Raw genomic sequence first — 52,307 nt, forward strand, 5'->3', positions numbered from 1 at the left:
CCCCACCACCTAGCCCAGGTCTCCCCACCTTGCCCACCTCTCCAGGGCTGCCCCAGTCCAGCAGCTAACGGGAACGGATATACTGCAGGAAGCAGCTGAGAGTCACCATACGTGGCCCCTTTGGGCTTCCTGGAGCCAGAGCAGTCCCATGCTAACCACGGGGCAGCTGGAACTTGCCTGACCACATCTAATCCTGTCTGAGCCCACCCATGTTTCCGCCAGTTGCAGCAGTCCCTGCTCAGGTCCCAGCTGGTGCTGACAAGCTGCTCAAGATGGGAACAGCATGGGGCTGCTGCCAGAGAAGGGGGAGGAAGGCGGCCCCCGTCCCCACACCGCAGTGTGTCGTGCTGTGAGGGGTGGGAGGGTGCAGGGCAGTGGAAGGGACAGCAATCCTGTTCAGAGAGGGGACCAGACCAGGATAAACAGCAAACTGCAGGGATGGAGAGCAGAGTTCCCAGACAGTCTTGGAGGGAGGAGACAGGGATCGTGGGAAGATGGTAGGGAGTGGGACCTCAGCTAGAGGCAACTGCCACCACTGCCATAGCCCCAGCTGCCATAGGACATGCTGGATGGCCATGGACCCCTTTCTGGCTGGGGAGTGAGCATGGAGGTTGAAACAACTCCCTGGCCACGCTCTCTGCCTGCTCCAGGGCAAAACCCAGACATTTGGGCACAGAGGAAGGGCACTTTGAAAACACCATCCCCAAGTGCTCTAGCTCACACTCTATTGATACAGCAGATTTTCCCAGAACCATGGTTCCCAAAATAATCTCCCCGCTTTCTTGACAGCAGTGCAGTCGGAGGTCGAGGCTTGGGAGCTGCCCACTCCCTGCAGCCCTGGCATGAGAGCAGGGCTCTGGCAGCCTTATCACAGCCTTATCGGGCTCTGTCTGCCTGCTGCCAGCGCTGCTGGGCTCCTGCCCGCTCTGACTCACCCAGAAGCACACAGCTTTTCAGCAAGGCAACAGAGAAACTAAATCCCAGCACTTCCGATGCCCAAGCCCAACTTAAAAGAGGAATGTCGGGTTCACCTCCTTCCAAGCAGTGCTGCCCCAGGGATTTAGTGGCGAGTACCCTCAAACACCCCGCCCCAAGAGGAGGGTGATCAGGTTATGATCCCTACTGCCACGCAGAGTGCCCAGAGTTTCAGAGAAGTCTAGTTAACAGTCCTGACAAAAATCCACCAGCCTCTACCTGGGCCTTGGGAACCTGGCTCTGGCAGGGAAGGATGACTTATTTTCAAGACATTCCTAAAAATAAAGGCACAAGCCCGTGCACCACTCCCGCAGCTGGAGGTGAGCGCATGGGAGCTTGCCCCAGGCTACTCACAAGGCAGAGAAGCAGAGGGTGTGAGAGCTTGGGACAGCAGCACAGACACACCCCACACATCTGGAGGGGAGAGGCAGCTCCCAAGACAGCATAAGGATATGACGGAGGGTGAAATTAGCATTTTGCAGGGAGAGGCTACTCCGCATAGCCAGGAGCTCACACAGCGCTGGATGGAGTGGAGCAAGTCTCCCAATGCTGGGGGAAAGCCCCACATCCAGCATTGCTCTGCAGACCTTTCTCACCTCCAGCCACACCTGCCAGAGGCTGAACTCCCCTGACCAAGCTTGGGATACTGTGGAGGCACTGCCAAATCCCTGCACCTCCAAGGAGGCTATGGAGCCCCAGAAGAGCAGTGTCACTTATTACCAGGGAGGTCTGCCTTGCTACAGGACAGAGTACCAGTCCCGTGTCTGTCTGTCCATGCTGGCATTGCTCCAGCACATCTCCACGGCGAGGGTGGCGGATGCAGCAAAGCTGAGAGGCTCTGAATCACCAAGGGACTCGAGACTGCTTGGAAAAATTCATGTAATCGCTAAAATTAGTAGCTTGTGGGCTTGGCTGGGAGAGAGCATTGTTCATCTGCCAAGCAGCTGAGCACACTCATCCGCTCCCCGCAGCCCCTGCTCCCCCCTCAGCCCCTGCTCCCTGTACACCTCCAGCTCCTGGCTAAACTGGCACCCTTGGTGGGATGGAACGTCCCCAGGCCCCACCACTCCCCACAGTGCAGTGCTGGGACCCCCCCAAATTACTTTCCACTGCTGTAAAGTGCCAGCCCCGTTACAAGAAACCCCCATGTTGGCCCCTGGTGCTCGCAGAGACCGGCTCACCCGGGGCATCAGGCCAAACACTGCTGAAGTGGAGGAGGAGGGTGGAGGGCTGGGCTAAGGGCCATGGAGGGGATCCTCCCCATGTTCCAGTGTAGTGGAACACCTCTGGGTCTGAGTGCTGCAGCAGGACCCACAGGCTCAAGCCAGAGCTGAGGGGTGAGGAAAGGGGCATTAGTTCCTCAGGGATTGGTGCTGGGGCCCCCCTACCCCTTAGAGAAGCACCAGTAGCCCCTACCTCATCCCATGCCCACCCTAATCCCCTGAGGAACCCAAACCAGAGAGCTCCTCAATAGAGGAAATGATCCAGCCCCAGTGGCATGTTCAGCTCCCTGCTCAAGGAATGCAGGGCCAGATGATGCCCTCTCTGCATCTGACCCAAGGGATGGGGTCATCCTGCTTTCCCTGGGAAAGTGCTTATGCAAAGTGGGAGCTTTGGGAGGGAGCAGCAGCCCTGGTCCCTCCAAGATGGTTGCAGGGATGGCCATCAGGCTAACCTCCATCCGAGCACCACCACAACCCTCCTGGAGCTCAAGGGAAATGGCATGTAGGATCTCAAGCACCAGTGGGGCTCACCCCACCAGCAGAACCGTCTCCTCCAGACTCGGCCCTGGCCCGAGCGATAGCAGAAGCACGCAGGGCTTGGCGCAGGCTCAGGGCAGCACTAGGCTGGAAGGAATGTGGGGCTCGCAGCCAAGTCCGCCTGGAGAGATAATCCAAAGCGGAAAGAGCTTGTCCGATGGGCTCTGAGAGGGGGGAAGGACCGGCTGGAGCAGGAGGCGATGGCGTGGGGCTTGTGCACTGTGAGGTGTTTGCTAGACCAGCTTCACCCTGTTCTCCATCTCTGTAAAGCCCCCCCAGGCACCAGGAAGGGCCCCAGTGACCTCTTCCCAACATCCGAAGGGGGAAGGGACCCCATCTCTCCCCAGGGGAAGGCAGTAGAGGAGTGTTCAGCAGGCTGCAGAACTGCTGCCAGCCATCACTGGCTCCCTGCCCCAAGCTTTTCCCATCCAGAGAGACACAAAGGCACAGCTGGAAGCCTGGCACGTCAGTCCTACAGCAGAGATTGCACAAGAGGGGCTGAGTCCAGTGGGGGAGTGGTGGGGGATGGCTCCGGGTGCTGCTGGAACAGCAGCCCCCCACCCTGAAGTGGGACTTGCCCCGTATAGCCCAAGCAAGAGGCTGTGCCAGGGTTTATCCATTCATAAACACCCAGAAGAGAAGGGAATGTGAACCCAGACTTTGGCAATGAAAACGGAGGCATGACACCTCCTTAGCTTGTCCGTTCCTAGAAGGGACAAAGCAGGAGCTTCTGGGCCCCTGACCACTGTGAGAGTCTGTAAACACTCACAGCCCCAGCCTTGTCCAGAGGGTACGTGCCTTTGGCTGTGTCTCCTCCCAGCTCCTCTGTCATCCATAGGAAATGCTCTGATATCAGGGCTGCCGAGTCAGCAGCCCCAGGCAAGACCTGCTGGTCCAGGCCTGGTGGAGACACAGTCAATGCTCCATAATGTCAGGACCCACTTGACCAGGGATTAGGTACCTCCAGCTCTTCCAGCCCACTGTCTCCCCAGACCAGCCTGGTGGCAAAGGCTGGGCAGTAGATCATGGAGGCCTGGGCTGCAGGGAGGGAGAAAAACCTTTCCTATTCAGTGGCAAGGGATCGGTGCCTTGAGGCAGCAGCCAGGCAAGGCTCCCCGGAGGGGGTCTGAGATGCATCTGCAGTTTTCCCAAGAACCTTCTGCTGCCTTCCAGCTTGCCTCAACTGCATCATGCTGACCTTTTTCCCTCTCCGGGAAAAACAGAGATGGAGTATAAATAAGGATATCCTTGGATTTTTCAGGCCAGGGAATTTTGCAGGAAGGGCTGAGCTCTGTTGGGCAAGAGACAATGAATCACAGGCACTCAAAACAGGACACCTCAGAGGAAGAGTTAGTAAAACACCCCAGGCTTTCATTGCTCCAGCCTTTTGTTGCCTGATGACTTCACTTCCCCGTCTGGCTCAAGCATGGGGAAAGCCCGATGACAGCATGTGAAGAGGAATCATCCTCCTCTTAGCACTTGCCTGTGTGCAGCCGCCTGCCAGAGCCCCCACGTGCCAGAGCCGGAGATCAGTGACTTCATGTGGGAGCCAAGGAGCAGCATGGGGGCCCAGCTGGCCCCTCTGCAGGGCTGGGGTGGCCAGAGGAGGGTTCAGAAAAACAGCAGCTGGTGCTGCCCCACTGCCCTCCCCGAGGCCAGACATCAGGGTGTCGTACACCCACATGGCGAGCAAAGGGGTGCTTTTCCTTAGAAATCAGATACTGTGCATGCCTGGAGCCAGGAGAACATTTCCTTCTCCAAGGAGAATGATCACCAGCATGGTTTGTAGAACCATTTCCTTGCTAGTCTTGATTATACTGATCTCCTGCTGCTGGAAGCAGATGCCTGCGTGGCACCATATGACAGCGCTGGAGCTGGCACAACACTAAGTGGTCATTACAGCTGTCCAACAAGAACCTAAATTTGTAACAACTGTCTCCTTTTAAACACCAGCATGCAACCACCCAGAGCCACCACCAAGAGAGCTTCCTCTTAGTTTTGTGCTTCTCTCAAATGTATTGCAATAAAAATTCTGGAGCATCTGTTTTCTGAATCCAGTCACAGTTTGCTTTGCACCAGTTGTAGTGACTGGCATTTCTGCTTCTTTAGAGATAGCTCTAACTCCCATTTAGCCAGGCTTACTAAATTTTGTTAAACCTCACAGCAAGACAATGGTCATTTCACACCACAGAGTCACATTGTCTCCTTTCACAGCCTGGAAGAGGAATTCAAGCCCAGCAGCAGAATGCCCTGAAACAAAGCAGTAATACTTTATTCTCACTGCCTAGAGTAACACACAGAAGGGAACCAGCCACAGATCTGCAGCAAATGCAAGTTTTCTTCACCTCAGGTCTGTACTGTGCCATTTTAAGGCCATCCAGAAATGCCTTCAATAGTTAGAAAGTCAGTACAACTAAAAAAGGACTCCTGCAGTACAGGCTCTCTGGTCCAAGGAGCTGGGGAACCACATCCAAAGGTTTTCAAGCACAACATCAGAGCTTTTAAGAACAAGCTAAGTCACATAATTAAAAGGTAATAGTTAAATCCAAGAGCTACCAAAGCACAGGCAGTCTGACAGCTACCAGTCTACTTACAAACTAAAATATTTACATAATTCAAATAATAATAAGCATTTTGGTATGAAGACCAAAACCCACATTATTGCCTTGTAGTTGTCTTTGCATATCAACACTTGAAAGGCCTGGAAGTCAGGGAGTAGCACTATGTAATAAGGTAAAAATTAGCCAGACTGAAAATGCTACTGCACACTCCAAGCTGATGGAGTTGTGTACGTTCCCCAGTCAGCTTCAAAACAGTGGTGACATTTCAGGGCCCTCAGTTCAGGCAGGCTCCCTGTTGCTTGGCTGCATGCCTGTTTGGCTAGCCAGCCCAGGAGAGACCATGCCTTTCTCTCCCACCTCAGTCAAGACCAGCTCCAATCTAATACATTCCTGTGAAGCCCAGCCTCAGTTCTGGGCACCTGCCTGTTATTCTGGTTTCAAGATTTCCTGCATCACACAGCCAGTAACACCTTGCTTTTTCAGACCACTGGCCAAAGTTTAAGGATGAAAGTGTTTACTTCAAATTCAGAGCTGTAGTAACTTTACAAAGTTTCCAACTCTCCCCCTCCCCAGACAAACAATAAAGTACATCAAGATTATACTTCCTATCTCACCATCTTCCTCTGCTGTTAGCTTTAAATGGTACCCCTTCCTCATGCCACATCCTGGAAAGGGGCTGAGGACAGAGAACAAAAGCTAAGACACTTGCATCGTACCATTCCACCCACACTCCCATTGTTAAAAGGTCCTTCCCAGCATCTCCTCTCAAAAATACCATTTGTTTTCTCAATAAGGAGACAAAACAGGCAGTATAAGGCATAATAGCATTTAGAGTACTTTGGGCGCTCTCTAAAGCACAGTTAAAGCCATGTTCCTGTGTAGAGCTCCTATCAACATTCCTATGTTAATGCCACCCCACTGGAGCAGTGTGAGCAGGCACAGGGCTGAGGGCCAAAGCAGGAAACCCACAGAGGACATGTTGAGGTGACCACAGGCACTTTCAGCTCTCCCTCTGGGTTCCTGCACCAGATGCTGTAGCAATGTACAGTGATTACAGCCACTTCTGGTAAAAACTGTGATGTACATAAAAGCATATTTTCATTATGCTGTAAAGCCAAGGTCTTTATAATTCTTGCTATGAAGATTTGTAATCCAGATCTGAATCGAGTATCAACTGCTTAAACTGCATCCAAGGCAATGCTTCTAATCCTCTCTTGGGTTAGTATGCTCTATCTTCTTAACAATCTTATCAGAACTACAGGCTGAGCAGGAGTATTTTTGGAGTGCAAGAGTTGCCTAGTTTTACCCATCACATACAGACTGAGCACAATGGTTACAGTCTGGAGTGCTAAAATCAAACTGTGCAGGCACAAGAATAGCTGGCAATAAGCAATTCTGGTATTAAAATAGGGTTTAGCACTCCTGTGGGCTGGCAACTCATCCCACCAGACAAGAGTAGTTAAATCTGTTCCTCTGACACTGTCAGTTCGTGCTATGACGCTGGGAGAAGTTTGTATTGGAACATCTGAGAAATGAAACCCAGGCTGTCCAACATCTTCAACATGGGAGTAGGTAAAACCTGGAGTCTCAGGAGGAATTGATGTGGGTGTGCTGCTTTCCATGTCAAACACTGCTGTTACAGAAATCTCCCAAGACGATCTTAAGTGCTCCGTCACAGGAGACGTCAAGGTCTGGGAATAAGTTGAGCTGAGTGTCTGATACGTAATGGCTGTGGTTGGCAGGCACTTCAGGCCATCAATGGTTAGAGCCACAAGAGAAATATTCTGCAGTGCCAGTGGGCTGTGGCACATTAGAGATGGCACATCTTTAACTATATCCGTGCTCTTTTGTAGCCACTCTCGGAAGCCAAGAATTTGGCAATCACATTTCCAAGGGTTGTTGTCAAGAACAACTTCTTGCAGCTCAGGTAAAGCGGCAAAGAAGTCTGCAGGAAGAAACTGCAGCTTAGTACTATTCAGGTAAACCTTCTGGAGGTGCTTGAGATTATGAAAGAGGTCTCTAGGAAGAACCTCAAGCCTTGTATCAAAGAGGGAAACGTTCTGCAGTTTCTGAAGGCTCAGAAATATGCCCTCTGGCAAACTGGAAATATTGTTTGTATGCAGAGAAAGGCCTCGCAGTTCATTCAGGCCACTGAACACATTCCTAGGAAGAACCGTAAGCTCTGGATTAAAACTCAGCACAAGAAGCTCTAAATTTGTCAAGTTACTGAACACAAAATCTGGTATCGTTGAGAGCTTTGTGTGATACAGCCACAGGCTACCAAGATGCCTCATTTCTCCAAACAGTATTTCTGGAAGAGACTTCAGTGGGTTCCTGTATAAGGTCAGTTTACACAGGTCATGCAAGTGCAAGAAAAGCCCAGAAGGCAAAACCTCAAGGCTGTTTCTGGAGAGCGTCAGGCGCCTCAGTTTGTGAAGACAATGAAATGCATCAGGGGCGATGGACTGGATGTTATTGCAATGCAGGAAGAGTTCCTGCAGCTCCGTCAGGTTATCAAACATACCAGACTCTATTGAAGACAGCCTGTTAAAATACAGCATCAGCTTCTCAAGCCTGGCTAATGCACTGAATATATTTCTAGGCAGTGCTGCTAAGTAATTTCTTGACAAGTTCAGTACTTTGAGTTTGGTAAGATTCTTCAGCACGTCACTGGGAAGTGCTGTTAGTTGGTTTTTGTTCAAGTAAAGTTCCTCCAAACTAGCTAGTTTGTCAAACAGATTTTCCTCGATGGATTTCAACCTGTTACTTTCGATGATCAATTGCTGAAGCTGCACCATGTCATCAAACACTTCTGGAGGAAGTTCAACAAGCTTATTATCTAGCAGTTTGAGGACTTTTAGATTTCTCAACCCTTTAAAAGCCGTTGGTGAAACCAGAGAGATGTTGTTTGAAGACAAGATGAGATGCTGCAGTTCCACCATCCTAGAAAAAACATCCTGCAAGTACGGCACATTAGTGTTCGTTATGTGGATTTGTGTCATGTTGCAAGGCAGATTTAAAGATGCCAGGTCTTTTATGTGGGGACCCGAGCAATGAACTGCATTTTTTGAAGAGCAGTCACACTTCTCAGGACAAACCAATGCATCCAACTGGAAGAAAAGCTTGATCATCAGTGACAAACGGAACACCAACATCCTTGTTGAACTGCCAGAAACATTAGCTGTTACAAGAGATAAGAGAGAGTCAGGATTTGATCACAAGTAGTTAATAACTTAGCAGCTCACAAAGATGTGTGATTATATCATAAAACCTGCAAATGTGTGCAAAATTTCTCTTGGCTTGAAAGCAAACTTCAAAATCTCTGTTACTGCAAATATTTATAAGCTGCTCAGCTTACACTGAGAGGTACAGATAAAGGTCTTTTGTAAATCAAGTATTCCTTATGTTTGTACTAGTCAAGTATAAAGAAAGCATATAAAAACCATGATGAAACTCTAAGTAGTCATAAGATATGTATTTATTTGAACAGAAAAGCATTACAAAATCACAGAATGGTTTGGGTTGGAAGGGACCTTAAGGATCATCTAGTTCCAACCATGGAGTGGGAGGGACACCTTCCACTAGACAAGGTTTAGTACATCATACTAAAGTACATGCAGAAAATCTTTTTTAAAAATTATCAAAAGGTCCTGCACCCACAGTATTTTTCTATTGTGGGTTATCTGAGGTTTAAAAATAAAGTTTAGCCTGCAAAAACAGATAATGGAGGTAAAAAGGGCATCCTATATTTTAAGTGGCAAAAAGCAAAACAGCACAGTTCAGTTAAATCATGTCTCAGCATTTTCAAGTGATCGCTTCTTGGAACAGCCCAAGAACACACAAGAAGCATCAGGCTATTTTTGACATAGCCTTAAATAACACACAAGAGCCCATGTGGCACAGGACAGCCTCTGATAACCAACAAGTCTCATTTCAACAGCTTAATGCAATACCAAGTTATTCCTGGAATTAAAAATACAGTGAAATGAGAGGAAAAAAGTGCCACGAAGTTAGGTAGAAAGTTGTAGCAATACAGGTAAATCTGCATGAAACATACCACAAAGCTGGAAAGTTGTATAGATTTTCAAACAAAAAAAGGAACAGGAAAGCAATCATTGCAGCTATAAACGGTAATATTTAAAAGAGCAAGTTAAACAGAAATCCAGTCTAGAAATACTTCCTTAGTGAAATCAAGAAGTCCAAGTGCATCGTAAACCTGGATGTCAAACACCTGGTTGAGCAGCAGGATAAGCAGCAGCTGGGACAGCTGGAATAGCTAGACAACTTCCACAGACATAACTGGAATAGCTGTCTTCTGCATCAGGAACACTGTGTGAGAGGAGGACTTCATCCCAACATACCCTTTTCCAGGGGCAAGGACGAAGGTCTCTCATACCAACCCCACAGACAGACATGGGTACAACTCCCATCATTTAAGTCAAGGGGAACAGCAGAGCTTCTCATGCACCTGAACTGCTGACAAGAACATACCATACCATACAGACCCAAAATAGTTGCAGATCCAAACCAGCTGCTGCATTAAAAAAAAAAAAAAATCAAAAGGGAGTGCTTAAAAAGAAAAAAACAAACTTAAAAAAAAATTTTGTTTAGGTTCAGAGTACTGAGGTCTGGTAAAATCTGCATCCCTTCCTCGGGAAGGGAAGGACAGGGCATCCAGTGGTATCAACTACCAGCAACACAGTGCCACAAAACAAGATCTTACTGGGCCTTCCACAGCTCACTGAATGAGACGTGCATCACAAAGAGAGCACAAGATGTCACTCTTCCAAAGGTCTTTTTCCATGTCAAACAAGAATCTTTCAGAGAATCTCACCCTCCTAGTAATCTGCACCCTCCAAACTGACTCTCTCTCAGAAACCAGTGATGCTTCTACCTCAATAAACTTGTAATCCAGCCAATCCCCCATGAGTGGCATCCTCCATGCAGAAACAGACTAAGAAATTTCTGTTTCAAGCTCTGACTGCCATCTCAACCTGCACCAACTCAATCCAAGACCACAGCAGAACTACAAAATTCAGTGAGACAAGAGAAGTAAGGATACAGAGAACCAAACGGGGGGGAAAAAACCCTGAAACTGTTAAGCTATAGACTGCAAATGCAGGTCCCTCAGAGGGCATGACTGCAGGCCAGAGTCTGTAAAATAAGAAACAGGATAACACTTGATGTCTGTTTTCCTGGTCTCATAACAAAAGGTAGGAGTATACAACAAGACAAGGTTAGAGCTCAGAAGTGCAGAAAGTGCTTGTTTTTACATGCAAACAATGAAATGGTTGAAATTCTTTGCAAGAGATGAAGGCCACACACGTGTGTGACTGGCACAACAACTGGATAATCCTATGGGTCTCAAACATCGAGAGCTGCTGATGGTGTTTTTTGAAGAAATATTTAAATTTCCATAACTGAAGATTTTAACAGTACAGAATACAATAATATCCACAATAAAGGTCATAGCTATACATTCCCGTGTATGAGAATTTTCTCAAACCCTCACGTGAGACACCTGGCATTCCAGAAAGGGCACCAGCCTGGCTGGTCATTTACCACGTTCTGATCTACAGCCTCTTTCCCTTTCTGCCATGCCCTTAATGTTTCTCAAGACTACAAAAGGATGCCAGAAGCAACACATGAATACTGTTACTATATTAAAAGTCTCAAATCAGTTTTGAACTTAGTTTCACAGAACACTGAGCACACATATCACTTACAGTGGGTGCTTACCTTTTTTACTTTCTTCCAAGTTCCTAAACTCACAGAAGCATGAGAAAGGAATTTTGAGCTGTATCTTAGAAACTTATCTGCTTTTTAGAGGAACTTACTGGGAGCATAGCAGGCAATCAGGCTTCACCATGACTCTGCACTTTAAATGGGAAGTAAACCAGCAAAACGCATCCTCTAGATAACACTTTTACCCATATTTGCCCAACTACTGGGAAAGGCCAAAGAATATTTTAAGCTTCAGAGCAGATTTTTGCCTACAATTACTTATGCAAGCAACCAACTTCCATAGGTTGTATGAAACTCCAAAAGTACGATTTGAGGCCACTCACAGAACAGGAGAAAGTTTTAAGTCACATGCACAACGGCACAAAAACCACTTGTAGCTTCTTTTGACAGTGATATTGGAGTATGGGCTTCAGTCAACCCAATGCAAATCTGGTGAAGTCAGAAATCTACATTTCCATGCAAACTGTGATCAGAAATTTCAAATTTGTTAGACAGGTTCACCACAGTCTGCTACACAGGTGCATTAGGTTTTAAAGGAGTGGACACACCCACTTTAAACAACCAAGCGATTGTACTTTCACAAAGCTGCTCTGACTTACTTTCTTGCAGGATTGGAGTCAAAGAAATTTCAATAAGGAACTAATTTTTTTTTTACTTAATGTTTTGGCTAAGCATTCCAAGGTCGACACATTTGGTTTCTGGTTTTAACTCAAAGTCTTCTGGAGTGACAGGACAACAAAACCTAGAGCCTGAAAGATTCTGAAAGAGAAAAGTGAAGTTTCAAAAAGCTAAGTTTCAAAAACAGTAGCTTGAAATTGAAAGATTAAGTTTCTGTTATTAAGTGACCAGCTATTTCAAGTATTTTGTCTTCAAGTTTAAAATAATGTGCTCTGCCAATGAATGTTTTAATGGAAGGTGAGCCCAAAAATGGAAAAGATTTCTTCATTTCCATGTGATTTTTCTGAAGATGACCATGACAACAGTGACAGCTCACACCCAGGAGCATTTGCCCAAGAGTCTTTTCAAGATCACCTCCCACGTGTCAAAGAACAGAAGGAACATCTGAACAATGGAAGGTGGAAACAAGTTGCTATCACATGGACAAGGTCTGGCTTTAAAACAGCTCTTATAAACCACCAGGTAAAACTATGGTCAGTATGATCCCACTGCAGAGCAGAACAGTGACACACAGCATGCAAACTCCTCCACCCCCACCTTCAAAAATACAGAGGTGCTGATCAAGATACCCATGACGTCAGTGGGAATAAGTCTCTGCTCTTCAATGAGCTTTAGGTCTAATTCTATACAGAATAATTAAAAACAATTTCATGAAACTAATGAAAGGAGTTAAAATATCTGTTCATTTTAATTTTATTTTCAAAGAGCTTCAGTCACAAAAATGATTTACAAGTCTATTTACAATTCTATTGTACAGTTATTTATGTATGCCTCTTGACAACAGGGTACCATTCTAGAGCAGCAATACATATTTTAAATACAAAGATGTAGTATCATTTCAGATCTAAAAATAAAAAGGAAGCTGAGCTTCTAGAGAGTGCTGTAATGATGAACATTTTAATCTGTGTTAGGCTTGAGGAATTCATGACAAACTGAGTAGTTTCTGATTCACATAATTATTAAACAAGCTGCAGTTTGTTGAAAATAGTTTTAAAAACCTGAAGCTTTACTGTATAAAATTAACATATTCAAGACTCTAAAAATTGTCAAAAACCCACAGCTTTCCCTTAGACATACAAAAACCTAAGTTTACAATTCAGAATTTCATGGGAGAAATCCTACAGGACTTGAGCTCTCTCATTTTGCGATGACCAACATAAGCGTTAAAAATTTGCAGCATAAAAAGGACTCCACATCTGCTTAGGATTATACTGTATAGACATATACAGTACAGGATTATTTACCCAATTTGGGATGACCGTTCAGCACAACCTTCATGAAGAAAGAAAAAAAATAAATAGAATTAAAAATCCAACAACTTTTTAAAAGTGCAACAGTAAGAGTTTCCAATTTGAAGCTACGATGAATATGGACAGTCAGTTCTGTGGGTGTTTTAGCTGCTTCAACTCAAGCATTATTTGCAGCACTTTCTTTTTACAGTAGATTTAGTTCTATAGTACATGAAACTAGAGTTACTGCTAATTGAATCTGAAGGGAAAAGAGAAAAAAAAACTTTAAAAATAACCCTGAGGGATATACAATTTCATGATCTTGCAATTTATTTCTAAAAAGTAACATTTATTATTTAGCAATTGCTCTTCTGGATAGACCAGTCCTTTAAGTATGTGCATAAATAATATTTAAAAATCAGTAATATTTACAAATCCTAATACATCAAAATAAAATACGTACAGATTAAAGTCTGCATACACAAATAATTTAATAATAAATCAAACTCCTCAACATAAGGCCAAAATATACAGCAGGAAGAAAATGTCTACCCAGTATCTAGTGGAGCTCACTAAATTGGTCTGTTCACCTGAATTTAGACTTCCAGGATGAACACTAGAAGAGATTTTTTCACTACAGAACGAATTTCATCTTACTTCAAAACAAAAACTGAATACACTAGTGCAGATCTAGTTTGCTGCATTTCTGAAAACCAGAAAAACTAAACTGCTCAAAATGAGAAAAATTATAGGTGGTCAAACTCAGCTCTTGGGCAGGAAGGCATAAATCCCAATAATTGCAGAAAATGCAAAAGCTTATTTTGTGGCTGAACTTGCAACAACGAGAAGGATTCTCAGAAAAGCTGATTTATTATTTTTGATCAAGCGTCAGAGCTCAAGCATGCAACCTCAGGAACATTTACCAACCCTGAACGCAGACCTTGAGGAAAACAGCTCCCATTTGCAAAATATTCAAGTTTACTGTGCTCGTGACCCATTAGTCACTCAATTGAGAGACACTTGGCAATTTCAGTTTTAGTAAGAGTTCCCTAAAATGTTCTCTGAAGATAAGCCTACCTTAACAAGCTGTTTCTTCCTCACTTTCTAGGTAAGTCTAATAAACTAGAATAAGAGTGGAAAACTACCTTCAGAAACCAAATAAGCCGAGAGAAATTATCAGATTAGAGAAAGTATTAAGCAAAAGCATATAAAAGGGAAAGACACAAATATTTTCTTTGTCTTCTCATGGAACAGCAAATCTAAAATGGTCAATGAAATGGAAAGCAGAAGCTTATGCGTTTAAGGGTAAGTCACAGCTCCCAGGTCCAAGATGCATAGCTTCACAACATTTTTGAACTAAAATATTATTTTTCTTTAAATCTGAATACTACTTATGCAGCTAAGAGTTATTCTTCATCAGTTATTCCATGCTACAAAGATTTTGTAAAATCAACATTGGCAGAAATTAGTCAAATGATTCAAGTTCGTGACTAATAAGTTTATCCAAGTCCACAATAGCAGACTCCTTAAAAGCTACCAATGTTGTTCAATGTTTACGACCTTAAGAAGCCAGGATAATAAGAACATTGTCCTGTTGAATGAATGCTAAGAAAACCACTTCCCCTTTACTCCCGCTCCACTCCTCAAAAACAAACAACAACAATAAAAAAATCAGGAAGAGTTGACAGCTGGACTGGAGATAGTACACCATATGCATACTATTTCTGAGGAGCAAGTTCTAATAACTTCAACCTCCAAGTTCTAGGAAAAGGTCTTCCAAACCATTTAGCACCACTTTTAAATTCCCTGTTGGCACAGTAGTTCAACACTGCAGAAACCATAACATGATTGACAACTGACAATAACATGGTTTACAGCTGGACTTGATGATCTTAAAGGTCTTTTCCAACCTTAATGATTCTAAGAGCAGCAGGGACACTGTCCATACTGCCTTACAGAACAGCACAAGGGAATTAGGCATTATCCGAAAAATTCCACTCATTAAAACAAGGCTGGAATGGAATTGTCTCCACAGGAATTTAAAAAAAAAAAAATCCAAAAACCAACAAGACAACCCAAGGAGAAAAAAATCCCTAACATCAAAACCTCAAATTCCATCATCAGGATACACACATTTCAAAACAATCCCAGCCAGCCAGTGAGTTTGGAGCCCTCATTCCATGACTACTCTAAAGAACCTGACTTCCTTCTCTAAAGGATCTCTACAGAATTGTGACTTCTTCAGATCGCAGATCCCCTCCCAAAGCTCGGTGGTGTCTGGACCAGTCAGTTGCATCTGGTCAAAACAGATGATCAAGACTCAATATTTATCATCTTCCCAAAGACACTAAAGAAGACTTTTCTAAATGTTTACGAAGTTGTCCATGGTTTGGAAAAGTAATTTGTGGTTAAAAAAAAACCAAACAAACCAAAAGTTTTAAGCCTTGCAAGTGAAAACGATGCCTGCCTCTACATCTTTGCAGACCTATTTTTCTAGTGGTCTTGTGTTCTGATACTGCCTCATGGCAAAATGATGCATGGCTACCCCAAGTGCTTAAGCAGCATTAGTGGTGATGCAAGCTTTTCTTTTCTTTTTTTTTTTTTTTTAAATAAATAAAATCCACTTAAGCCTTATAGTTCTGCAGCAAGACAGATTTTAGCTCAATTTTCTTTTAATTTTCTTTCATACAGCTACATATAGCACTGAAGACACTGGCAGACTCTTTGAAGTGCCCGTGTTCTTAACGTGCACAAATTCCAGGCGTGGGCATGTGAAAATCCACCTCCCCCCTACTCCCATTTCCCCTGCAGCAGTAACTCTGGCCTTACTACTTCAAGGTATATAGGAACATTATCTTGAGATTTACAAATAAAACATGGTCCACAAAGGGATAATCCAACCCTTCTGCTAGAAAAAGCAAGGTCTAAGGAAAAATGCATAGCTAATGTAATAAAATATGACATAGAGGAAAGTATTTAGATTCTCCAGCCTTCCTTCTCCAAAAACTTTAGGGTGTAGCCAGATGCCTCCTCCTCTAGAGGCCACCCAAGCCCTTCCTTGGGGTTAGCTAGAACAGTCAAGAACCCACTTGAAAGCAGTGTGCTTTCTTCTTAAGGACAGAGCATATTGCTTCTACAGCATTCTGAATTCTGCTGTGGCAGACTAAAGAACTGAACTTAAAACCCAAATATTACACCTGGAAACACTCCTTACTAGTAGGGACAAACTTAGAGGTACACACACCTAAACTTTAGAACCATTCTGAGGCACAAAGCTTTTCTTCAGTCAGGATAAAAAAAAGCAACCCAACAACAAAAAACCAACCAAACAAAAAACAAACACCGAAAAAACAAAAGCATGACAAAGCACCTCTAGTACAACCATGAAACCATTATATCATAGGGTTTACATGAACACATGCCCAGGTAAGCAGGTTAGAACAATGATTAAGATACTCCAGGTAAATAATGTGAATCTGTTTTAACTGCCCTGCAGTTTAAACCTTCAAATGCATCTCATTTAGGAACAATGAAATTTGAAAGAAGGTGGAAGGAAACACAATCATTTTTGTTCTGCCTAAGGTAACCTACATTTTTAAAATGTATAGCCATAAGATGTCTGGCTCTGAATTTTGTATTCAGAGAGACAAAACAGTTGGAAATATCTGCATTAGAATTTGACATTTAGCACACTGCAATTTCAAATAAAGCCTTAAAATTACATTCTTCTGCATACTACTAAAAATACATGCCACCGAGATCCACTGCTATGTTACAGTGATGATTTGATATGAACCATTTTCTTGGGATGGTACTTTCGCTTCTGTTGTTGTCCTGGGTTTTGGTGGCCATTCTGGATCAAACAGCAGTTCCTGAGCTAGGTGCATATACTTTGCTTTTGGTGTCTTCTCTCTACAGCCAAACAGGGAAGAGAGGAAACAGACTCCACAACGGTCCACAGCCTCCTGCAGAAGTGAACAGATTTGAAAATTGGATTACAGTAGGAAAAAAACCCAAACAACTAACAATACAGTAAATCACTAAAAGAAAAACATTTATTTCAGTTTCTAATTTACTATTTCATTGTCACACTGGACCTGTAGTACAGAAACTCTTCTTTTGTGTCATCTCTTCTACAGTATGGTAGCCATGACATTTAAAAAACGTTAAGAAAAAACAAGTATTCTGCATTATCATAACATCTAAGACCACCAACAGCTTTTATGCATACTTTATAACAGTTTCAATAATCACAGATAGAACAGGGAACATTAAATGATTTTACTACTGAAGAATAGAAGTCTGGCCTAGACAAAGTAAATTCCCAGAGTCTCAAGACACTTCTTCAGCAATGAATTTTTAAACAGAAAGCAGCCAGCCAGCCAAAAGTAGCAGAATTTAACTTGCTGATACTCTGAAACTCAAGCACTGCAGGTATTAAATTACACAAATTACTGAACTTAAGTCTTCCTTCCTATTTTTCCTCTCCCAGTCTTAAATGCGTGTAACTCAGTCAGCTGGGGAAGAGAAACACCATTCCTCATTCCTGAGAGTGAACCCCTCTCATGTCTCAGAGAGCACCTACAGACTGCAGGGCTGACATTTTAATGGAGGTATATTCTATAGTTTTCATCATGCTAAATTTCTATCAATTTGTGAACATGAGCCTTAAGCGCAGTTTCCATTCTTCAGTGAACATAAAGCAATTTGTTCTTCAACAGCCTCAAAAGGACAAATGTAAATCTGAATACATTAAATAAAATTTAGTGCTGAGAAATAAACCATTTTAATTCTAGCAAGAACAAATGTACAATCAGATAAAAGTAATAAGTCAACAGGCTTAAAGTAAAGCTAGTTTTTATGGGATTCACATAGATTTCCTTCATGACCTAACAGCAGAGAGGCAGACCAGAGCAAAATTCATGGTCACCTTTCATTTCCCATCTTGTTTTGTTTCATTTGTATATGCTAGCAGTTACTGCTCTCAGACAATGATCTAAAGCTCTAAATCAAATTAATTTTAATTCAATTTAATTGCTTCAAACAAATCAAGATGTTCCCAGTCCTAGCACACTAATTTGTGACAACGCAAATAAAATCTGCTAATAGGCAAACTGAAGATAAAGTGAGAAAAGTCTTAAAAGCAACCCTCTAGGTTTGCTTCACAGTTCTTGTACACAGACTAAACTGTAAGTGTCATTAAGGAGAAAAATATAAACCCAGAAGCCTTTACTTTTAATACTCTAGTAACAGAAATCTGATTTAAGCAGACTTAATCTTAAGATAAGGCAACAGACACTTATAGATCATTAAGAGACAAAACCAAATTAATCCACATGCACTCAAATGATGACAGCAAAATACTCGTCTCCAACCTGGGGCGGCTGGGGTATGGTGAGGCGATATTCTCCTTGTTTGTCTCGATTGAACACAACCTTCCAAAGGATCATATCAAGGAGGACATTCTGTGAGACATTACAGCGAGCGGGAAGAATTAAAGAAACTAATGATCATTTGTTGTTAGTGTGCACATTACAAATAAAACCTGAAATAGTGTGTTAGGCATAACTAATTCAGTGCCAAGCAAAATGGAGAGTCTGCACTACTTGTTGGTACTTACGTGATAAACATTTTCATTCTTAAAGTGCTCGCGTGAGATTTAAGAATATGAACGTGTACTTTAAATCAATAGCAACAATGATCAAAACTTTTGGTAAAAAACATATGGTAAAAACCACAAATACACACTCTTAATGTGTTTCAATACTCTAAAAACCCTGTGAAACATCACAGACACGAGTGTTTAAAGCAGTTTCCCCATAAACCCTCTTTAACATTACTGTGTACTTCATGCTGGAGCTATGCTTTGTTCGTAGTCTGTTTTAAAAGCAGTGACATTCCCAGAAAAGCTGCAGTGGGGTGGCAAAGCTGAGACACCAGTGGGAAAGAAGGAATTCAGTAGGCATCATTCCAGATTTTAAGAGGGCAGAACTTGAACAGTATGTTCAGTACATTTGGTTATTCTCATCCAGCTGCATGGGCGGACTCAAGAGCTTCGAGCAAATCTGACAACACAGGTGTGAACCTGTACTTTCCATAGCCTTGAGCCTACAACTCTGATCCTGGGAGAGATTCCATTTCTAACATCTGACTAACCTCTGCCAATGAAAATGGGGAGCTGATTACCCAGACTTTTATAACAGATTCTATGGTGCTTATGATTTTGTAATATACCAGAATTTGACAGTGCTTTTATAAAGCATTTGCCAACAAATCTTCAGCTTGTTAGATGTTCATTTTTGAAGCCAGTCTGGTTAAAGTATGTCTACACCAGGCATCAGGGGTAAGGAGGAACAGCTGCTAGGATCTGCCTTTGTTGTGCAATATTTTCTGTCATCTGGTAGAAAAAATCTGCATACTTTGTGAACCTGGTCTGGTACCCACATGGAAGGAGCAAAGCTTTACAGAGCATTTCAGAAAACATGTTTGGGACAACCACAGTTAGAATTTATTCCTGTTGTAGAAGCAATGAAGAAACTAGATATGACTGTAGTGTGACACAAAGGTGTGAAACTGGCAAGTGTGACCAAAGAGGACAGATACAATCCCTCATGTATCTCATAATTATGAGACACTTAAAGAGGCAATTACTAAGAGACTAGTCTCAGCAAAACAAACTCTAGGTGATATATATACACAGAGTACCTTGTTAAGAGATGGAAGGAGATGTCACCAGTGGCCTCTCCCAGATACTCAGAATATGACCTGTGGTACCCAGGTAAGTCTGTAGTGAAAAGTGTAGGGAGCAGAAAATCCAGCCAGGCACACAGGGAAAGACAATGAGCTATACTGGAAGTGAAGGAATGAAACTGCCTGCACTTTCTACACAGCACACAGGACCCAGTGAGCTGGCACATGAAAAAGCTTCAGGGAGCCTGAGTAATACTGCTGGAGCTGAGCAAATGCAGTTCAAAGAGGTGGACTGAAGTTATGGAAGGTGAAGTGTGTATCGTAAAACAAGGCTTGGGATTTGAGAATCACGAGACAACACTGTTGGACACGAGCTGTACAATAAGACAACTCATCTGCCTTAACAAAGCATTCAACTCACAGTGAAAGCAGAAGAAACTGATTTTAAGACAAAGCGTAACAGCTCAAACGCTTCATGTCAAGAAAACTCTAGGTACTTCTATTTTATTACTGAAGAACCAGCAACAAGATAAATAGGCAAGTCTGTTTAAAAAAGGAATGTGACACATCACCCCAGGAGTTTGGTTATGAGTTAAGTGATTAAAATTGAAAGATGCTAACCCAGACCTGCATAGGAAAAAGAGTGGGATGTGGTTTCAAATACTGGGTGAAAGCAAACACTCTGCAGTAGTTACATTGGTTAGGTGATGCTTAGTAGAAATTCACAAGTTTACAGATTGATGTGGCAACCAACAAGGCTGAAGAGTGGAACCTTAAGAACATTTATTTAAACCAGAGGAGGAGAGTGATTTGTCCTCAAGAGGCACATGCTGATACATGGATTGACAAACTGTACAGACTTTCTACTGGAGCCCTTACACTTCCAGAACAGAAACAACACCAAGTTCTATAAAAGTTAGAAAGATCATCTACAGAACAAACGAATTTTTCAACAGAAGGTAAGTTTACTTCTCTCAGTAATATTCATCACTGCACTGAAAACTGAAATTGAATAGGAAAAGATATTTCTATCTAGGAGGCTTGTTCTAAATTTACTAGAAGATAAAAAAGCCATGCTTCTGCAGCTTCAGAATAACTTTTGTTTTAGTGGCAAAGACAGCAATATACATAAAATTTAACTTTTCACAAATAAGAAGGAGGACCAAAAAAAAGAAAACTACTGAGAGTTTACTAATAAAGAAAAATGAAAGAATGAAAAGGCATAAAGGAAAACATCACAAGCAGGGTTAGAGTAGCTATAGGACAATGTAAGAAAGGGACAGGGGCTGCAGGAGTGGATAAACTTGTTAACAAGAAAAAGGTCAAGAAAATTAATAACTACTGCCATGTTTTGGAAAAGACAAGGTGTCACCTGTCACATGAAAACACTGAGAAATATGTTCCAATAGGCAGCAACATAATAGCATATATTGCAAATTATATTTGGAACAACATTTTAAACACAAAGCTATGATAATTTTGATTCAATTATCCAAAAAAACCTTTGTTTGATTTAACTTAACAAATAAAAGGGGGAAAAAGTGTCAATTGGAAAGAATATTAATGCTGTAGTACTCTTCAAAGGCCAAAATTATATGATTCAAGCAAACATTATGCTGGTTACCTTGACAGCAATCCCTCACACAGTAATGGAAGCACTGACTAGAAGCTGCAGAAAATATTATACAATAAAAACAGGTAATTGTAGTGTGCAAGCACTAGATATTGTTGGAAGCCTTTGTCATCTTGCAGGGAAGAAAGTGACTAATGATTGCAACCAAAACCCAAACGTATTCAGGTTGGAAATGACACATCAGTGTAACAGGGAGAAGAACTAAACACAGGAATAAATGACTGACTGGGAATCTAGACTTCTCTTGGAACATTTATCTGTCAAACTTTGATTCTTGGAAACAACAATGGGGTCCTGGATGAAGGGTAGGGCATGTTTCTGCACACTACTGAATTACAGCAGAAGAGGTTAACATCCAGAGTGACTGGCTTTGGACAAGCTTGGGGATGGAAAAAGGAGATCTGCATGAATATCTCTACTTCTGAATTTTGATCATATCAGATGAACAAGTTACACAGATATGCATTATTCTGAATAATAAGCTATGTGTATGATCTAAATGAATGAAGGTGGGTTGCCCTAAGGATTTTATGTAATCCTTTAGTATGTTATTATTCTGAAGTAACACAGCAAATAAATGAAATAAATAAATAATTTTCTATGAAATTAATATTTTTCTATGAAATAGTTGAACTCTTAAGTATTTCAACTCCTCTCCCCCTTTTTTCTAATTAACAAAAAAAGGTTTTAAAATTATGCTTTTAACACAGAAAACCTTGACACCTTAAATCTAGCCTACAAGGCCATTTTTAGATATATACACACAGCAGCCACTTACACTGGCATACTGTGAAGAGAGATCTTCTAAACAAAAGATATACATGTACACTTAGCAGAGAAGCATTTCCTCCACTTGAATTTCTTACCTCCACCAGCACAGATACAATTGCATTGATGATAACGATGCTGAGAATTTTTAGGCGCCACTCATTTGGCACACACACGAGCTGAGAAAAGAAGTTGCCAGAGGTTAGTAAATCACATGCCAAGTAAACACTCATTCACAACAGGCTCAGAGTTATAAATTCTCCCTTCCCCACCCAGTGACGTGAAGTTACAGCTCTAAAGGAGTCACGCTTGTCCCAAAAGCAGCCAGTTATCCTAGGAAGCAGACTCTTACCTCAAGAAATGCGTCAATAGAGTCTACAGGATGCAACATGATGAAAAATATGAAGACATAAAGAACTATCACAGATATAACAAACAGAACTGTAAAAGAAGAGAAAAAATATTTTAATTGGACCATCCCATAATCAAGAGTTTTAGGCAGTTTTTCCATGTATCATGGGTTCATTACTTCCTGGAAATAACCTCTTTTCTCCCTCTAAACCCCTTCCAGGCAAATTTTGGCAATATACTAGTCATTTCGATAGCCATAAAGAGACAGAAGGTCTCACTCTCTCACTGGCTCACTTGTGGAGTTGAAACGTATATACACATATATTACTACAAAGAAAGCAAGTATTAACACAAATTCCTCCCTACAGTTTAATATTTCCCTATTTCTAGCTCTGATTATCAGAGGATAACTGCATTATATTCTCTTAGCAACACTACTGCTAATGAAGTGTCAAAACAGAATTGTAAACAAGAGCACAGTCACTTGAAAGTTTTATTTGGAACTGTATATACTAAGAAAGGACTTACAATTTTTGTAGCATGGTTGTCTGAAGGGTTTTCCTTTAGAAAAGACAATTGCCACTATGAGGTACTGAAAGCTGGATATAAAAAACAAAGTTGTGTTTTCGTAATTTTTAATGTAATGTTCATCATGAAGAGTCTCATTCCCATGGCGTGCAGAGCTGTTGTTCATGATGTCCAGTACATTACATGCACTACAATATAAAAAAAGTTAAATACTGAGTTATGGAAAAGATGCAAAAAGGCCTACTTACTTACAAAGGTAAAATGACAGAACAAATTGCAACAGTGGCAAAAAAAAGCTTATCCCTGAGAACATATTACAGGTAGTGAGACTCAAAACTGTGGCAGGGAGGCAGCAATTTTTGTAAATTCAGAGCTTCGAATTCTTTCATGCTGCCAGCTTGTACATTTACTACATTAACTGTTTAGAACTATTACCGTAGATAATCTTTAAAGACAGGTAAGAAAATATTGCTATCTTAAAAAAAACATTAAAATACCTCTTCATTTTCAAAAACATAAACTTGATTTATGGTAACTCTAACAAGAAAACAAAGCTTTATAATATAAAAGAGTTAAAATAGATCTGAACCATTAATTTCAAATTTCTGTCTCAACAGTCTCAAAGTTGAGGAGTCTTTAGACCCTGCTGTATGGCTCTGACATAATTTTGCTTTTCAGCCACTGGGCAACTCCCATGTTATCAGTATGCTTTTCACAAAAAAATCAGCAGACTAACAAGCTGCCACAGAGAAGCTTTATTTACAAAGTCCCCAAAGTGGGGCGAGGGAGAGCAACTATTGCTTATAGCTTTCCAATCACTACTGTATCCTTCAGAGCCACTGAAACACTTACTCAGAGTCCTCTGTCCAAGGTTCATACCAGGACTGCTGTTTGACCCAAAAGAACCCAATGGTTTGGAAAGCAAGGCAGATGATGATCTGAGACAAAACGGAACACAGAAGTGGACCTGAGATAAGACCTGATGGAGGCCTTCGGGCAACAAGCTCTGTCCAAGCAGGGTTCAGACTCACTGTAAAGAGAATGAAAAACAAATGACATCATTATGGTTTTCAAGAGTTACCCTGTTCATATTCTGTGGAATTAGAATGGTTTGCTCATGACATCACTTCAAAAATTAGTCCAGAACTGGAAACGCAAAACCACCTTGAAAAGATTATGCAGCCCTAGAATAATACCACAGTGCCTTCTACAGGCTGGTTCTCCAGTAGCAGAACATAGCAGGGGACAATAGCAGCCATGAGACTTAAGGAATTAGTAGTGTCTGGCCAAATTCCCTTTGTCTAGCACAAGGACTTACAACTCATCTTCTCACTTTTGGACTGCCACTGCTTCAAAGAATAGATTTCTATTAAACTTGAAAATGGAATTCTACTGTTAGCCAGTGAACTGAGTGCAAGGTTGATACATGGAATCAAATGTTTCACTAGGTAATACTTTAACATTTTGTGGACAGAAGTTCAACTAAAAATGCAAGAAATCTAAACTTTTGAGAAAGATGATATTGGAACATCTCCTGGCTTGATTCCAAAAACAGCTTCATCATATCAGGAAAGATTAATGACTTCTTGTACTGTGAAGAATTACTTCTCTAAGGTCATGCCCACAACCTACTTCTTGTATGAGGACATTTCACAAATTTCAGATTAATCTAGCTCAGTATACAGTGGTGTTTTGGGCTTTTTAATGCATATACTGTAGTAGTCATAACATCTTCACTGTATGTCACAGTGCTCACTCAAACATGTAATTAGATATTGAAAAAAATCTGACCAAGCAAAAACTGGTTCACAGAAGCCAGCAATGGTAATTCAGCACAATACTTACTAGTGAAGACAACCACCAAAATGATTGCTAAATCAATGAAGAGAAACTGGAAGTCTCCCAAATTGCTCAGGATCTAGAGAGAAATCACAAGTGAAATACTGGTAACTGCTTCACACCCAGAAAAATTTACAGTGACACTCTTACAGACTTAATTCTTTAAATTTCACTCTATAAACAAGACAGTCTCCTGTCTAACTGGCTTCCTTTACCTGCAGAAAATTCACAGAACAATTCCTGAACTATCAAGGTATGAACCAATTTCCTTTTCAAGATGCACAAGTTATTTGTAATTGCAATTTGTTTGTAATCATATTAGTGAATCTTACAAAGAAATGATAACTTAGGCTTGCAGTTCTCTAAACATCACAACACTACTATGTAGTCATGTAGCTGTCAAAATTTCCACCTCAAAGGTCCCTTAGTACCCTGTACCTTTAATTTACCCAGAATACAATTAAAATTCAGGACTTCTACTACATGCTATATTCTGAATCCAATCACATTAACAGGAAATACTCCATTTCACTTTTCTCCCTTCCTAATTCAATACTTGCAATTTCTTTCCTAAATATATACTACAATATACTTTGTACAGTTAATAAAAAAAACCTCAAAATACTAACAATACTTTTAGTCCAAATATAGTCTCAGAATGCATGTGTTGCACTCAAGGAGACCTGCAACAATTTATATGAAGTATCTATCAATTTCAAATCTCTGAATTATGCTGACACTGCTTAAGCACTTAGAGAATACTTACAGAATATAGCAGAGTAACACTGATGTACTGGATAATGCTGTATAATGCCATGAATTTAAACACACAGAAGGAAGTTATTAAAGCAGCACGGCCTTCCCTGTCAAAACAGATGCAATCATGTAACTACAAAGCTTTCTGTGCAAGCAGTTAAGTCCAGCAAAATGTTAGCTGCAATTAAACACACCAGCAAACCCTTTGAGGGACATTAGGTTGCAGAAATACAGAGAAATTGGAGTCAGAACAGTAAGTACACTCCCATCAACATCAAAGTTGTGAGCACATCTTCTGAACTGAGTCACCACCTTACCTCAGTCTTCTTTGGACTTCATGTGGTTTTCCAACAGAGGTTTTAAAATTAAGGTTTTAAAAAGGTTTGTTTGCAAAAGCATTTATGAAGCATTAGTTTACTACATGGACTGAATGAACATGCAGTCAGCCACAGAGCTGCTGATTTCAGAAATGTTTCTGATAATGCATTACTTCATTAGTTCCACACAGACTTCTAGGTTTTTCTTTGGCTGACCTTTATCTGAAATCATTACCTAACTTCCAATTCTAAAGTCAAAAATTGGTCAAACTCTATTTAGAAAATTAGTATTCTACTTTGTATAGTGCTGAGCAATTATCTGAAGAATTTTACTGCTGCAATTACACACAGCCTTTATGGAAACTAGTGTAGTCACTAAGACATAAAATTAAAGACTAATGTGTAGAAGCTCACTCATGCTCTGAAATATTAACTTTACATGGACAAAGGAGCTTATAACAAAATATTAAATCACACTATGGCAAGCCTTTGCTCAGAGTACTTTCAGTAAAGAAACAGAACCACTAAAAATGTGTGGCTTGTTCTTTAATTCAAACTGGCCTCCTACAGCATCAAACATATACTGATCTAGGGCACGCAAAATGAGTTACACAGACACATTTAAGTTCACAGTAAGAGGCATTACCTGATCAGCTTTGGCACGCAGGAAATACTGGGTGTCCTGGAAGTGAATGGTGATGCCACAGAAGCCTCAAGTTCAGACAGAGATATACCACCATGTGCCCTCTTCAGCGCCTGCCAGTTAACATTGAAATAGAGACCATTATAAAACTTGCTTTCAGCTGTACAGTTTAACTGAATTGTATGGAAAATGAAAATATACTTACGCCACAGTCATTTGCTCCATCTCCACACATGCCCACATAGTAACTGTAAAAACCAAACAGACATCAGCATTTCCTAACCATGGTACCTTTAGCTTATTTCATTAAATACTTCTATATTATTGTGAGTTATTCAAGGTTTGCATAACAATGGGCGATCATTAATGCTGAAAACAACTACTGTTGCCATTATAAATAAAAGGAAGTAGACAGAAAAGTAACATGACTATGGCAGGCCAGTCAAACCAATAATGGTTTAATTAGCCCTCTATCATCCCGAGGTGGTCTAAAGCATCTTTGCTCTAGGCAAGGGCACTTCAGAACTGCAAGGCCCAACACCAACACAGTCACATACTGACCAATGTGAATGGAAGTCATCCCGATAATACTTCTGTAATACACAGGAGACATTTGATGGGTTTATTAAACCAAGCAACTGCATTTACAAAATATTAGTCAGTTTATGAACATATTCCTCATTTAAAACTTAATGAACAGCGTGAAACTTTCCCAACTAGCCAGCAGATGGTACTACTCTCATTCCTGCTCAGCTAACAGGCTGATTTACCAACACAAGGAAGTTCTGTTAGTCCTATTAGCCCAACCTTTTTCTTCTGGCAGAACAGCTAGCAGCATGCACAACTTTTGTCTCCTATCACACCAAACACTGTCAACCCTCCCACTTTCTATGCTTAAGCAAATACTTACTCTACATTTTGTAAAGCTTCCACCAGCTGAGTTTTCTGATCAGGCGCCATGCGGGCAAACACAGTGCCGTGTAACACAAGCTGGAAGACAGAAGATTTCTTAATCTCACAGGGCAAAGTCTGCTCACCATCAAAAGCGCCCACACTCAAGTAAAATGCTCACCTTGGGTACCAGGTCCTGAAAATGCTCCAAAATCACTGCAAATGACTTCCCATTCATTGCAAAATGGTATTTTGTCATCTGGAGATCCTCAAGGCTTTCATGGACCAATTTAACTGGAATATCCTATCAAAAGTAGTTTAATACTCCAGCTGTAATGTATTTACACAGATACCTTGTCATTTCAAACTACAACTCAGGAGTATTCCTAGAGATCCCACACAAGAGGAGGTTTCTATGAATGCTACTTGAAAGAAAATGTCATACAATGAAAACATTTACTTAGCAATAAGAAAATGTGGTTTAATGTTTCAACTACAAGCAGCTAGAGCAGTCTTAACAGATTGAAATGTTGGGAAAAAAACCTGTCTTCTGCACAACTAAAATGTCCAAAATGTCACAGTTGAAAAACTACTCCCTCTGTTGCTTTACTGCTCTTTGATATTTGAAGATCTGAAAGTTAACTAGTACATCTATTCTGATTTGACCTTAACAGCAGATTTACCATTTAACGGAATAACATAAAAAGCAACTCAACAGTAAAACTAACTGCTTACACTCTAAGGGCATAATAAGGGTCATGTTACCTCTGAGTTTATGGCTGGTGATGAACTAGTGCATTTTGCGAGGGTATCTGCATAATGCCAGTTGATCCTGGCAGCCTGCCCATCCTTTGGAGGTAGTGCTTCAGCAATAATGACCTTATCCTGAGGTAGAATCATTCCACAGTCTCTGGCCACAGAGATAGCAGTTAACATGTTATCCCCTGTTAAACAATTGCATTTAGAGGGTTTCAGTTAGAAAATAATCAATATCATACAGTGATATTCCACGTAAGAGAAAAGCTAACAAAGACGGTTTAGAACTAGGAGCAGGACTGCCTAATGTACCAGAGGGCAACCTGAGGACAAACCAAGCCTACAGACAACATTCAAAGCCTAGCTCAGTAAACCACTCCTCTATAAACTCTGTGTGCTGCTTTGAGCCATAAAGATCTCTTACTAATCAAATCTCAGTATATGGGGAAAATCGGGCAGAAAACATGTGGTCATTTAAAATACTGCTTTTTAAAGTCACAGAACATGCAAACACAGAGTTGTATTGCTAGCCTAGCACAACATTCCAAAGCTGCAATACTTGTGATTTAAAAAGCAAACACCTGTATTGTGTGGAACACTGAGCACAGACACTTTGCACACCTACAGGGACATAACTCTTTCTCCCCCAAAAAATCCAATACAAAGTGACTTTTCATAATATAAATCAAAATGGTAAGGACTGCCAGGACATCTAGTTCAACCTCCTGCTCAAAGGAGGATCAGTCATAAAATTAGACCAGGACTTTCCCTTAGTCTCATTTGAAAGACCTTTAAAGGTTTTCACCCTTCAATTCAGTATAAAGCAGCTTGTGTATGGAGCTAGGGAGAGGAAGTTACGAAGCAGAACTAAAGCCTCTTCTGGTTTCTGATCTCTGACTTACCAAAGCAATTTGAACAAGTTTCTAAACTTTCCCCTTGCTACAAACACAGTGTAATCCCAGCCTACTGACACTATTTGACCTCATACACTATAATTAAAAGAAGATCAAAAAGGGATGGTTTTTTATCTTCTGAGTATGAATGTTTACATGCTAACCTGTAACCATGACAGTGCGAATGTTGGCTTTATGCAAATCTTCAAGTACAGCAGGGGTTTCTTGCTTTAACTTGTTTTGCATTATAATTAACCCCATAAAATCCATGTTGCTTTCAATAGCATCTCTGATGAAAAGGAGACAAGGAAGAAAACATTAGAAGAGTTACAATTATTAGATGTAGCTTTAAAAGCCTGATTTTCTGAAAAAGGGAAAGAAGAGGGAAATGTGTATTTTTAACCATGAAGTGAATAATTTGCTTTATAAAAAGTGACCTGAGATGTATCATCACAATCATTTATACTTATTCCCCTTGTTTTAGTTGAAAACCAGTATGAGAAAATGTTGTTTCATCTCAAGCACAATCTTTAGTTTCTTCCACATGAACTCTTTTTAAAGGAAATTACAGTCTCGAAAAGGCCATTGCTAGAAAACATCCTCTGAAGCTAACTGCGCTGGCAGCCAAATTTTAAGATATGTTTAGAGTTCACATCTCTATTTTCTGAATTAGCTGAGCCTTAACATAAAAGCTACCAAATTATGTTATCAAAGCTAGTAAGACTAATAGACACTAGCTAATTAAGTAAAGAAACTAATTAACCTTGGTTTACATGAAAAAGTCAGTGTATTTACAGGTCTTGGGTATTCTACTGCTACTGTAGATTTTCACACTTGAAATTGGAAAACACCTTTCTCTGCTTTGTGTGTGTGTGCTTTGCAAACTCTTCATCTTTGTACACAAAGCTGATACAAAAGAACACAGTCAAAGCTGGCATTTTCATAGCTATGCTACACTTTCAAACACTGTGGGAAAGATGGCACTGTCCATAAAACTAAGACTAGCTGAAAAACAATCAACAGGAAATACTACTCTTCGAAGGAAGAAACCTTTCTACCTTCCAAACCTTTCTGACAAGTCCTGCAATGACAAAATAGACATGCTGACTTTAGGAGATGAAGAAACTGCATCAAACATGTACAGGAGGGTTTCCACTACATGTCCTTATCTTTAATAGACACAGATGATATAAGTCTGTGCAAGAAACAAAGGAATCAGACGAGATTTTCTGCCATGATACTGTAAATAAAACACCACAAAAATAACATTACAGTTTGTTTCCAGCTTTAAAGGTGTGCCTCTGAATTCACTTCCCTGCAGAAAACACTTCTTTATCCTAAATTTCTGTTTATTGTCCAGGGCACAATTAAAGGCTGCGCAGAACTATATATGTCAAGATAGAAGAAAGCTAAAGAAGAGTAGTAATTGATTTAAACAAAAATACACATAACATATTAATCCAAAGCATGCAGTTTTTAAAGCCTGTTACTTATTAAAAAAGTGAAGTCATTCTTACCTATTAATAGTCTGGACTTTGTGCCATGTAAGCTTAGACTCCAATTTTCTGTGAGCAAGAGCGATAACTCGGAAGCCTTGCTTAGTGTATTCTTCCAGGACATGCTCAAAGTCAACAGGAACTTTAAAAAGGTCAAGTTTAGAGTTATTAAAATATTCGTATTACAGCTGAGCTACACAAGAAATAAAAATGGTTTGTTCCTTTACCTGTTTCCTGCTTACACAAGCTGGCAATCACTTCTGGGGCACCTTTCATGTAAGCATCCATCCTCTTCTCCCCTAGAACTCTTGCTATTACACACATACGCTGCAAAACTGAGGAAAACGGGAATTGGCGCACGATTCCAATCTCATAACCAGTCTGTGTCACACAGGAAGGAAGGAAAAGAGTTACATCCACATACATTCTAACAAAAACAGGCAGGTTAATAGCTTAATTGAAAAAGCACACTTACCGAAAGCTCAAACAATTCCTGAAAAAAAGAAAAAACACATTCACTGTAAATATTAATTTTAAAGTATTTCTTCAGCTACAAACTATTTCAACATAAATCAGTAAATGAACCTGCACAATATCAATTCTTGATATTGTCCCACTGTATTTTCAATGGATATCATAAAAGTTGAATATAAATATACTGCATCTGTTTAGTACTCTTTAAGTGAGACATAGTAGAACTTTAGGCCTTGATTTCTTGACTAGAATTTGCAAGACCTCTCACAGTCCAACCTGCATCTGTTTAGCCTATGTAAATGACTGAAGTACTACAGTGTTTCAGAATGAGACCACAGCTATTGAGTATATCTCCAAAATTTCATGTAATAAGTTTCAAGAACATTCACATGTCAACTATTACACAGTAATTACTGCTGTGCATGTACACTGAGTTCTGAACAAAATACTACATGTTACAACTCACACAGATGAACTGACTTGTTATACCCTCCCACTACCCTGCTCTGTGGTAATCTGGATATACAATCAGTCATATGCTTGAATTTCCCTTCCTGAAGTATTAAAAAACACTAAAAATATGGGTAGAACAAACTTTTAAATCTGCCAAGTACGTCTTGTTTTTAACTCAGAACTTAACAGATCTCTAAGGTACAACAGTGGCAAGAATTCCATGCCATGCAGTGACATTAACAAACCATTGTTTTAACTGAAACTGCAAGGCGAGCAAACCTAAGGCACTTCACTAGCACAGTAAGAATTTGGTAACAATACTAATATTAAAAGGCATAAGCTCAAAAAGCATTACTATACTTTATAACCAGTTTGTAAGCCAGTAATGCTGACACTCAGTTTGCTCACCTTGAAACTGGCCTATACTGAACCCCTACCTTCAACAACAGTTTAAACATGTTTCTTCTATCTATCAGTTCTGATCCCATTTCAATTTTATCAGCCAGAACCACAACATACAGCAAAATGTATTTGCTTAACTTTAACTCAGACCAATTGTTTTGAATTTTTATACCATTTCTTGATCTGTTGCTTGTTTGGATTCCGGGGAAAGTTGTTTTGAAGGTCGAACCACTGTTGGCATGATTCGATTATGAAGGGCTGTTTCCTCTTCAGTTGCTTCTTCTAAAATCTGTATTTAAAAAAAAAATCAACTAATTTATACATTCATTAACTTTTACTTTCTCGTAATGTGATTTTCAGGAAAAAAATGGCACTTACCCATCCTATTGCTTCAAACATCTTCAAATCAAGTGGATCCCCAGAAAGTACCCCTTCAATTTTTGTAAGGGAATGACAAGTTGCCATGCAAGCAACAAACTCGGACTTCTGCAAGCTCTCACTGCAAGCCCTCTCTTCCGGCAAAAGGAAACTGAAACAATGAAGTAATAATATACTTAGCACTATAATTATTTATTATGAGCCAATTCAAAAGGTTTGTTTATATTAACAGAAGAAAATTGACTGCATAAGTCTCTTCACTCATGTTTTCACACATCACAGAAAACAAATTAAGACTCTGGGCTGGAATCTTCAGAAACCATCACAACTTCTTCCTCCTTCAAACACTCCACTTCAAATACTCATTCACTATCTAGTTTGATGCCCCATAAAAAGGCCTCTTATCACTTTGTCATTAACTCAATTAGCTAAGCTCATTCATTTCAGCAGACCAAAAAGTCATCACTTAGAAGGACAGGATTAAGGAAACATGCAACAGTTGAACTGCAACAGTTTTGCTGTACGAACCTAATGAGGTCTCAGACTTTAACAAAGAAAATTCCTCCTCAGCTTCCTAAGGGAGTTACAACTTGAATTACACCTAAGCCATAGTTTCAGTGGCATTCCTACAGCTCATTACAGAAACACAAGCACATATCAGATCACACTTAATTTTCTATTCTATTCTATTCTGCTGAAGCCATTACAGCACAACTGAGTATCACATTTGCCATCAGCTCTGAGCTCACCCTTACCGAGCATTTTCCACCCGTTGGATTCCCCAAAGATCCAAGCCATCCTCAGTGAGTGTGCCAGTCTGCAAAACAGACCAAGGGGCATGGTAAGAAAAAGCCTTCAGAAACAAATTATCCTCAGGTAAAGCAAAAATTAACAGCTATTAGCCAAATTACACCTGAACAACATATTTTCTTTCAAATCCACTTACAAATCAAGCCTTCAGGACAAAAGATAGTGTATCTCCCTTGCTTTTTGCTGGTAACTAAGTTCCAAATCCACTAAATAACTTCAAAAAAAATTCAAGGCAATCATGCCCCTTGCTAGAGACAGGACAATGAAACAGATCCCTAAAATCCAAAGATGATAGCTCAATATCTCAATATTCAGAGACCAGGAATAAAGGAAAATAGGTACTGACCCTTAGCAGTACTTTCTTACATAGCTAAACCAGTAACTGGAATATATTTACAAGGGAAATAATAAATTTAGTGTGGGTACTTATTATTTGAGATAAAATCTAAGGAGGAAAATAAATTTTATTTAGGAAATAACCAAAAGCAAAGAATTCTGGCTAGAGACATTACTGTCTTTCACTCATGTTTTTATTAAGGAATAATAACAAAGTATGCTGTCTTGGCTTTTCATTGAAATGAATGAAAACAAGAAACAAGTCTGACTTCACACTTCAATTTTTCAGAAGCTTGTGTACTAAATAAAGCTCTTAATAAACCTCAACTCCCACATTTCTGGGGTGCCAGTAGTAAGCTGGGAGTTGGGAGTCTTGAGATAAGAAAGCATCCCTATTATAACAACTTTTTAGAGAAGAATAAATTAAGAGAGTTACTAGAGGGCAAATACTGAATACCTGGAAGCTAAGAGATAAAAAATGACCTAACTTATACGAAAAGTAATTTTCCTTTTTTGTCTATACAAATTCCCATTTGTAAGACATGGCAAAGTTCCAAAGTTTACCTAACCTTATCAAAACACACAAGATTCAGCTGGCCACAAATATTTATCCTTTGTGGGCTGATGCAGAAGATGCCAATTTTCTTCAGCCTTCTTTGTGCATAAACGATGCCAGCAGTCATGGCAGCAGGGAGTGCTGGAGGCACCGTGATAGTGATAATGTCAAGAGACTCAATGATGATGGTATGGGCTGGAACCTGCAACAAAGCTCAGAGGTAATGAACAAGATCTCACTGCTTAAATGATTCACTATGCCACTGAAGTGTTACCAAGAGCAAAGCCCAGTACAGCGTGTTCTGGATTGCCCAGACATTTCACACAATCTTCACCCACCATCAGCAACCACACTAATCCGGTCCTAAATTATCCACAACCCATAACTTCACATTTCCACTTTTCCCTCTGAAAATATATTACTTTAAAATAGTAACTGAATAATGACGAACTTTGAAAGGGGAACGAAAACCCAATAAACCAAAAAATGTACAGTTATCAGTTACCAATTTCTTGATAAGGATTTTTTTGCTCACAGCATGCTTTAGATGTGCTGTATCCTATTTCTTCCAACTAGATATCAGTCAGATGGCAACCTTACTTATAACAAAGATAAAAATCTATAGCTGGGTCCACAGAAATTGAGGTAAACTCAAGTTTCTCTGTAATATATACAAATTCTGCTTCTGTGATGCATTTTGTTCTCAGTAACCCTGTTTTTCTCATTCTATTGATACAAAATAAAGCAAAGAAATTTTCACTTAATCAAATTGTTTCTCAGCATCTGAAGTGTGTTGTAAGTCGTAGTCAACCCTTTTCTAAAATAAGGCAGTTCTGGACCAGAAATTAAAACATACCTCATTTAAGATGCTATTGACAACTGTGTAAAGAAATCCAATGCCTGCCACCACCACCAGAGACAGAAGAAATAAATAGGCATCTCTGTAGAGCTTAAAATCAGTTGGCTTTGGATAAAGTATGGAACGAACAAGCTGTCCTTTAGCAGTACTAAAGCCTAGAAATAAAAAGCAGTTAGTTACTAAAAGTATAAACAACAGCAAAGCTATTCAAATATACTAAAAACCTCAATAAAACCCTTAAGCTACTAATTTCATTATGACTGTTTCTCAATATCCAGTAACAGATGTTTTGCAATACTGTAATTAAGGTGCTTCAAAAATGTACGTGCACATCATACTAAGTGCTTTTCTCCTATGGCAAGGACATGAGCTGATGCAAACAAACCCTTTTTCTGCAGCAGCAGTAAACCCTCACAGGGTTTGGCATGGCAGAGTTTGTTGTACTGCATTTTGTCCCTCACAGTTGGTATATTTATTGTCTAATTAAGCCAGTTCTTGCAAAAAGAAAATGAAGTTATTCTTGGAGTCCAACATCACATACGTAAATGGAAAGTCACTGTAATTTCCTTGACAGTCAGAACGAAAGATTCAGAAACAAACTGCAGTGCAGAGAGTCATCTTTTGGAGAAATCCACCTCTTGATCACATTCTGACACCTAAACTAGGTGACTACCCTTCTAAGAGTCTTACAGTCAAACAACCAATAGATACTCCAAGATCTTCCTTGAACCTTCGCCTCAACCTGTGAAGAAGCCAACGCCAGGGCCCAATTTTGTATGCCCGAAACATTTTCTATATGCTTAGACTACAACCTCAGCATCAATGTCAGGTCTTCCGGCAAGCCACCACAGCAGTCTGCAAGCCACCACAGCAAAGGCTGAGCCCTCCACCCCGATATGGTATACAAGATTCTACCAGAACAAAGCATCTACTGCATCAGTCTTAAAGTGGATCAGCTCATTGCAAGAGGAACAAGGCATGAAGCCTCCAGGCTTTGATTTTGCTACTGCAGAACACAAACCATGGGCCTGTTCAGAGAAGTTCAGCATGTCTGTATGTACTTAGTCATAAATGCTTTGTAATTTAATAGTACTCAACAAAAAAATAAGAACTTTTGATTTTTTTAATGGTTTTGCAGAAGGGTCTGTAGCCACATAGGCTACAACACATCAGGGTAAAACAGTAAAAGAAAAGAAAAATGTGGTGTCCTTGAGAATACATTGGACATACAGTGAACAATTCTGTTCTCTAAAACAAAATAACCAATTTTAAATTATTTACAATTTAAGCCACAATGACATACATACTAACATATTCATGAACTGAGTTTCAGAACGAAAAAAATGAATACATTTAGCTCATCAGTATTTTATGTGTATTTCAGCTGTAACATCAAACATGTCATGTTAAAGGCTTAACTTGAAGAGTACTGTGAGTACAGTCCCAGCAGATCCATCATATATCCTGGTTTATGACAAGATTAGGACTACATGCCTTTGCACACAAGCAGATGGAGTTCTGCTCTCCCAGAATTCTTTTAAGGACTACATTTTCTATTATCTTCAATTTGAGCCATCGCCCTCCCTCAGATAAAAAGATCTTTACTTGTATGTCACTATGCGAGGGTTACTTTTGTTCTTACTATCAAACATCTTAAGAACAAGAAGCTACAAGTGCTGTGACATCTATCCAGCTCTGTGGAGAGGGAAATTCCCTATTTGCCTAAAAGCTGTCCCTGCAAACCAGACAGAAGAACAAAGGATTTTATATCACTTTGCTCCTCTCTCTATATATAGTCATAGCAGGAAAAGCATACTTGTCCATATGTAAAACCTGAACAAAGTCCACAGAGCTCAATTCATCCTGTTTACAACAGGAGCCAACTCACTGTCACAGGCAAAAAGCGGACTAAAAACATGACTTCCGATGTCAGGGGAGTAGGACTCAGCATGTTGGAAGCAGCTACAATTCTCTTTGTAAGGGTTACAGACCATGTTATCAAACTTCAAAAAAAAGTGTTATCCTTCCTGCAGAGCAGAAGGAATACACCTCCAGCAGCTCAGTTCATTTCTGTTGCTGTTGGGGATCACCCAGCTGTACGTGCACCTCAGGCTCCGCTCATGAAATTTCTCATTTAAGAAACAAAACAAGTTGAGATGGACATTATTAAAGGTCAGATGTGTTCAAGGGAAGAGAAATATTTCTTTGAAAAAAAAGACTAATAAAAGCCCTTAGAAATATATCAATGAGTTCAGTGTAAAAAAAAAAAATCAGAATATTTACTGCTAAAATAGACTAACAGAAGGTCAAGAGAAGACACCAGAGAAAGAAGAGGTTAATTAGGATGAAGTAATTTGGTGGAAAACTTGCTTTAAGTAGCAGTCTAGTCAACATTTTCTTCTATCCAATTCTATTGTATCTTGGACTGTAGCTTGTGTTCATTCATTTTGTACTAATTTTCTTAAGATGATCTTTGTAAAGCAGAATCCCACAACTATGTTAGCCTGTGCAATTGTTTTTAATAAAACATCTGTATTATTTAACCCCAAATCCCTTACATATTAGTATGAATAAGCATTTCTGTAGACAGAGAGATGAAACTAATATTTCTACGCATATGCCATGTGCTTTGACAAAACTGTGGGTAAAGAAGAACATTTGGCACTGTCTAAGACTCCACTAAAATCAGCTGTTCCCCACTAGCCCCCCAATCTGATGGTATGTCAAACCTTTTCCAAGAGACCTGAAAATGCATTCAAATACATTTTAAATTGATGCTGAAGACTGATTTCCTTTCTTGCTTGCCATTGATACTCTCCAGACCATCTAGTTCCATCACTGTTTTAAGACATTTATCAAGTTAGTTGGGGCATACTCCTTTATCCAAGCTTAGCAGTATCAGCCAGTTGACATACACCTACAAAAGGGAGTAGCACATTAACAAGTGACAAACTTAGCAATCAATACCTGTTCTCACTACCAGAGCCTTGACCAACTCTCCAGTGTAGAACCGGGTTTGAATGACATTGGTTCCACAGAACAGAGTGTGCCGTTTGTGCACTTCAGGACTGTAGAGTTCATCTCCCATTGCTTTCGGATATTCTGAAGGATTCGGCAAATTAATCTTTGTGACAGGAACACTTTCACCTTAAATGGAAGAAGAGTCTCTAAGCAAGATCAAAGAAGGACATTTTATCCTTCACAACTACAAGTAACACAATATAATCTCACTTCACCAGCACAGAGGCAGATTATGGGAGCAATCTTCCTTCCAGCACCTCTTAGCCTCACCTCACCAGATTTCTTACCCAAATGCTATTTATTTAACTCTATTCCTTATTTATCAATACAGTTTTTGTGCCTCTTACTTCAAATCACATAGGTGTAAAATACAGTTCATTTAAAGAAACAGGACAAGCTTCCTTATCTTGCTGAAAAGCATCACCCCATCTTTACTCAGAAAAATTAGAAGCTGAAGAAAATTACTCTCGGCTCCTTTGGTGACCAAGTGCACTCAGGCTAGGGCTGCAATCCATTTTTATCAGTTGCTAGCAGCAGCAAGAGGCTCAAGTATATTCAAAAAAATTGAACATGATAAAACACAATCTCTGAACTACAGTCCTCTAAAGGCTGTCAGTTTGGGCAGATTATCCCAGGAATAATACAAAGTCCATCCTACTCACTAATGTGTTCTTCAAACACATCAGGTCCCTGGTTTCAGCGTATGCAGGCACAACTTGAGATAATGATTTGTGGTTTTAAATACAATTCTATTCACTACCTTCATTCTTGGAAGAAGCTAAAAAGTTTGGGCAAAAATTTTCTGAAGAAGCAATGCTATAGAATTCAAACTGCACCGAGAACATCAAGTGAAAACGCAGGAAGGCAAACTACCAGAAAGAAATCTTTTCAATAAGAAACCATATTTGGACTGCCAAACAGCACCAGGCTGCTGTTGCAGATAAGCAGAACACAAGTATATACGTATTTAGGAGTAAGTGTAAATTGTAAGAACAGATACATTTCAAGCAAAATAAACATATCCATTTCTGCTAGTAAATACTGCAAGTAAAGCAAGAACACAAGTATAAACTAACACATTTAGCCATGCAAGTTTACTTTACCTGTTAGCATACTTTCATTTACAATGCAAGTACCACTGAGAAGTACTGCATCACAGGGCATAATTGTCCCATTAGATGGAATCAACATGGTATCTCCAGGCACTAGGTCGGTGGAAAGGATTTCTTCTATTTCTGAGTATTAAAATACAAACAAGTTTACTTGAAAATAGCCACTATCTACAAAATCTGATAAAGATCCTCACAGTCAAGATCCAGGTGGTGACAATTAAGACTACATTTCATTAATGGCATGAAATGATTTTAAAAATATACAGAAAAAGCCATTGATAAGCCCAATTCCATCACAAACACATGACTATAGTTCATCATAACAAATGAAAGGAATCAAGCTTGTACAAAAGATATTAACAATTAACTAGTGTCACTTCAGTAAAAAGACATGAGTCCAACACAAATGTATGTCTTACAAAACAACATCACACACCACAAACCAACCAACTTTGACTGCTGTGGTGTCCAAATGAGCAGAAGTCCAGAAACCAATGTGCAGCCCTTGCTGGGTAATAAACTGTAATGGAGACCCAATGCATGCACATCTTTAAGTCAAGAAAGAAACTACAATGAAAGTTGTTACGTAAGTGGAATGGTAGAGAACGAGAAACAGGAAGAGGACAAGCACCTAACCTAGAACAAACCTGATGCTCACTAAAAATGCCATCCAGAAGGCTAATCCCAAACAGATTATGCTATCTACATTCCACTCTGCAACTTCTCCTTTTCCCATGCAATTTTGCTAAGAAACTCATGCATTTCAGTCTGGTCAAAGAAAGAACAGAAGCACGCTCACTTTACACTCACACTTCATGAACAACTTAAATTCAACCTTCCAAACCACCCATGAAATTTACCTTGGTTTCCTCTGCAGACAGAAACCCTTACAATGCTGTGAGCTGCTACCATGTCATGTAACATAACATATTGCTGCAAAGGGAAGAAAAGATTGTTATTGAAAAGCATAGCTTGTCTTCTTCTTCTTCTAAATATACAATCTAACTCTACAAGTAGAAGCGATGAGATTCTGTAATAACATTCTTTAACAACAAAATGTTACTCAAAACATTCTCTTGAACATAATTTAGAAAACTTATGGGCAAATAAAATTTGAGTGTTTCAACCTGTACAGGCTCCTACTTCAAACAGCACTCTGGAAACAAATATATGCTGTCATGCAAAATGTTATAAAAACATTTGGTCATTCACATACAAAAGAGAAAGCTGCAGTAGTTGTATGAACTTGAATGAAGGTAAGAGGGTTTTTTTCTCCCCTCTGGCCTGAATTCAGAGATTGCAGTTTAAGGATGATTACCAGTTTGACTTTCATCAGCTACAGCTAAGTCTACAAAGAAAACTGAATGACCAATTTAACACATCCACACATTACACCAGTGCTCAGCTCTGTTGGGCTTTTTCAAACAGAAGCAAACAATGCAAGACAGAATCCTCTGTCAATACAATTTAGTACATAAACTTGTGTCCAGGTTTTATTTAAGTAGGGTGGTGTTTCTGTTACCTGAGGCCAACCTACTGATTCATCACCATGGAAAATTAGCAACAGTCTCAAAGAAAACTGTAAATCCAAATTCTTCCAGCTCAAAAAGGGAAAACATGTAACAATATTCTACCTGTATAACTCTGAAAAATGCTTTAAGATTTGTAAGCAATTTCACAGTAAAATAAGGCAATCAAGTAAAAATCAAAAAAGATGCATCTTTCTTCTTTGAACTTACCTTTCTAATGGTGTAGAGTGAGCTAACAATGGATATTACAGACATGATCACAATTGCTAATGCATAGTAGTGATACTCATCAGTGATCCACAATATCACACTGAACAACTGGAAAATGTAAAAAGGGTTGAGAACCTAGAAGAGTGACAGAACACTGAAGTTACACCAAAAGGTCACATGGGTTCTCCATCAGAAGAAAGTCAGAATTATCATCCTCCACGAAGCAGACAAACATTTCAATTCTTTATACATAATTTTTGTCTGTTCTGCCAAGCTGATCCCACTTTTCCACTACTTCCTTGACCTCTTGAAAGTACAGTTCTCACCAAAATAATACACAAATGCAGATTTTGAAGACTGTATGCATTTTCCCCTACACTTCAAAGCAAAATGACAGGAACATCTGATGCACTTTCAGTGATAATTCTTAAATGAATTGAGATGTTATTTTCTATTTCTTATTAATAAATGCACTGATACCTCAAGTTCTTACTCTGTTATTTCAGGTTGGAGAGTTTCTTTGTTCAAAATTCTATTGTGCATTATTACAGTACATAGGTAACAAGCCAGTTATTCAAATCCACCCAATACAAAGACAAGGGAACCAATCCAACAGAAGTATAAACAACACTACATATGTTGTAATATATGATACCTGGGCTCCTCATGGAGAACACTGTCATTTAATGTCTTAAATTAACTAAAAAAATTAAATAAGGTGCTGACCCTTTCCAAGAATTCTGACACGTTTTCTAATGCCCTTGCTAAGGCATCAGGTTGTGAACTCTGAAGAGTTTACAGTTAAGGCCTCTTAGAGCCTTAGCTCAAAGGAGAGATGAAGAGTTCAATAAAAATCATCCATATAATTTTGCTCTACAGTGCTGGGCTCCGGGGAAAGGTTTCCAATAGTCAATAGTCACTGCACTTACAGTAACTTTTCAATGATAAAGTTTTTTTTCTTTAATTTGTTAAAGAAAAGATCTTACCTCCTTAACCAGAAGCTTAAAAATGGAAGGCACTTTCACAGCAATTTCATTTATTCCATAGAATGCTTTTCTGTATTAAAAAAGAAAAATAGAAAAAAAAAGGTGAGATTTTTATTAGGAGTCTTACTGATGTGAAAGTAATTCCACTAATATGGGAAAGTATAACATATTGCTAAATCTGTGGCACCTTTAATGCATCATTGTTTCAAAAGGTGTTTATCCGAAAACATTCACACAGTGAGATGTTCCAATACAAAGATAATTATTTTATACTTCAATTTAAGCTGTAACTTAATTCTAGGTTCTTTTATAACAAGACTGTCCTGTAAGCTGTGTATAGGTCCAATGTTATTAAATATGTCATTCTGAAAGCCAGTGTGTGATTCTCATTAAACTAAGCTCAAACGAGTGTTATCTCTTACCCTACAGTTAGACACAGTTTTCAAGGTCCTGTATCTTACTTTTATTCTTAGAATGAAGAAAGGCAAATCATGAAAGGAGGAGCAAGAAACTAAGCTCTGATGGGATCCAAGATGGTTAAATCTCAGTGATGTGAAAAAGCCCTTAAAATATGATCTTAGGGGAAAGGCTTTTACTGTAGTAAAAGACACAAACTGCCAGAAAATGAAATGATGAGCAAGCAGATGCTTTCATATTTTAACCTCTAAGAAGGTCTCATTTTCAAAAAAATGAGCCAGTAATGCAACAGAAACTATTCTAGTTTTGGTACTGTATCAATGAATTAGAATACTAACAATAAATATCACAACATATAGTCCAGCTTGCTGTTCACAATTAAAAACTAAGAAATCCCTGAACTACATGCCATTAAATTACATTTTAAGACCTTTCTTCTAGACTAGGTTCTTCTCTACCTATGCACTTCATCTGCATTACTTGACAGGCATATTTACACCATTAGTCTAAAGCAGCATATTAAAAGAGTAATTCTTTTCCCCCCAAGTTATTTCTTGACAATCATAATTTAAAGAAAAAGTGGAAAATGCAATTAGCTCCAACCAACCAGAGACAGAGCCATGTAAGCTATGGGACACACTTCAAAGTCCTAAGACCTGGGAAGCTTCAGCCTGCTCTTCCTAATAATCAGAAATTAGTTGCAGTTTAGGCCAGGTTTGCTACTTCCTGGCATCCAATAATCCTTATTAGCCATCTAGTACACTATCCCCTATTTCACAATGACCACTAGAAGAAACCAAGCAGCAGCAGAGTGATCTTGTTCAGCTTTCCCTTCAAGCTGTCAACAATCTGCAGCTTGAGGCAAGCAAGAACCTTTCCAGCTAAACAACTCCTGATGGACTTTTCCACTGGGCATCAGTCTGTTTGCCCCTGAACCCATACACGCCCTTCAACAATGACAGTATGTTGTGGTAACATTTATGCTGCTTAAAGGTGAGTTATGTGGAAAAAATAACTACATTGTTTTATATCAACTGCCAAATTTCACTGTACACCTGTCAAAGTGGTTGAAAACAGAATGTTAGCTAATCTTTTTGTACCATCATCCTATTTCAAAATGTTAAGCACTAAATAAAATTTCAGAAATATATTCTGAATTGCATTAATCAATCCAATTCCCATGGTCAGTGTTGCTTGAGAAAAGTAAGTCAATGTAATATCAGAGTCTAGTTCCTACTTAATCTACAGGTAAGAAAAACAAGGATTTCATACATATAACAGCCTTCTTTGAAGGAAGTGTAGCAGCCCGTCTGCAAACACTGCTCACTCTATTGCCTTCTAGTTTTGTTAGTACTCTGAGCACAGGTAATGGAACAAAAACAATTCTTAGCTCAAATACTGTAATATTACCTGTAATCATGCATTTCCTTTGTCAGTCCTGTGCTGTGTTCATTGTGAATTGCAGAGCAGAATGTAGACTCATCTAGACCTCTGAGTAAAGGAAAAAGTCAATGAGTTATTTAAGAAACCTGATATTTATAAGTAAGTCTTCAGTAACTCAAAAGAGTTAGGTCTTTGCCAAGAGGTGCACTGAATTATAAAACAACCAAGTCTATGTTTTAAGCTGGTTTTGTCAGAACTGCAATTACCAATGAAACATTAACCGCAGATTTTTTGTTGGCATGTCTTACTCTGCAGGATAGTCATACCTATTTCAAGCAAAAATGAGACACACTTAAAAAAATGAAGTAAAATACTTGCATAACTAGTACTCAAAGGCCTCTAAAAAGTGAGCAATCAATATGAATTAATATTTCTTTAAATTATCTTCATTTGATTCTAAGCAGTAATGGAAGTATTTTAGAAATAATTATTAGTCAATTTATTAAATAAATCTGTACCACAGCTACTTTGCAGCACCTTGCTATCAAAATGCTGTCTATGACCAGGAAAAGTACAGTCTACATTTTCAGTTCTTTCTTAACACCAGAAGACTCATCTTCACAGGACTTTTCTACATGCTGTGAAAGCGAATGCTATACTTTAGAAGATCTGCAGATAAGCAAGCACATCTGAAACATCATTATGTTTGCACTTATGGGATCATTTTAACTACCAAACTCAGTAAATCAGACAGTATCATGCCCAATATCCAGCCATTTTCTCATGGACATACTTTGGATGCACAGGAAAATATTACCTTCTAGCAGGACGTTCTCTGCTTTTTACAGTACTGGTACAGACTGAATTCCCAGGGCATTAAAAAAAAAAAATCCCTGTGTGCACACAGTTTATTACATAAAGCACTCATCAACCCACTCAGAGACTCAGTTGACACTAGCTAAAACAAAACAGACATCCAAGGTCAGAGTTGCATCCTCTTTGGCTTTGTGACCAAGTCTGATTTAGCTTAAGAACAATTACACTTGCATTTCCTGTGTTTAAAACAGTGATCTTAATATGATGGTAATATAAAAACAATTATATGAAACTCAAGCTCTCATAACTGAATTAGTTGCCCAAGAAATCTTAATGTGCCTCCCTTCTGTGTTGTGCTACATCTTTCATTATGTAATCAAACTGTTCTGTCCCTGGGTACTTGTATAAGCAGTTGCAGAGGGTGAATCCTCTCCATGATGCAGGACTGTGCTTAGATCACAAGTACAAGTGTGTTGCCTGCTTTACAGATTTTACTTTAAAGGCCTTTGTCTCATACACTCTCTCTTCTCGAGTATTAACTTGATTCTCTACCATGTTATTAGGTAATACCAACTTTTGGTTTATACACATGAACTGAAGAGCAGAATAAGAAAATGTATCTTGGCAAAGGACAAATTTTTAAGACTTCTTTTCAGATTATTTATCATTCATAAGCTCAGCTATTATTTTGCATGTGGTATCCAGTGCTTCACTAAATGACCATTCACTTTAGAGAAAAGTTGTAGGAAACTGGCACTTTTATCTGACCTTGTGAAAAAGTGATTTAGTGCTCTAACAATATCCAGAGTGTCTCAGATCCAGCTCTTTCTCCTCTTTATTATTCAATAGCTAAATAACGATGTCCAGCTCAGCTACTGTACCTGACTAAACAAGTGGTCAGGCTCAGCCATGGCTAATACATCAAACAAATGAAAGTTTGGCTTATCAGCAAGAATGTGATTGAATAAATGCTCACATAACTTCACAGGCATATCTGAGATTTTTTTCCGGGGCTTATAAATTGACTGAGTTATCACAAGAACATCAAAAGGCACAGTCAAACAGCCAACAAATGCCAAGTTTCAAGTCAGTGCTTTAATGCTAAGGAACAACATTTTTTTCTATATACATGGAGTCATATGATTTTTTTCCAATACCTGTTCTTAAGATACAAGTAAAGTTTCTTAATCTCATCTGTGGGAAATGTTCCCTTTGAACAGTTTAATTTAGGAACACTATAGGCATGAAAACAGGACTTTGTAATGCAAAATGACAAGTGTCACTACCTGCACCACTGTAATTCATGGGAAGTTTAACATAAAAAATGCATACAAAGCTTTTAACTATTTACACATGAACTGAGACATTTCCACCCTCCTAGAGGAGGATTGCTCAGTTTTGTAAATGCTTGTGTTATGATCATTTCTTTAAATTGTTTCAATTGCTGATAACTTTCCATTTCATTTGCAGCAGACCTACACCAAGATGAGCAACAACATATTTGGTGAATTCCCCTTCTCCCTTTGGGTCCAGCTCAGCAGCAACACAAAAAATGTAATTTATTCCATCAGAAGCAAACTTTTTGAGAGTTTACAGAAGTACAACTACTATCTATAAACAGGTGCTCAGACTTTCAAATAGCACTCCAAGAACAGGCAAAAAGCCTGCAGAGGCATGCAGCCTGTCACCCTGCAGGAATCATGCTTGATCAAGGCAGATCAAACAAACACCTTTCTTCCAAACTCACACCGACTTAAAATCTCCCTGTGCTCATTCTGGTTCAGACAAAGATTCAGTGACCTAAAACAGCTGCTCAGAATATGACACCAATTTTCAGCATGTTCTATTGTACCTTTTAAAAAATGTTTGAAGCGCAACACAAAAGTAAAAATTATTCTTACCGTACAACATCAAAATTTTGAACTGAATCATTCCAAAAATACTTCACACTGTGATGAGTGAAATAACGAATCTGCAAAGGCAACAGACACAGATATTAAACTGGTACCACTTAACACCTCTCTTCTGATTGACTTTATTCTGGGCAGCGACAGTAAGTGAATGTAGAAAAGCTTCACTGAAAAGCAAATACTTTTCTTTCAACATAATCTTTCAAGCATTCCACGGTTTCCAGTAAAAGGTTATTGAGAAGATTTGTGTTCCACCCAAAGAATGAGTTAGCCTTCTAGACAAAAGTAGGAGCTCACGTGTGCTGTACTGTGTTTACTCTCAGCAGTACTTGAGATACTCGATAATTAGCAAGCACAGTATTGCAGGTGTACTTACAGGCAAATATTTTTTCAAATCGTTTTTATTCTCTTCTGCAGCAGATTCACAGAAATGAACAGCATGGCCATTTGAAACCTTGTGTACTATAGGGTTAGGATTCTGTAAAGGATTGGCTCCCAAAGAAGGCATAACGCGAACCTTTGCACAAAACCATATCTTGAATTCATCCTTAAAAAGAGGGGGGGAAATGAGTTAGTTGAAACAGCATTTAAACAGCATTTTACTACAACAGCTGTAGCAAAATGTGTCAACTGCAGATAAAAGATTAGCAGAGCCCACCCATAATTACAGAACATATCCCCAGTATCAGCTACCTTAAGAATAATTTTCTTTCCACAATTCTAAAAGTATATTTTTTGCAACAAAAGATCTCTTTTTGTAAGCAATGAGTCTTGGTACCTGAAGTTTGACATATTCGGGCCTTCACAATTACTCTGTAGTAGGAGGAACTATGGGATTGCTGCACCCACCCCACACCTTCTGATAACTGAGGACTAAACACAAGATCATAACCAGGGACTACACATAGCAATTGTGCAGGGAAAAAAATGTCTTGAAATCAAACCACACGGGGGTCAACAGTTACACCTTATTTCAACAAATATATCTTTGCTGAACAAGGGAGGGGAAACCTGCAAACCACATTATCAGCTTATATGAAAAAGGTATCTGTTCTGTAACTTTTGATGACAATAGCATTCATGTATTTAATTCTTAAAATGGAAAGCTAAAGACTTTCTTTGTGCTATGTCAGCTGCAAACAGCTGTCAGTCTTCCCATACAGGCAGCAAGCCTACATACACAGAACCAAGGAGCAACAATTCTGCTGTGCTGTAAAACACAACCATGTCTATACTGCAGGCAAGGATTTGTGTATTCCAGCAAGTAGGAAGAGGGATGCCAAAGAATTGCAAACCGGGAGAAGCAGACTTACAGTTGTTCTCAGCAGAACCACTTCACAGTCCTTGAGCGTAGTCCTTTTGCACGTTGCTTTCACACGCCACTGAGGCATCCAGTAGAGGAGGAGGAGAAGAAATCCACCAGAACAGATCACTCCTACAGTAACTAGCACCAACTTCCAGCGACATAGATCATAGCCATAGATCTCCTGCATGGAAGCAGAAACAAGTAACAATGACCCTCTTAACTACTCTGGCTCGGGATGCCAACATTAATTTTTCATAGCATGCAGTGTTTAAAGAAAATCAAATTTCAAAGCCATTTTCTCGCTTTTCTGGGGGAAGGAAAGATTTAAAAACATTTAGTACATGGTGGAGTGGCAGCAAAAAGGAACACTGTTTTGCTCGGTTAGAAATACAAACATCAGTAAAAGCCTGACAGAGGCAGATCACCCACACTGTGCAAAACATTTCACTGCAGGACCTGGCTCCTCTGCACTGCTCCCTAAGGACTGAGGCTGCAACACAACCTGCCTTAACTCTCAGTGAACGACATTTTTGACTATGACACAGCACAGGTCACTAAGCATTTAAGAGCAAAAGCATGTGGTTTTGTCAAATGCTGATTTTACAACATTAGCATTTGATTACCTATCATATACACTTTTTAATTACTGCTGCAGGCTGAATTTCATACTTTCTAAACAAACCTGTAAATACATTTATCAAACACTACTTTTAGTGGTTTATCTTGCCTGCCATTTAACAAGAAATGCTACATTATAAACTGCAAGTCACACTCAAAGGTTCTGTAACTTTCACCAGCTATAAAAATCCTCTTCTCCCACTAAAAAGCCTCAAAGTATTCAGTGTGCAAGCACCAACTTAACTTGATGACAGCCAGGAAAAGAAAATAATTTAGTGACTTACTGGATGCTGTGTTACATTCCTGAGTTTCACATTACATCATTAGATTATATTTCCTGCTGTAAAAGGGCAATGAATTTTCCCATTGAGTCCCACCCATTGTTCACATTGACATCAACTTTTTTGCAAATTTTTTTTTACTTTTCATTAAACAGTATTAGAAGTTGTTTAAACTCCTTCCCTAACAAAAGGCTTTTCAAAACATTTGTTTTGCCACCTTCTCAGCTGACAAAAAAGCAGAGATAAACCCCATTCTCTGTTGCCCCCAAAACAATTCTTAGCAATAAAAATAGGAGGGTGAAAGACGGTGGGAGAAGTTAATGCCTCTTTTTAGGGCAAAATTAAATTATTTCCTCCAAAAAGCAATTATTTGAGTGATCAGGCCATAAGCATCTCCTGTTTACAATGTATTTGCCTACTCTCTGTATTAGAGCTGTCTGGTGAAGAGCAACTTTTCCCAGCTGTGTGCACAAGGATGGAATAAGGACTTTAATTCACAGAAACTTATCATTTCTTAAAAAAAAAAAATAAAATCCCTATATACTCAAATGGACTAGAAATTTAAAAGTCAGCTTCTGGTATTTTCCTGTCAAAGCCTATTGCTGCATCTTCCAGGACAAACGGTAAGAGGTATCATCGCTCCAGTAGGAAGCAAAGTTTACGTGCTACCAAATACCCACAAAAGTTCTTGTCAGGTGCTCAGAAGTGGGTCTTATCTGCATAAATAAAAATATGCAAGAGTATGCAAAGTACAGTCGTGTTATGACGCATTAACCTGTTTTAAATGATAAGAAAAAAGCTCCAGGATTTGGAGATTAAAAAAAAAAAAAACCAAACAAAAACAACCAACCACCACCAAAAAAACCCACAACCCACTTCTTTTCCATTTTCATTTTAAAGAAGAAATGTTGAGTACCAAAATGTGTTATCTATTGGACTAGTGACCTCAACCAGCATCCAAAACCTTTGCAAAGGTTTTCAACAAAAACCTGTCCTATGCCAAGACTAGATTTCTTAATAACAAAAAATATTATCACAGATAACCTTATAAAATTGATAAATTATTTATACTGAGACAGTCCATTTCCTGATGTAATATGCCCACTTTAGACAGAAAACTCTGAAAATCTGTTTCTTTCATTGTATAAAAATAGATGTACAGAATTCATTACCATCTCATCTTCCTCTGCTTTATTGACATATTTCTTTTCTTCTTTCTCCATGTTTAGTATGATATGGAACTTCTCGACTTGAGATATGGAAGACCTTCAACAACAAAAGAATTAAAAATTGATGCAACATCACTGATTTTATTCCTAAGTTTGAGGTTGTTTCAAGTTAACTTTCTGTAAGTGCATACACATATATAAAACACTGCCAAATATTAATACAGATCTTAAATTTGCACTGTTACTAGTTTCCAGAAGTAATGATCCAAGAAGCTCTATAAAGCTTTAAAATTGAACACAGGATGAATATAAGTGAAATACTGCAGAAACAGCAGGCTTGGAAAGAGGGGGAGGAAGCTTTTATCAATTTCACTAACATTCTACACATAGTAAGCAGTTTTTGGTACATTCTACAAGCTTCATAATGGAAATGTAAATTAAACTTTTTAAAAAAAGCTTAAAAGTAGGTCAATATTACACATTCATATCACTCTATATGTAATAGGGCCAATCAGATGCTTTCAGAAGCTGGGCTATCCTTCGAGAGGAAAGGCACTGTACCCCTGAGATGTGCATTTCTCATCCAAGCAGAAAAATAGGTACGTGCTAAAAAAGGTTTGGCCCCCAGTTTAGTATTTCTAAATCAGGACATGCTCAATGGTCAGTCTTTCCCCTTCTTTCAGTATTCAATTTGTATCAAAAGGTTCATTTCTCTTTGTAAATCTCTCACAGTTGCTGATCTTGAGGTGCTTTGAGGACAGATTATAATCACAAGTTTCATGAATAGGAAAAGACATGAAAAAATATGAAGCTGTCTACGAGATGAATATAGGGTACAGAGATCCTTATTGCAGTAGGAGAAAACTACAAAGGCTACACCATACTGTGAGGCTCATCACAATTTTCAGCATCACATAAACAAGTAAAATCAAAAGTACCATGTCAAAAAGCTAAATTTTTGAAATTAAAACTGCACCTAACCTTCATTTGGGTACCCCTGTCCTGATAATTGTGTACAATGTCTAATTAATGCACCCATATCATATTTCCACAGGACCAACTACCACGGTTAAAATCACTGAACAGCCAGTGCTCACCTGCCAAGACATGGATTAACCATAATTCTCTACACTGACATGGTACAGCCTTTGTTTTTATTTACTGCACTTACATAAATCTCTCAGAAAACAGCACTTACTATCACAGCATGCAACCAGTCCTCAAGTATTAAGTCACAGCACAAGTAGTTATTGTAATTGTGCTTTTTCAGGTTGTTATTAGTATTAGGTAGCACAACCATTACCAACTTATTTGCTGTTGTTAACTCCCCAGCATTTTCACAAACCAAATCACCAGACTCCAAGTCAGGTTTCCTCAAAGCCAGCCCTCAGATCCACGCACTTACGTTCCTCAGCAGTGCCAACTTCAAGGGGTCCTTCCTCCCAACTCCTGCAGCTTATCAACATCATCACATCCTCACGTGTTTTCTGCAACCTACCACCTCCTTTCCAGTTAACCCTACAAATGAAGCAGGAACCCAACAGAAAAGATTTCTTTCACTGCCTAAATCTAGGTCTCCTCAGAAATCCACTCCCACTGTTGAATAAGGTCCTAGTAGAAGAAACACACGCTCAAAGCAGAGAAGTGCATCACGACACAGAGCTCAGTCTCAGGTGAGAAGCAGTTCAGCACTTCATAAATTGAGTGCTTGATACAGTTGGTATTTTGTTCTGAATGGAAGGAAGCTAACTTGGCAACAACTGTCTCCTTTGATAGAAACACCAGCTCACTTGTTCCTTGCCTTATTAAACTGAAAATTTTCTATTGCTATTCCAACAGTAATCTATAATCTTACTGCAGATTTATTTGGAAATTAAACCACACAAGTCATGCAAATTCTAAACCACACTTTTGCTTAAATTGCCCCTTTTCTTCACTAAGCAGCTTTTTATTCTGGGAAAGATATAGGTATATATGAAACCAGTTAAAAATCTGTCCTAAATCTACACGGGATTGCTAAGAAAGCTCCTGAGGACAATCTTTGAATTAATCACATAAAAAAATTTTATGTACACCATAAAATCACATTTTCAATCAAGAAGTCACGCAGCCAAAAAAAGTTCCGTGTACTTACAGAATTATACTTCTAATAGAGTTCACAGCTCCAGAAGAGAATTATTAGATTAATCATACTTGAACTAATGTGCTCTTAAACAAGCATGCACTTTCCCCCTATAATATATGGTAACACCAAAAACAGTGCCTGCAGGCAACACTCCGACTTGACAGACACACCGAGCAACAGCTTGATACAGGAAAGCACCAGTGAGCAAAATATCTGAAACAGATTTCAGATCAATTGATCTCAACTGGAATTTCCATATGGCCAACACATCAGCACAGGCACATTATGGAACACCACGGCACCACAAGAGAGAAGTGCAATTGCCTTCATTTGGGGCTGTTCCAGTACAATGAAGGAGCATCAAGTTGTGGGTCTGAAGAAGCACGAGGGGAAATCTCAGCACTGAGAACACCAGCAATAATTCCTGTGATTCAATGAGTTCTATGAACACCTGGGTAGAATCAAACAGGGAATCCATGAGGAGCACTAGGAGGCTATTTTTGACTCACATCATTAGCTCCATCTGCATTATTTTATACTCATCTACTGAGCAACCTTCAACTAACACACACATTCTCAACATTGCACATACTGCCAGTAATTTTCCAAATTAAACTCAAATTCTAATCTTTATACGTAGAAAACAT

At 39.4% G+C, this 52,307-nt stretch overlaps 2 protein-coding genes across 5 annotated transcripts; both read right to left on the bottom strand.

The window, feature by feature from the left end:
* Positions 1-5,120: 5,120 nt before the first annotated feature.
* LOC127468317 (platelet glycoprotein V-like) lies at positions 5,121-11,740 on the bottom strand. Of its 2 annotated transcripts, none has more exons than XM_051781357.1 (2): positions 11,641-11,740; positions 5,121-8,477 (listed from the first exon to the last, which is right to left on the bottom strand). In XM_051781357.1, the coding sequence occupies exon 2, from the start codon at positions 8,449-8,451 to the stop codon at positions 6,526-6,528; it is 1,926 nt and encodes a 641-aa protein (XP_051637317.1). In that variant the 5' UTR covers positions 8,452-8,477; positions 11,641-11,740; the 3' UTR covers positions 5,121-6,525. The 2 variants fall into 2 exon arrangements, with proteins under 2 accessions (XP_051637317.1, XP_051637316.1); XM_051781356.1 differs by lacking the exon at positions 11,641-11,740 and adding an exon at positions 11,036-11,604.
* Positions 11,652-49,632, bottom strand: ATP13A3 (ATPase 13A3). Of its 3 annotated transcripts, XM_051781310.1 has the most exons (33): positions 49,539-49,632; positions 47,475-47,648; positions 46,538-46,708; positions 46,153-46,223; positions 43,463-43,543; positions 41,636-41,705; positions 40,650-40,784; positions 39,771-39,843; positions 38,902-39,033; positions 37,745-37,924; positions 34,775-34,932; positions 33,932-34,120; positions 32,972-33,033; positions 32,217-32,367; positions 32,011-32,127; positions 30,985-31,002; positions 30,737-30,890; positions 30,531-30,651; positions 29,178-29,302; positions 28,130-28,308; positions 27,546-27,668; positions 27,384-27,463; positions 26,679-26,721; positions 26,477-26,586; positions 25,524-25,620; positions 24,764-24,836; positions 23,771-23,948; positions 22,919-23,106; positions 22,392-22,480; positions 22,138-22,218; positions 18,324-18,413; positions 16,745-16,913; positions 11,652-11,800 (listed from the first exon to the last, which is right to left on the bottom strand). In XM_051781310.1, exons 1-33 carry the CDS (start codon positions 49,587-49,589, stop codon positions 11,784-11,786), a joined length of 3,750 nt encoding a protein of 1,249 aa, XP_051637270.1. In that variant the 5' UTR covers positions 49,590-49,632; the 3' UTR covers positions 11,652-11,783. The 3 variants fall into 3 exon arrangements, with proteins under 3 accessions (XP_051637270.1, XP_051637269.1, XP_051637271.1); XM_051781309.1 differs by lacking the exon at positions 11,652-11,800 and having other exon boundaries at positions 12,382-16,913; XM_051781311.1 differs by lacking the exons at positions 11,652-11,800; positions 18,324-18,413 and having other exon boundaries at positions 12,382-16,913.
* Positions 49,633-52,307: the final 2,675 nt, after the last annotated feature.

Source organism: Manacus candei, unplaced genomic scaffold (assembly GCF_025592945.1).
Source record: "Manacus candei isolate 608988 ecotype Guabito, Panama unplaced genomic scaffold, ASM2559294v1 h1tg000015l, whole genome shotgun sequence".
Classification (NCBI taxonomy): Eukaryota; Metazoa; Chordata; class Aves; order Passeriformes; family Pipridae; genus Manacus; species Manacus candei.

Coding starts and splice junctions, on each gene's coding strand:
- LOC127468317 (XM_051781357.1), bottom strand. CDS start 8,451: ATGTTGGTGTTCCGTTTGTCACTGATGATCAAGCTTTTCTTCCAGTTG.
- ATP13A3 (XM_051781309.1), bottom strand. CDS start 49,589: ATGGAGAAAGAAGAAAAGAAATATGTCAATAAAGCAGAGGAAGATGAG. Junction 46,224..46,537: donor ATTTGAAAAAATATTTGCCT/GTAAGTACACCT, acceptor TTGCCTTTGCAG/ATTCGTTATTTCACTCATCA. Junction 32,128..32,216: donor TGTTTGAAGCAATAGGATGG/GTAAGTGCCATT, acceptor TTTTAAATACAG/ATTTTAGAAGAAGCAACTGA.